Raw genomic sequence first — 72,089 nt, forward strand, 5'->3', positions numbered from 1 at the left:
ATATAGCTTTGTTATGATTAAGCTATGGTATTAAGAAGTCACACAAATTAACCACGCTTCCGCAAAGCCAGGGTGTGACAGCTTGGTATCAGAGCTCTGATCATAGCGAATTAGGATTCCTTCTCGAGTCTAGACTATGATCACTAGGGCTCTCACGAAAACATTTTCTGCATACCACTTAAGTCCAGATCCAAAACCTTTTTATAAACAAATGTTGAGCATATTTTATTTATTATTTTTTTAGGCTCAGTCTGGGAGGCTGAGGCTCGGTCTGGGAGACTGAGGCTCGGTCTGGGAGGCTGAGGCTCGATCTAATAGATCGAGGTAGTTGTCTAGTGGGACTAGGGAGTCAGTCTGCGAGGCTGGGAGAATTTGCTAGTGGGACTAGGGAGTCAGTCTGGGAGGCTGGGAAAGTTGGCTAGTGGGACTAGGAAGGACAGTCTGGGAGGCTGGGAGGCTAGTGGGACTAGGAGAATTATGTGATTATTATTTGGTAGCTTATGTGATTACCTGATTTACTGATTATTTGTGCATACTTGTGATTGTGTTACAGACACATGGATACATCAGATACCGGAGACTCGGATACTACTGGACCTCTACCCATGGTGTCGGATGACATTGTGTCATCGGAGCATGAGGTGCATACCTCAGATTATACGAGCACAGATGATGACGACTTCCAGCCGTTCGCTCTACCCGACGGCATTGATGAGCATACTGATGACTCCTTGCCCTTCGCTTTACCTGAGGGTGCCTATGAGCCTATTGATGGCGATCCTGCTGAGTATCTTCCCCTTGTTGTGATTCCAGCTCCGATTCCTCTTGCTTCTTACCCAGCACACGAGCTGTTACTAGACGCCGAGGCTGACGGCGACATTGATCTCTACGAGGACGAGCCTTTTGAGGACGAGGATCCTGATGCAGCCCCTTTACCCGCTGGCGGTCTCTTGATGATTGCTGATGCCCCAGCTGGAGACTCGCCCGTCCACTCACCAGTCCCAGACTCTTTTGAGTCTGTGGCTTCTGCTCCGTCTCACGAGGTGAGCATTCAGCACTTTGTTCATGACTCGGACCCTGACCAGGCATCTTCTGCCGCCCCTATTCCGAGTTTCGCTTTCGAGCACGATGATATTGAGGATTCGGATCCTGTTTTCCCTCCAGGATTTGATCCTGACCGTGATATTGAGTATGTTCATATGGACCAGCTTGTAGAGGACCCTGTTGATCCTGCTGACCCTATCGGTCCCATTGATCCAGACTTTGATTTTGATATGGCGTTTGACGACCCGGAGCCTGCCGTAGCCCCAGAGCAGGCAGCTGCTTTCGATCCTGTGCATGAGCATGACTTGGTGCATGATGATGTTCCTGTCGATCCTGTTTTGGCTGACCCGCCAGTTGGCGATCTTCCTGTTGATGACGTCCCTTTGTTAGCTAATGATCATGCTGTTGATCCTTTTGTTGACCCACCTTTGATTGCTGACGTCCCTGTAGACCACCATGTCGATCATGTTGATCCTGTCATTGCTCCTTTTGATCCTGTACCCATTGAGCCTGAGCACGCTCTATTTGCAGAGCATATGGATCCCCCTGACGAGGAGGCTCAGCACGGTTGGATACCGGCTGACGAGGATGTTCCACCGCTTCCACCACATCACACTGAGGCACATCATACTGATTTTTCGTTTCAGATCCCACCGTTTGTACCTCCAGCAGGGCCTGGAGAGGGCTCTTCAGCCCACCCCTTTGGGCACATCCCGATGCCTATGCCCTTCATGCCTCAGGTGACACCTGTTCCATCTTCTGTTCATGTAGCACCATTCGATCCCACCAGCACACCATTACTTTGGTCGACCCCATCTGCCATGCCACCTACAGATCCATACCACCCATTTCATTTGGGCCATACTATTGAGGATCTTTTGATGTCGTTTGTACACCAGCACGAGTCTCATACACAGCGACTCCAGGAGCTCGAGAGAGCTCAGCTATCTTTTGGTCCATATCTTGGTCAGACATCTTCATCTTTTCAGCCTTTTCGATCATTACCTCCTGACTTTGCTGCCCGACTTACGACTATGGAGCAGCAGATTGCATCTGTTATTCGCACTCAGCAGGCAATGGAGGAGGATTGGCTTCATCTTCGCCGCTTACTTTACACTCACTTTCCCCCTCCTCCACCCCCATCCGCATAGGGCTCATTGGTACCATAGTGGTAGGCGATGGTGAGACGACCGCGATTGTGACTGCACAGATTTTTGGAGACCAGCCGACGATACAGATTTTTGTTGTTATTTGTTGATGTACTGGTTGTATGTGACACTGATGTGATGCTGTTTTTGACAGGGGTGATGTAGCCCCTATTTGATTTGTGATTGTATGATACAGTGACGTGCTGACACACTTGCTACACTTTATGGTCTCGATATATAACAATCGCCGTATTCTCACCATATCTGATCCACTTGATTGCTTATTTATGTTTTGTGACATGGGATGTTGGGACATGGGATGTTGTATGATATTTGCAACATGGGATGTTGGGACATGGGATGTTGTATGATATTTGCAACATGGGATGTTGGGACATGGGATGTTGTATGTATATGATATTTGTAACATGGGATGTTGGGACATGGGATGTTGTGTGTGATATTGATAACATGAGATGTTCTATATTATTATTACTATATACGTATGTTTATTATGGCCTAATCAACGTACGCATCTTTAGAAGATGGCACCAAGACGACAATCGCAGCCGATGCCCACTACTCCTGAAGAACTACAGCAAGTTATTGCTGCCGCCATTGCTCAATATGCTGCCTCGCAAGGAGGACCAAGCGGAAGTAGCTCGAACATTAACGGCAACCAAAATCCTCCTCATGGGTGCACCTACAAGCAATTTTTGGACTGTAAGCCCACAAACTTCGATGGCACTGGAGGTGCTGTCTCTTTCGTTCGCTGGGCCGAGAAAACAGAGTCCGTACTTCGCATGAGCAAGTGCGCTGTGGATCAGCAAGTCACTTACATCTCAGGGCTATTTGTGGATGGAGCCCTATCCTGGTGGAATCTACAGGTCCAGACCCTTGGAGAAGTCGCAGCCTACGCACTAACCTGGACAGAGTTGAAAGAGCTTATGCGCAAGAAGTACTGTTCTCGTGCTGAAATTCAGAGGTTAGAGACCGAATTCTGGCACCTAAAGATGGAAGGTTCCAAGATAGCTGAGTATGTCCAGAGGTTCCACGATTTGTCGCACGTGGTACCCTACATGGTTACACCGGAGTTCAAGAGGATTGAACGCTTCATCTGGGGATTGGCTCCTCAGATAATCAGCATGGTGACTTCTTCCAAACCTGCAACCATCACAGAAGCCATTGATCTGAGTGTGGCTCTCACCGAAGAGGCGATTCGGTTGAACAAGTTCGATGAGATTGAACCCAAGAAAAAGGAGACTCATGTGGAGTCATCTGGTGGTAATAAGCGAAAATTTTCGAGTTTCAAGCAAAGCACCGGGGCGGTGGTCAAGAAGGGAGAATCGAATGCGCCAGCTCATGATTCAGCTGGTGGTAGAAAGAAAAGCAAGGGATACATGGGTGCGCAGCCCAAGTGCAATTTATGCCAACGACATCACTCTGGTCGTTGTGGGTTGAAAGTTTGTGAAGCATGTGGAAAGGTTGGCCACCTGAAGGAGACTTGTTGGACCACTGCTGGCCGGGGAGGTCAAGGAGGAAATGGGAATAACCGTGGGGGTAATGGGAACCGCCCACAAGGAAATCGGGGAGGTGATGGAAACCGTGTTAATCATGCTAACCAAGCAGGCACCATGAATCGGAACCAGGGAAACCACCAAGCCGGAAACAATGGTGGGAACGGGCAGAGGCCCGGATGTTTTAATTGTGGAGATCAAGGGCATTACAAGAGGAATTGCCCAGAGTTAAACCAGGCACGCGGAAGAGTGTTTAACATGGAAGCCAGGGAAGCGCGCCAGGATCCCAACGTTGTCACTGGTACGTTCCCTGTAAACCAACGCTATGCATCCGTTTTGTTTGATACTGGTGCCGATTATAGCTTCGTATCGCTAGAATTTAAGAACATGCTTGGTTTAGCCGCTAGTAAGTTAGATATTCCTTACTCAATCGAATTAGCGAATGGGAAGTTAGTAGAAGCTAACGAAGTGATTCGAGGTTGCGTAATCGAGCTGGGAGAGCGTGAGTTTGCTCTCGATCTACTACCAGTCCAGTTGGGAAGCTTCGACGTGGTAGTAGGGATGGATTGGTTATCGAGTAACAAGGCAGAGATAGTTTGTCACGAGAAGATTATTCGTATCCCGACCAATGATGGTGAGACCATTGTTGTTCATGGGGAGAAGCGTGAGACGCCGTTAAAGATGATTAGCTGCCTGAAAGCAAGGAAGTGTTTGAGGAAAGGATGTGTTGCTTTTCTAGCACACATTGTGGATAAGAAGGCTGCTGAGCCAAAGATCGAAGACATCCCTGTCGTGAGGGAATACCCAGAAGTCTTTCCAGAAGACTTGCCTGGCTTGCCACCTCAAAGGCAAGTGGAGTTTCGCATCGACTTAGTTCCAGGCGCTGCGCCTGTGGCTAAGGCACCTTACAGACTCGCTCCGTCTGAGATGCAAGAACTGTCGACACAACTTCAAGAGTTGTTAGATAAGGGTTTTATCCGACCAAGCTTCTCGCCTTGGGGAGCTCCAGTTTTGTTTGTGAAGAAGAAAGACGGCAGTTTTCGTATGTGCATTGACTACAGAGAGTTGAACAAGCTGACAATCAAGAATAGGTATCCCCTGCCAAGAATCGATGATCTGTTTGACCAGCTTCAAGGTTCAAGCTTCTATTCAAAGATCGATCTTCGATCTGGATACCATCAACTAAGGATACAGGAGGAAAGCATCCCAAAAATAGCTTTCAGAACTCGATATGGGCACTACGAGTTTCTCGTTATGCCGTTTGGTTTGACAAACGCACCTGCAGTGTTCATGGATTTGATGAACCGAGTTTGTAAGCCGTACCTGGAAAAGTTCGTGATTGTATTCATCGATGACATTTTGATTTACTCGAGGACAAACGCTGAGCACGAGCAGCATCTTAGAGCCATTCTAGAGTTGCTAAAGAAGGAACAATTGTACGCCAAGTTCTCTAAGTGTGAGTTTTGGCTACGTGAGGTGCAATTCCTTGGGCACGTGGTGAATGGAGATGGAATCCACGTGGATCCCACCAAGATCGAGGCGATCAAAGATTGGGAAACGCCAAAGACGCCAACTGAGATTCGGCAATTCTTGGGTTTGGCTGGCTATTATCGAAGGTTCATCGAGAACTTTTCAAAGATCGCTCAACCGTTGACACTCCTCACGCAGAAAGATAAGAAGTTTGATTGGGGAATCAAACAGGATGAAGCATTTCAAGTGTTGAAGGATAAGCTTTGCAACGCGCCAATCTTAGCTCTACCAGAAGGTACCGACGATTTTGTGGTATACTGCGACGCATCGCATCAAGGATTGGGTTGTGTGTTGATGCAACGTCAAAAGGTTATCGCCTACGCATCACGCCAACTGAAGGTGCATGAAAAGAACTATACCACGCATGATCTGGAGCTAGGCGCAGTGGTTTTTGCTTTAAAGATTTGGAGACACTACCTTTACAGTACAAAGTGTACGATCTTTACAGATCACAAGAGCCTCCAGCATATATTCAACCAGAAGGAGTTGAATATGAGGCAAAGAAGATGGGTCGAGTTGTTAAACGATTACGACTGCGAGATCAAGTATCATCCAGGGAAGGCGAATGTGGTCGCTGATGCCCTAAGTCGTAAGGAGAGAATCAAGCCCATAAGGGTTAGGGCTATGGAAATGATTATTCAAACCGATCTTTCCTCGCGCGTTCGTGCAGCACAGAAGGAAGCTCTCAAGGAGGGAAACCTTGAGGCAGAATATCTCCGTGGGATGGAGAAGATGTTGGTGCCAAACAGGGAAGGAACGTTGTGTTTTGGGAAAAGGATTTGGGTTCCTCTGTTTGGTGGTTTAAGAGAGGTTATCTTTGAAGAAGCTCACAAGTCACGGTACTCTATCCACCCTGGAGCGGATAAGATGTACCAGGATCTTAAGGATTATTACTGGTGGCCTAGGATGAAAGGCGATGTTGCTATCTACGTGAGCAAATGTTTAACTTGCGCCAAGGTTAAGGCGGAATACCAGAAGCCTTCAGGACTTCTGCAGCAACCAAAAATTCCCCAGTGGAAGTGGGAAGAAATCTCCATGGATTTTATTACGAAGTTGCCAAGGACGCCAAGAGGCCATGACACTATCTGGGTGATAGTGGATCGCTTAACGAAGTCAGCACACTTCTTACCTATCCGCAAGAAGGATCATACAAGCAAATTGGCTGAAATCTACATGAGAGAGATTGTTACACGCCATGGAGTACCTCTCTCGATTATTTTTGATAGAGATGGGAGGTTCGTATCGAGGATATGGCAATCCTTCCAGGAAGCTTTTGGCTCAAAGCTGAATATGAGCATAACTTTTCACCCGCAGACCGACGGCCAAAGTGAGCGGACGATTCAGACGTTGGAAGACATGCTAAGAGCATGTGTGATGGATTTAGGCGGTAGCTGGGATAAGCATTTACCCCTGGTTGAGTTTTCGTACAACAACAGCTACCACACCAGTATTGGTGCCGCGCCGTTCGAAGCTTTATATGAGCGCAAGTGCAGGTCGCCGCTCTGTTGGTCTGACGCAGGTGATAGACAACTGGTAGGTCCCGATGTAGTTCAGGAAACTACAGATAAGATCGCGCAAATCCGAGATCGCATTAGCGCGGCTCGTGACCGTCAGAAGACCTACGCAGATCTGAAAAGGAAACCTCAGGAGTTTGAGGTTGGGGATATGGTTTTGTTGAAGGTATCACCCTGGAAGGGTGTAGCACGATTTGGGAAACGTGGGAAGTTGAATCCACGCTACATTGGTCCTTTCAAAGTTTTGGAAAGAATTGGAACCGTAGCATACAAGTTGGAACTACCTGCCGAGCTGAATAACGTTCACGATACATTTCATGTATCCAATCTAAAGAGAAGTCCAACTCAAGTTAACGTTGCCATTCCTACCGACGAAATTCATATTGATGACACGCTCCACTTTGTTGAGGAACCTGTCGAGGTCACAGATTGGAAAATAAACAAGACCCGCCGGAGCAGTGTCAAGCTCGTCAAAGTTCGCTGGAATGCTAGACACGGTCCTGAATTCACCTGGGAGCGTGAGGACCGAATGAAGGAGAAATACCCTCACTTATTTCCTGAGAACTCTACTTCTACAAGCAGAATTTAAAATTTCGGGACGAAATTTATTTAACGGGGGGAGAATGTGACAACCCTCACAAAACCAGGTATCCGTACGACTTAATTAGCTATTAATTGTGGCCTAATTACTGTGCTTAACTGAGATTTATGATAAACTGCTACTTGATTTTTGATACTTGTATATATCTGCATCATACTTTGATTTTTCCGTCACTACATTATTTATTTACTGAACGTTAGTGACAAACATGATGCACAAAAGCACAGTAGCATTTGAACGGATAACCTATTGAACATGCTGATATAGCCAGCATCAGGCAAACACTGCCTCTAAAGGCCTGAATGAGCCAGAATTATTTTACTACACCCATAGTGTGTGTAGAGATACAAGGGTTGTATAATTGCGTCTCTAGGAATAAGATACAGAGATTGGATGTGCCTAAAACGTACTTTAAGCACGAAACACAGCACTTTTATCAACATACTAGCCTCTAGCTAATTAATAAAGTGCCAAAATACAAAGAATTATTCCCGACACTTTGCTGAATAAATTGTGTCGCTAAAAATATTACTTACGACGCTTAAAGGATATCTTAAGCACTTTAACGGATTCCTATCCGACCGAACAACCGGACAATACCCGGAACATAAAAATATTGCCAGGATTATTATTGGTATTTTTCTGAGCCAGTTAGGGTCCCTGATTACCCTAACACCCGCAATATAACACATTAAACAACTAACGGGGTTAGACCTTAAAGTAACCGACTTTAACCAAACTAAACTGTAACTGCACGATCGAGACCCAACCGGGCGACCCCACACCCCTTGGGCCGGTTCCATTGAGATGGAACTAGGTGGTACAACTTTTAGTATTTTATTAGAAATTGCGGATATCTAGAGAGCATGGAGAACCGGTGGACGATAACGAAACTTTTTCTATTTAAACACTCACTCTCTCACACACTAAACACACACACAAGATCACAACTCACTCCCTCTCTCCCTTGTGCTCTCCCTCTCGGCCGAACATCACCACACCCAACCACCCATCTTCGGTTTTCGTCTTGCAAGTTCCAAGTGCATACAAGTCTTGAGGATCACGTACAACGAAGCTTGGAACAAACGGAAGTTGAAGGACCTCGCCACGTTGCTTTTATCCACGCCGTTTTCGACTAGAATCTTCCCTAGCCCCGAGCTAGAGGTATATCACTTAAAACTCGTTTTTATTCGAATCAAAAGTGGTTAAAAGAATTTTTAACGGTTAAATATCGGTAACCCATCATTCGAATCTAAAAAGTCTACTAAAACATGAAAATCGTTGGATAAAAGGTCATGTCGCGTGTAAAAGTCGTAGTATTCAAGTATGTTGGTTAATATGGCCCGATCTATGATGTGGTGGCTCTTATCATCGTTTAACCCGACTTTGTTAAGATCCCGAATCTTGACATACACTTGTTTCTAACGGTACAAGGGTTAAAAGGTGAAACTCCACCACACGGGAAACATGAACTTGTGTAAAAGTCTTTTGTCATGCAAAATAGTATTTAAAACGAGCCGATCTACGTATGTACAAGTGGTATATTCGTAGGACCGGGTGTCGAGAAAATCATGTTTTACAAAAAGTGGATAACATGTTAATAAAAGATGATTTCTATAAACTACAAGTGTAGAAACACTTATAAAATGAAAGATCCGACAAAATAACAATTTTTACAAAAATTGTCGAGAAGTTGTAAAGAGTGATTTGTTCCAAAAACGGGGTTTTTGCAAGACTAAGTTATTTTATGAATAGATCCACTAAATATAAAGTGATCTACAAAACGACTTTCGGAGAAATTACAAGTTCATGTGTTAATGCAATTTTACATTTTAGTCTACAAGTTTGAAGTGTTGAAATTTGCTGATTGTGTCGGAAATTGATTTGGTTGATTTGAAGAATTGTTGAAATGATTTTGTAAAAGAAAATGATACGCTTGAAAGCGTGGCCACCTCCAGTTACAGGGGAAACTCTGGCGAAATTTTTCTAAAATCTAACACTTAGAGTTATTTACAAGTGTTAGAATTATTTTTGGAAATATTTACGAATATATATTTTCGCCATAACTTTATTTATTAAATAATCGGAGGTGGGATTTTCACAAAACTAAACGTGATAAATATATATTCGGTAAATATATTTTGTCACAACACTGTTTATGATTATTTTGTGAAAATGTATAAATATTATTTTTAGAGTAAAAATAATATTTACTAACTTGTCAAACCCAAAATAATACAAACGCTTATACGACAAGCATAAAAGTTACAACGGTAATTTCTATTACCACCTAATCATTAAAACGTAACTTACGCATTACGCGGAAATATTCACCAACACGTATGTTGTCAACGTATTATTTTGGAAAGTATTATGTAAAGAGAAAATATATTATTTTTGAGAAAAATAATTATATTTTGGAAAGAGAAATAAAAATATATTAAGTGGGACTTAATGAGATAGTATAAATACACATGTATTTAAATCCCCCATCCTTGGGAAGGAAAAGTAAAATACCAAGTATGTACACGAAACGGTTGTCTAACCGTCTCCTAAAAATGTAAGTTATAAAGCTAAGGCACGGCCATCCGTCTAATAGAATTAGCACCTGTAGGTCGTTGCACAGCTTCGGATATTCGGATTACTTGGTAGAGATACGCATTCACTGTGAGTTCATGTCCCCCTTTTCTCTAACTGTTTTCAGTTTACTTAACTGCGGGGGTGAAATACATGTTACTATGATTTACGAGTACTTTACAACGGTATGTTTAACGTAAGGAGGTGTTATACGATCATGTGAGTGGATAGGAACAACATGGGGCCATTAGTCCTCATGGAGGGACCGAGGGACAGGAGCGGTAGATCTATCTGGGTGTAGCGAGCCCAGCCCCCGGCCAAACTAGAAACGGACCGTGGGGTGACTTTGTCCACATACTTTGCCGTGGCGAAATCTGCTAGGTTTGAGTCTCCCTATTTGCACTTCACATATGTCAGTGGCCTTGCAAACCATTGATGATCACAAGTCCTCTTACACTGCTACATACCACAACTATTTTTATACTCACAAATGTTTTACATACTCACCTACACGTGAACTCGCTCAACATTATTGTTGATTTTTCAACTCACATGTATTTCAGGAAATTAAACGGATCTGGCACGGTATGGAACGTTTTCCGCTGCACTGGTCATGAAGTCATCAGGGTTTAGGGTTGTGTCTCTTACATGGACAAGACACAAACCCTAAATCACGTTTATGTTTAGTTATAAGTTGTAATGTTACTAAACAAGGTTATGGTTGCATGTTAAAAACACTGGTATTGTATGATGTTTTCAAAAACTTAATGGATGACTTGCATGGTTTTTAAATTCATATAGCTTTGTTATGATTAAGCTATGGTATTAAGAAGTCACACAAATTAACCACGCTTCCGCAAAGCCAGGGTGTGACAAAGATTTTGGTATCTAGCCATTGTTGTGACCCATGGAAAAGTCACCGCCTTTATTTCTCTTATTACCTTTATTGTGAGCCCCCTTTTCCTTTGAATATTGCTTCATTCCTGATCCTCCATATTTTCCAGCATGTGGCTGCGAGTGCTAGGTATACCACCTTTCTTGTTTGTTTCGATAAGTTGTAACTTTTGATATATTCTAGCAGTTCAAAGACGCACAGTGAATACCTTGGTAGAGGTTTCTTCAACCACTGAAATACCGCGGTCCAGATCCATTGAGTGCAAGGTATACCGCCTTTCTTGTTTGTTTCGATAAGTTGTATTTTTTTTACATATTCCTGCAGTTCAAAGACGCACAGTGAATACCTTGGTAGAGGTTTTTTCAACGAGTGAGATATCGCGGTCTAGATCCATTGGGCGAAGGTGCAAGAGATAAGTAGGTGATTTGCTATTTTCGGTGCTACATCGCAAAGTAGGGGTGTGCATGGGTCGGTTTTTTTGGTCATAACCATAACCATAACCGAGATGTCGGTTATTGAAAAGTCATAACCATAACCGCTCGGTTATGGCGGTTTCGGTTATGGCGGTTTTGATGGTTATGGTGGTCGGTTAACCATGAACTTGGGTCTAGCTAAATTTAGCTCAAAGAAATATTATCTATAAATATTAATACTTTTAATCACCGAATAAAACGATATATAATAAATTCAAACAAATGTTCAACCAAAATGATATCCATAAATTCAAACGAATGTTCAACCAAAATATAACTTTCTAGGACCCTAACGCGAGTATAACTTTCTAGATGGTAGAAGTTTAATCCCAATCTTCACCTCCAATGAAAGAGTCTTCAATTGTTCTCTTTTCCGGTGACAAATAAAAAAAACATATTTAATTATGCTTTAATATTAAGTAAAAATAAATAATAAAGTAAAAATAAGTTCATTATTACCTTGTTCTATTTTCTCTAAGCTGTCAACCAAGTCTTGCAATTGTACTCCATGAACTTGAGTATTTTGTAAATCCTTTGGTAAACGCCGTATCCAATCTTGTGAACAAATTAAAGACTCGGCGGTTTTTGGCGTAAGAGAGCTTCTATAAGTATCTATGACACGCCCACTGGTACTAAAAGCGGACTCAGATGCCACGGTTGAGATTGGCATCCCTAAAACATGTCTAGCAAGTTGAGAAAGAACAGGAAATTTCTTTGAATTTAACTTCCACCAACTTAACACATCAAACGTATCATCTCCTTTTACCATTTTCTGAGTTCCATCACGCAAATATATATCAAGTTCACTAGTATTAGCCCCTCTTCCACATTTTTTCTCCAAATATTTCAAATAACCCTCCTCTAAATCAACAACCTTTTCACCATCAACCGGGCTAGAAGATGAAAATGTATCTTTTTTCTCATTCGATTTATCCATTTTCATCTTATAAGCATTAAACAACTCTACTAATGCTTTTTCAACTTTATCCTCAATAAAGACATTTGGATTTACCTGAATCCTTATCTTCAACAAAATGGTTCCATACCCAAGATTTTTTAGCTCTACCATCTTTCTTTTGATCTACAGTTTCTTGACTTTCTTTAACATTAACAACCGGCGCGTTTGGGGATTCTTCATCAAGAGTAACAACTGGTGTTTCAATACCAGTTGTGTTGTTTCCATCTACATTTGACAAAAAAAGGTTAAATAATAAATGAAAAATAATATTATCAGTGACAAAAAAGGTCAAATAATGAATGGTAACAAACTTCTAAATTAACATAAAAACAATCAGTTTATAGAAACAATTAGTTTATTAGATTTCTGTAATAGATCTGTAATATTATGCAGCCGATACGACTGAAGACAATATGACTAAATTAACAGAAATAATCAGTTTACATTACAGAAACAATCAGATATTATGTGGCCGATAAACAAAGGATCAGATATTATGCAGCCGAAAAACAATCAGATATTATGCAGTTGCAGACTTGCAGCCGATAAATAAACAATATATATCACAAACAGCCGATAAATAAACAATCAGATATTATGCAGTTGATTATGTGAAGATGATTAAAGGCAAGAACATAAAACAGTCGATAAATAAATAGCCGATAAATAAACATAAACAATCAGATATTGCAGATATTACATAAACAATCAGATATAAAAGAAACAAAATATCGGCTGTTTATGTTTACAGTTTATCATTACGTATTGTTTCGGAAGTTAAACATAATCAGTTTATCAATACGTAATGATCAATCCGACTATTGTAAGAAACAAAACCTGGAAGCCTGGACGATGTTAGTTGAACTCTCGTTTGAAGGACGACTGAAGTTGAACTCTGTGGACGACTGGAAGGAAAACTGAAAAGACGATGTTAGAACTTTGAACCCTAATATTAATAAGTAACCGCCCCCTACGTTGGATTTTGGAATAAGGCTTTTATTTTATTGGGTTTTATTCAATGTGGTCTTTTAGTATTCCTCCAGGCTCCATAATATAACATTGGATCTGTTATGTATATGGTTTAGTTATATGGGTCGGTTAACCACTACTTTACTAAATAGCAGGTCGGTTCAGTTATAGCGGTTATCAAAAGGTACAAAACCATAACCGAACCATGGTTATCGCTTTGCAAAAAATTAAAAACCGACCCATCGGTTTTCCATTCGGTTCGGTTTTTTCGGTTATTTCGGTTATGGGTCGGTTAATTTTGTTTTTTGCACACCCCTATCGCAAAGTATGCAGGTACCTGAGGGGGTCGAAATCCTCTTAGTGATGAGTGTAATGCTTTGTATTTATGTACTTTCCATATTTAGAAAGTTATATTTGTATTTCTATTTTTGGAAACTTGTATTCGTATTTCATTTCCAATCTACGTAATCCTGAGACTTTGATCATAATGGAAACACATTTTTATTCAGACTTGTTTATGCATAAATACATAATACTTAATCAATCTTGAACACGTGCTTTATATACAAAACCAAATTATACTTGATGTGTAATTATATTTGGAATCATAATCATACACATTCATGTTATTCACACACTCATATATCCCTTGAATGCCCAAAAAAATAAAAAAAGGTTGATCCTTACGGACCTTAAGTTGTAGCTTACAGTCCGTAAGCCCTTGTGGCGGGCAAAATGTTTGAAAACTCACGTATTTCACCTGTTTTCCACCCCCAACCTTCACCAATCACCTCCTAACTTCATTTAAGACCAAACCCTAATCACCCATTTATAAATATATGTCTTCCACACCTGCCTAACACCTTTACACACTCCACAAATCACTCCAAACACTCCATGTGTTCAAAGTGAGTTTCAACTCACTTCTCCTACTTATTCTTCTTATTTTCTTGTATCAAACCACTTGGATAACCACTAGGATTATTACCAAAAGTTCACCATGGTGTAACAAGGTGGTACCACTTTAGAAATTGTGTCCAAAATAGTTAAAATTTTCTGTTTTAATAAGACTTTTCATACATGTTCATGTTCATCTTGTTCTTGTAAGAATCCTACACCCACCTTGCTTATAACCAAACCTATGGTTATGGGGCTGGAATAGGGTTGATTCCCATAAGTTTAGAGGTCCAAGAACCTCCAAAACTTTCTATTTTAACAAAGTTCCAAGCAACCTACAAGTGTTGAGACCATCCAAGCTCATCATCTTTAATATGGTGTGACTTGTGTTTTGGTGAATGTGTGAACCATAGAAGCTTTGGCTCTCCAACATTGTTCCACTACCTCACTTGCTTGATTTATTACTTACCTTCATACCACTAAATCTCAAAACAATTTCCAAACAAAGGGACAAGGCTACAACACGTCCCCAAACACTCTCCATGTTTGGGATGCACGCATCTAGCTAGCTCACTTGATCGTTTTTAGATCTAGTAGTTTTATGTTCTTATTTCACCTTCATGACCAACTGAAATCATCAAAAAAGTTGATAATTTTGTGCTTTGGTGAATCATATAATGAGGTTAAATGGATGTTCATCATCCTACCTCCTTCCATGACCATTCTTATGGCTCCTTAATGATACTAGACTAACTATAATACATGAACTATAAACCAAATCATCATTTTATCCTAACTCATGGTTAAAAGTGGTGTAGTATGGTATTATTATCTTTAGGTAAAGGTTCCTCATGCTTGGACTTCCAATGGGCGAGTAAGTGCCCATGAAACACACCAGGTTATGGTGTCCAAAATGGGTGCCTTAACAAAGATAACTTTTTGTGTAAATTCGTATTAATCATCACTCCACGTTTCATATATATAATCCTAAATCCATAATCCACCGAAACTCACACACCTCCGTTTCCTCTTGAAGGTTAACTTGGCGTTCCTAAACTCTCGAGACTCTCCGCTCACGTTGTTGGAAACTTTTGCAAACCGTGAGTATACATGACCCTTTTTCCGTTTTTGCACTTTTGGGTGCAATATATATTACCATTTTAAAACTCACACAAACACACATATGCAAATACGTTATTCATACAAACAAATCCAATATACATGCTTTATACGTTTATACTTTAGGAATATATGCATGCTAGAAGCCATCCTTGCACTATACATTGTCATTAACTTCGTACAAGCCTACCTTAACATGTATAGCGCTATAGGAGTAGCACACCGCCCGTTGATGGGCCTATGTTAAGTATTAAAATCATACAAACGGTCTTGTCGTTGCGACAACAAGATTATGCTAGTGGAATCTTTGGGTTGATACGTATGTGATGCATGCTAGTTCATGTTATGTTTATGCCTTAGTATACGTTTTTACCATATGGATCTCATTAAATTCTTTTTATACATATGCTAGTACACTTAACTTGTATGCTCACCAATGTATTTTTGTGTTGACATGTTACTTTAGCATATATATTGCAGGTTTGTGATGATGATGCGTTGAAAGAATCTAGTAGGATGGCTAGAAACACACCTAGTTTAATTCTGTGTTTTGTTGTTTTAGTTGTATGTTGTTATTTGCTTTCAACCAATGTATTTTTCCATTATCATGAAATGAAATTCGAATTATTCAAATATGTCACAAATAGCATGTTATGAAGTCTAAATCAATCTCGTTTTCGTCTTACTCTGATATTTCCACCATCGGTTAGCGTGTGACAGATTGATATAAGAGACACAGCTATAGGTAATTAGGAAAAAATAGCCATGCTTTTTGACCTAGTCTATAGTTTAGGAACCGTACTTGACCATTCTTGTTATCATTCTTAAAATACTTAAATTCTCCCTACTTTGCTTCTATCCTATCTTTTGTCTTAAATATACAAGTCTTTCCTAAGACTAACCATAATACACACACGCGGATACGAAGACACTTTTTATACCACAAACAAGACGATCTCACCTAAATAGGCGTGAAAACCATGACATTGGTGAACTCCCTCAATCAGTGTTATTGATTTCCACGAAATTGTACCATCAAGTTGGGAGTGATTTCCACACCTAGATGGAGAATTTCCCATTCCTATTCTAGTGGACCCTTACCAACGAGTTGTAATTTGTTCCCTATCTCGTTCGATAAGTACTAACCATACTTAGGGTATGTCACGGCCCCCGACCCGGTTTTATCCGTTTCAGGAGCCGCGGGACAGAAATCCTGCGGTATTTAAATTTTAGGCGACAGCGGAAGTCTTTTTTTAAAACAGGATCTTTCAATAATTTAAACTGCCCGTTTCATAATTTAGGGATAAATTCCCGTAATTTACAATAATGTGATTTCTCAGGGAAATCTTTATTTTTCAAAACATGCTTCTTTTATTTATTTACATTGAGCCACTTTTCTAAGCTGAGTGATCCGTGGCACTTTTCCTTGCTCACAACAGATTACCTGAAACATGTTTGAAAAAGGTTTTGTCAGCGGGGAAATACTGAGTGAATCATTCATTTTACTAAAACGACACATTAGTTATAATTCACAGTATTAAGAGCGATTACAATGTTTCTGCTTATCAAACCAACTACCCACGGTACTTTACCACTCGACCCACTGGCCCACCTGTCCAGTGGTGTCTGTGATTATGGTCATATCACCCATTGGCTGCCCCAATGTTGAAGATTATCAAGTAATGTATACAAAACCCCACATACCGGCTGTAACTTGGTGATTACAAAGACTTAATAATTATAACTTTGAAAATAATTTGGAGTTTTGTAAAACAGTTGATAAAAAGAGAATGACTCACTTTGCAGATTTTACGAGCAGAGTTTAAGCCTTACTGATTTGCCTGTGATTAACCTAATTTAAATAAAATGCACACACACAAACGGGTTAGTAACTAATTCAGCAGTTACGTCAATTCACAAGATCAAACCCTCACATCGATTAACAAGTGCAATACTTAATAATTCGATCGGATTCACAACGAATAACAGAGCATAGTCCGAATTCGAACAGCACTCAAATATTCAAGTCGAAATCACGACGAATAATCAAAGTACGAGCTCAATTTGAGCAGCACTCGGACAATCGTTGGATAGTTATAATCAATCGGACGTTGAATCGTAATAGCGATCGAGTTATTACCCTGATTGCGGCAGCACTTCGTGATCGTGTGTGTGTTTATTGTGATTATTCTGAGATATCTCGACGTACACAGAGAGTTTGTGCGTCGTTTTCAATCCTCTGTTCAAGTCCCAAGGTCGGCTATTTATACTAATTTTTGGGTCTTCCTTACGGACCGTATGCCTGATCCCTTACGGTCCGTAAGCTAAGCAGTCTAATTATAGGCTGCCTAGGCTCGGGACTAGGCTTGCTGAATCAACTAAATTAACAAATCAGATTATCCCAACGTTTTATTTAGATAAACGTCCAACTAGGGTTTGCCCCCCTCGAGTTTTAGGGGCCCTGATCCTGATTCCGATTGTTCTGAAAATTTTAGGGCTAATGCAGAATTACTTGGGTGTCTCAATTAAGGTTTTCTTATTGACTAGTTATTGTCCTAATTATTGATTTTAGTGACAGTTGTTACAGGGTAGGACGTTGTCAAGTCATTGGTGAAACCCGCATCTTGATAACTAGTCCCACTCTTCGATTTTCAATCCCGCCAAAGTCTCGAATTTCCAATTGACTAGGGACATGTAGTAACTGGAAGGGCGAATATCGTTAACCAAAATTTTGGCGAGAGTATTCTACCTATTAGGCTAAAGCATGTTTCCCTAACTCAAAAGGATTTTTGACCACTTTGGAATAGTTTTAGTTTCGTTCCGAGACACTCCAGATTTTACATTGAATCTATTTATGTCCTATCCATTTTAATGTGTTTTTTACACTTGATACCTTGTTCATTTCAAAGTCGAAGACCCGAATTGCACGTTGCTCGCAACCTAAAATGATAATAATATTCGAGAATAAACAAAATTTACAACTCTTTCATTGTTGTTTGATTATGCATATGATAATACGTGTTATGCTTATGTGAACCATGTGAATCTTACATGTTACATGATATTCTACCATGCTAATTCATGCAAGGAAAACTTTATTTTTCTAAACACTTTATGATCAAGTCTCATCCTCTATCCTTATTCGATCTTGTAGATGTCTTCAAGCCGTCATTCTCACTCTAGGAAGAGCTCCAAGCAAGGCTCAAACAAGAAAATGATGGCGTTTAAGGCCAGGAAAATGAACAAGGTCATCCCTAACATTGTGAATTAGATCCACGCCACCCCTAGCTCTAATACCTTGGTTGATTCCAAGGTTAACCCCCTAAGTCCACCTTCACTTTCAAACAGTTCAACTCTTGTAGTCCGGCACCCTACACGGGTAATGATGGGGCTACCAAGATACTTCAATGGTTTGACTCCATCGAGGTCACCTTCCGTCAGAGCGGGTGTCCTAAGCTTCTTCGAACCACCAACGCCACTGACATCTTTCAATCGAGGGCACTCGATTGGTGGACCACCGAGCATAACACTTATGGAGACAATGCCGCCTACAACCAACCTTGGGTCGAGTTGAAACAATTCATGATTGATGAGTTTTGCCCCCCAAACGAGCTTCAAAAACTCGAGGAAGAGTTTTGGAACCTTAAATAAATCAAGGGCGACAACGTAACCTACACCAATAGGTTCAAGCAACTTAGTGTGTTATGCCCTACCTAACTCCCCACCACCAAGAAGGCTATTGAGAAGTACATTCGTGGTCTCCCGCCAGCCGTCCGCGATTCCATGGGTGCCCCCGAGCTCGGGACTCTCGAGAAAACTTACCACCTAGCCGATAAGTTTAACAATGATCATGTGGAAGATGGATACTTCAAACCTAAAGGCTCCATTAAAGCCACCAACCAAGCCACCATCGAACCTGCCGAGCCCACTCCCCCTAAACCCAAAACAATCTCAAGCGGTAAGAAGCATAAGGCTTCAAACCGTAACTTCGCTGTGGTGACCCCACAAAACCCACCTCCTCAACAACAACAACTCACCATTACCCAAAATCCTAAACCGCAAGCGAGCCTACATCGAGACTTTTCCTAAGTATAACACTTGCACCTACCACCACCCAACCAACGTGCCATGTCCCCTTTGCACTATGTGCAATAGGTTTGGGCATTTCAATACCCAATGCCAATGTGGTTCAAAACCACAAACAACCAAGCCCAAAACCAAAACCAAAATCATAACCAACCACCGGCCAACAACGGATGTACGTGATTCAAATGCGGTGATCCAAAACATCTCAGCAACCAATGTCCGCAATGCAACAACCAAGCTCAAGCACAAGCTCCTCGCGGAGGTGCTTTTGTTATCACTGCCGCTCAAGCGCAAAACAACAACGATGTTATCAACAGTACGTTTCTCATAAACGATGCATATGCTCCTTCATGTGTATTCAAAATCTTGTAATTTTTTTTAGAAAACTATAGTAATAGGTTGTTCAAATTAAAGACAATGAAATGTTCATTAATACGATGTAATTTTAAAAAAAAATATTAACGTATGAAAAAGTTATAGCCGTTTGAAAATCAGCGGGGGGAGTTGTTTCAAGTGAGGAAAGACTAAATTACCCTTCAAGCTAATGCCACTTGTCCTCCTCCCCGTATGGCTTAGGCTTTGTACGAAAGATGTGTCTTGTATGGGATCCTTTTTGTACATATAAATGTAAGAAAGTCATTGACCATAAATAGATTCTTTATTTTTATCATTAAAGCAATTAAAAAGTCATCGACTATAAATAACATCTTTTTTTCACTAAAGCAATTAAGTATTATATTAAATATTTTCATACGTAAACCACCTTAAATAAACAAGTAAAAAGAATATAACACATGTATATTCTTTTTGAAAGGCAATATTTTATTAAAAAAAGTAAAGCACTCAAGCGTGATGTTCAAACCTTGTACAATACAAAAAGATTAAAAATACAAGGTACTCTTACATTAGAAAGCTAGTAAAATTGAAGGATTTCTATTTTCCCAGCTAAGATTTTGGTATCCAGCCCTTGTTGTGACCCGTGGAAAAGTCGCCGCTTTTATTTCTCCAATTACCTTTATTGTGAGCCACCCTTTTCCTTTGAATATTGCTTCGTTCCTGAGGTCTAGCATGTGGTTGCGAGTGCTAGGTATACCACATTTCTTGTTTGTTTCGATAAGTTGTAATTTTTGATATATTCCAGCAGTTCAAAGACGCACAATGAATACCTTGATAGAGGTTTTTTCAACCACTGAAATACTGCGGTCCAGATCCATTGAGTGCTAGGTATACCACCTTTCTTGTTTGATTCGATAAGTTATAATTTATGATATATTCCAACAGTTCAAAGACGCACAGTGAATACCTTGATAGAGGTTTTTTCAACCAATGAACTACCGCGGTCCGGATCTATTGAGCGAAGGTGCAAGAGATAAGTAGGTGATTTGCTCTTTCTCGGTGCTGCATCGCAAAGTACACAGGTACCTGAGGGGATCAAAATCCTCCTAGTGATGAGGGCGTCTCTCGTAGGTTTCTTTTTAAGAACGACCCACCAAAGAAAGCTACTAATTTACTTAGGGATCCAGTGCAGCAAAGGGAGGACAGAGGTTTCAAATCTCTTTTTAGTTTCAAATTTAAACCCTAGAAGTCATATTTACCTTACCTAGATTGAATGTTTAACCTTACTATTTTAATCTCATGAATAGTTGTATCACACCTCACTTAGATCCAAAATGGAAAAGAACTAACTTTCAACGCCAATGTCTTCTCTAGAAAGCATGCCATCTTACCGCTTGACACAATCGTAGTTTAACGTATCTCATGGCTCATGGAAAAACAAGTAAATTAAGCTCAAGCTAACTTGGTTCAGGCTAGTTGACTTGTACAACTTTTCGAGCCAATATGACCTAGCGTGTTCAATTCACTCACTCGAGCAAAAACCCAACTAATAAATCCCATTTAAGGAAGCCCAACCCATGCTAACTATAAGTTTTCTATGAATCTCTTGATCAGAGCCGTTCCCGAGAACTCTCAAAAAAACTTATGCCTCGGGCGACAAAAAAAATTTGTGCCAAAATTGTAGTTGGGGAAATGAATTTAAAAAAATGGAAACAAACACTTGGTGGTGGAGTCAAGAGTTGAACTTGAGACCTTCATATTATTTTGAGATAGTTTTTTCACTTCACCCCAACACTTTAATGTATAATGAGTAGATGTATATATTAAATATATAATTAAGTATATATATAGCAGCTAATAGAAACCTTTCAGTCCCTTTATAGATTTGGGTCTCGAGCAACGGCATGGGTTGGCCGGCCCAAGAGCCGGCCCTGCTCTTGATGAGTTTTGGCTAGAAGCCTTCCTGGTCACAAAACTCTTGCCGCCATGAAGAGTGGCCACTAACGAAACCTGTTTGGACTAGTTCCCAGATACAAATCTCTTAGGCTGAAGGGTGTGGAGGTCATGATTTGAACATGATTCGCCACATAGGAGCATGAGTGGAAGGCTACACCACTCCCTCAATGATTCATGGTGGTTAGCGTGGATTGAACCACGATTACCACGGGCCACCCTTTTCTATTTTCCTAGATTTTGACAATTTAAAAAATAAATTAAAATAATGATTACTTGTCCCAACTCTCTAAACTCTTGTGGTTTTGTATGGTGGATTAGAGGTGACTGGCATGACGCCTATATAGAGAGTCATGGTGGTCATGAGGGTGATGACCACTCTTTAGCCTTATAACATCATGTTTTAAAAAAACATAGTATTTTTTTTTCAAAGTGTGTTAAGAGTGTTAAGTTTGTTTTGTTTTCTTAGCTTTAATTCAAGCCCAAATTGAATAAAAATTAATCATAAAAATATTAAAAAAATATATCTGACACTATAATATTAGGTTTAAGAGTCGTAATTAACAAAACTATTTTTTTGTTCATATTATTATAAACTATATAAATTACTTATATATGTTTAAAACACCTTATTCGAAGGCGATGAAACTAATATTGGCACCAATGCGAGACATGCTTCATGTTTGTTGGGCTTAATTGGAAAAGTTGTGATACATAACATCCCCCGTCAAACCTTCTGATTGAATGGTCACAATCTTTCATCAATCCACTAATCATAATAAATACATATATCTATATATATCACGTTACATTTTTTTTGATAGGCTGGTATGGTCACGTGCCATCCATCAAACTGAGACTGGGAGTTATACCACCACATGTGCTACCCATCCACCAGTCTTAGGTTAGTACCACACCTTCATGTATTCTATATATTGCCAAAATGTAACCATCACTCGACACACAAATCCCAGTTTCAAGTGATTACTTTACATCAATCTACCGGAAAATGCTTAGCATCCAGGAGTTCCGAAAGGCGCAACGGGCCGAAGGTCCGGCTAATATTTTGGCCATCGGGACGGCCACACCGCCTAATTGTGTGCTCCAAACCACATATCCGGATTACTATTTTCGTATTACGAAAAGTGAGCACAAGAAAGACCTCAAAGAGAAATTCACACGAATGTGTAAGTTACATGCATATTTACATCGTATAATTAACAATTTTTATATAACTAAATTCGTCCTAAATATTTTTGTAATGTTTTCAGGTGAAAAATCCATGATTAAAAAACGATACATGTACTTGACCGAAGAGATTTTAAACGAAAAACCCAACATGTGTGCATACAATGCCCCGTCCTTAGACGATAGACAAGATATTGTGGTCGTGGAAGTACCGAAGCTCGGTAAAGAGGCTGCAACACGCGCCATCAAGGAATGGGGCCAACCGAAGTCGAAGATCACACACCTCGTGTTTTGCACGACAAGCGGTGTTGACATGCCCGGAGCCGATTATCAACTCACTAAGCTCCTAGGCCTTCGGTCTTCGGTCAAGCGGTTTATGATGTACCAACAAGGTTGTTTTGCGGGTGGCACGGTCCTTCGTATGGCCAAAGACTTGGCCGAGAACAACAAGGGGGCTCGGGTACTCGTTGTCTGCTCCGAGATCACTGCGGTAACGTTCCGTGGGCCCGATGACTCCCACCTTGATAGCCTAGTGGGCCAGGCTTTGTTTGGTGATGGTGCAGCCGCAATCATAGTTGGGTCTGACCCGTTACCTGATATCGAAAAGCCACTTTTCGAGATCATTTCTGCTGCTCAAACTATTCTCCCCGATAGCCGGGGCGCGATCGATGGACACCTTCGCGAGGTTGGGCTTACGTTTCATCTTCTTAAAGATGTACCGGGACTTATCTCGAAACATATCGAAGAAAGCTTAGTCGAGGCTTTCCAACCGTTGGGGATCGATGATTGGAACTCGCTATTTTGGATCGCGCACCCAGGTGGGCCTGCGATTTTGGACCAAGTCGAAGAAAAACTAGCCTTAACGCCTGATAAGTTACGGGCCACACGACATGTGCTCAGTGAATACGGTAACATGTCGAGTGCTTGTGTTCTTTTTATTCTAAATGAAATGCGACACGCTTCGGCTACAGACGGCTTCAGTACCACCGGAGAGGGCCTCGAGTGGGGCGTGTTGTTCGGCTTTGGACCGGGGCTTACTGTTGAAACCGTGGTCCTCCATAGTGTGCCCATCTAGTCGATGGATCGTGGTTTTATCAAGTAATGTGTGCTAAAAACATCCTGTTTTATATTCTTCCGGTTTGCATAATTATAGGCATCGTCTTTGTTATTATGCCAATAATAATAGGTAATTCATTGCTTAATATATTTGAATGAAAATTGTATTACTTTGTGATGTGATTGTAAACATAAAACTTTGGGACACTTGTTTGATATAATGTTTTTAAAACAAATAAACTTGTTGATTAACTGAAGCTAGTAGAATTCGTCCGCTTCTTGTATAAACAACGCTAACCGTAAGAATAGATCTGAACCATTGATAGTCTAAATTAAGGGTTTGGTGTTGATTACAAATAAAACCCTTATAATTAATAATTAGTATTAACAAGTTAGGGGTAATTTCATAAAATTGTTAATTTATATTAAATAATAAGATCTAGTATTTATGTGTTATGAATATATTTATTATTAATATGATTATCAATGTTAAACAAACAAGGTGGATCAAGCAAGCAAAACAAACGTGCAAAACTATTTGCGACACTTTTTATTAAAGAAGAAAACGAACGAATACAATAAATTGTAAACCTACTATGGGTTTATATAATACCCATTACTTACCCTTAAAGAACAAATATAAAACTAATACCTATCCTAATCTGATTCGTATACATATCCTTTACGAATTCAAACAAATCCTTAACTTAAATAACAAGTTAAAACATATTTACATATATACACCTTAACCTTTGATCTCCTCCGAACCACCCCTCCGAGATCGACCGAACCGCCCTTTGATGTTGTAAACTTTATCACTCCCTCTCAACATCAACATTCACGTTCATGCGACTGCAAAAACTTACTATCTTCGAATTTTGTAAACTTTTAGTAAACACGCCTGCAACTTGTTCCTGAGTGTTCACATATTCAAGCTTTACTTCATTCTCGAGTACCTTCTCCCTTACGAAGTGATAATGAACCTCAACGCGTTTGGTTCTAGCATGAAAAGTTGGATTTTTTGCGAGCTTAAGATGACATATTATCACAATATATTGTAACCTCTTCTTCTGCCAATTGTAGCTTCAAATCTTTCAGAATCAAGCGTAACTAAACAAGTTCTTGGGTCGTTTGAAGGACGACTGAAGTTGAACTCTGTGGACGACTGGAAGGAAAACTGAAAAGACGATGTTAGAACTTTGAACCCTAATATTAATAAGTAACCGCCCCCTACGTTGGATTTTGGAATAAGGCTTTTATTTTATTGGGTTTTATTCAATGTGGTCTTTTAGTATTCCTCCAGGCTCCATAATATAACATTGGATCTGTTATGTATATGGTTTAGTTATATGGGTCGGTTAACCACTACTTTACTAAATAGCAGGTCGGTTCAGTTATAGCGGTTATCAAAAGGTACAAAACCATAACCGAACCATGGTTATCGCTTTGCAAAAAATTAAAAACCGACCCATCGGTTTTCCATTCGGTTCGGTTTTTTCGGTTATTTCGGTTATGGGTCGGTTAATTTTGTTTTTTGCACACCCCTATCGCAAAGTATGCAGGTACCTGAGGGGGTCGAAATCCTCTTAGTGATGAGTGTAATGCTTTGTATTTATGTACTTTCCATATTTAGAAAGTTATATTTGTATTTCTATTTTTGGAAACTTGTATTCGTATTTCATTTCCAATCTACGTAATCCTGAGACTTTGATCATAATGGAAACACATTTTTATTCAGACTTGTTTATGCATAAATACATAATACTTAATCAATCTTGAACACGTGCTTTATATACAAAACCAAATTATACTTGATGTGTAATTATATTTGGAATCATAATCATACACATTCATGTTATTCACACACTCATATATCCCTTGAATGCCCAAAAAAATAAAAAAAGGTTGATCCTTACGGACCTTAAGTTGTAGCTTACAGTCCGTAAGCCCTTGTGGCGGGCAAAATGTTTGAAAACTCACGTATTTCACCTGTTTTCCACCCCCAACCTTCACCAATCACCTCCTAACTTCATTTAAGACCAAACCCTAATCACCCATTTATAAATATATGTCTTCCACACCTGCCTAACACCTTTACACACTCCACAAATCACTCCAAACACTCCATGTGTTCAAAGTGAGTTTCAACTCACTTCTCCTACTTATTCTTCTTATTTTCTTGTATCAAACCACTTGGATAACCACTAGGATTATTACCAAAAGTTCACCATGGTGTAACAAGGTGGTACCACTTTAGAAATTGTGTCCAAAATAGTTAAAATTTTCTGTTTTAATAAGACTTTTCATACATGTTCATGTTCATCTTGTTCTTGTAAGAATCCTACACCCACCTTGCTTATAACCAAACCTATGGTTATGGGGCTGGAATAGGGTTGATTCCCATAAGTTTAGAGGTCCAAGAACCTCCAAAACTTTCTATTTTAACAAAGTTCCAAGCAACCTACAAGTGTTGAGACCATCCAAGCTCATCATCTTTAATATGGTGTGACTTGTGTTTTGGTGAATGTGTGAACCATAGAAGCTTTGGCTCTCCAACATTGTTCCACTACCTCACTTGCTTGATTTATTACTTACCTTCATACCACTAAATCTCAAAACAATTTCCAAACAAAGGGACAAGGCTACAACACGTCCCCAAACACTCTCCATGTTTGGGATGCACGCATCTAGCTAGCTCACTTGATCGTTTTTAGATCTAGTAGTTTTATGTTCTTATTTCACCTTCATGACCAACTGAAATCATCAAAAAAGTTGATAATTTTGTGCTTTGGTGAATCATATAATGAGGTTAAATGGATGTTCATCATCCTACCTCCTTCCATGACCATTCTTATGGCTCCTTAATGATACTAGACTAACTATAATACATGAACTATAAACCAAATCATCATTTTATCCTAACTCATGGTTAAAAGTGGTGTAGTATGGTATTATTATCTTTAGGTAAAGGTTCCTCATGCTTGGACTTCCAATGGGCGAGTAAGTGCCCATGAAACACACCAGGTTATGGTGTCCAAAATGGGTGCCTTAACAAAGATAACTTTTTGTGTAAATTCGTATTAATCATCACTCCACGTTTCATATATATAATCCTAAATCCATAATCCACCGAAACTCACACACCTCCGTTTCCTCTTGAAGGTTAACTTGGCGTTCCTAAACTCTCGAGACTCTCCGCTCACGTTGTTGGAAACTTTTGCAAACCGTGAGTATACATGACCCTTTTTCCGTTTTTGCACTTTTGGGTGCAATATATATTACCATTTTAAAACTCACACAAACACACATATGCAAATACGTTATTCATACAAACAAATCCAATATACATGCTTTATACGTTTATACTTTAGGAATATATGCATGCTAGAAGCCATCCTTGCACTATACATTGTCATTAACTTCGTACAAGCCTACCTTAACATGTATAGCGCTATAGGAGTAGCACACCGCCCGTTGATGGGCCTATGTTAAGTATTAAAATCATACAAACGGTCTTGTCGTTGCGACAACAAGATTATGCTAGTGGAATCTTTGGGTTGATACGTATGTGATGCATGCTAGTTCATGTTATGTTTATGCCTTAGTATACGTTTTTACCATATGGATCTCATTAAATTCTTTTTATACATATGCTAGTACACTTAACTTGTATGCTCACCAATGTATTTTTGTGTTGACATGTTACTTTAGCATATATATTGCAGGTTTGTGATGATGATGCGTTGAAAGAATCTAGTAGGATGGCTAGAAACACACCTAGTTTAATTCTGTGTTTTGTTGTTTTAGTTGTATGTTGTTATTTGCTTTCAACCAATGTATTTTTCCATTATCATGAAATGAAATTCGAATTATTCAAATATGTCACAAATAGCATGTTATGAAGTCTAAATCAATCTCGTTTTCGTCTTACTCTGATATTTCCACCATCGGTTAGCGTGTGACAGATTGATATAAGAGACACAGCTATAGGTAATTAGGAAAAAATAGCCATGCTTTTTGACCTAGTCTATAGTTTAGGAACCGTACTTGACCATTCTTGTTATCATTCTTAAAATACTTAAATTCTCCCTACTTTGCTTCTATCCTATCTTTTGTCTTAAATATACAAGTCTTTCCTAAGACTAACCATAATACACACACGCGGATACGAAGACACTTTTTATACCACAAACAAGACGATCTCACCTAAATAGGCGTGAAAACCATGACATTGGTGAACTCCCTCAATCAGTGTTATTGATTTCCACGAAATTGTACCATCAAGTTGGGAGTGATTTCCACACCTAGATGGAGAATTTCCCATTCCTATTCTAGTGGACCCTTACCAACGAGTTGTAATTTGTTCCCTATCTCGTTCGATAAGTACTAACCATACTTAGGGTATGTCACGGCCCCCGACCCGGTTTTATCCGTTTCAGGAGCCGCGGGACAGAAATCCTGCGGTATTTAAATTTTAGGCGACAGCGGAAGTCTTTTTTTAAAACAGGATCTTTCAATAATTTAAACTGCCCGTTTCATAATTTAGGGATAAATTCCCGTAATTTACAATAATGTGATTTCTCAGGGAAATCTTTATTTTTCAAAACATGCTTCTTTTATTTATTTACATTGAGCCACTTTTCTAAGCTGAGTGATCCGTGGCACTTTTCCTTGCTCACAACAGATTACCTGAAACATGTTTGAAAAAGGTTTTGTCAGCGGGGAAATACTGAGTGAATCATTCATTTTACTAAAACGACACATTAGTTATAATTCACAGTATTAAGAGCGATTACAATGTTTCTGCTTATCAAAGCAACTACCCACGGTACTTTACCACTCGACCCACTGGCCCACCTGTCCAGTGGTGTCTGTGATTATGGTCATATCACCCATTGGCTGCCCCAATGTTGAAGATTATCAAGTAATGTATACAAAACCCCACATACCGGCTGTAACTTGGTGATTACAAAGACTTAATAATTATAACTTTGAAAATAATTTGGAGTTTTGTAAAACAGTTGATAAAAAGAGAATGACTCACTTTGCAGATTTTACGAGCAGAGTTTAAGCCTTACTGATTTGCCTGTGATTAACCTAATTTAAATAAAATGCACACACACAAACGGGTTAGTAACTAATTCAGCAGTTACGTCAATTCACAAGATCAAACCCTCACATCGATTAACAAGTGCAATACTTAATAATTCGATCGGATTCACAACGAATAACAGAGCATAGTCCGAATTCGAACAGCACTCAAATATTCAAGTCGAAATCACGACGAATAATCAAAGTACGAGCTCAATTTGAGCAGCACTCGGACAATCGTTGGATAGTTATAATCAATCGGACGTTGAATCGTAATAGCGATCGAGTTATTACCCTGATTGCGGCAGCACTTCGTGATCGTGTGTGTGTTTATTGTGATTATTCTGAGATATCTCGACGTACACAGAGAGTTTGTGCGTCGTTTTCAATCCTCTGTTCAAGTCCCAAGGTCGGCTATTTATACTAATTTTTGGGTCTTCCTTACGGACCGTATGCCTGATCCCTTACGGTCCGTAAGCTAAGCAGTCTAATTATAGGCTGCCTAGGCTCGGGACTAGGCTTGCTGAATCAACTAAATTAACAAATCAGATTATCCCAACGTTTTATTTAGATAAACGTCCAACTAGGGTTTGCCCCCCTCGAGTTTTAGGGGCCCTGATCCTGATTCCGATTGTTCTGAAAATTTTAGGGCTAATGCAGAATTACTTGGGTGTCTCAATTAAGGTTTTCTTATTGACTAGTTATTGTCCTAATTATTGATTTTAGTGACAGTTGTTACAGGGTAGGACGTTGTCAAGTCATTGGTGAAACCCGCATCTTGATAACTAGTCCCACTCTTCGATTTTCAATCCCGCCAAAGTCTCGAATTTCCAATTGACTAGGGACATGTAGTAACTGGAAGGGCGAATATCGTTAACCAAAATTTTGGCGAGAGTATTCTACCTATTAGGCTAAAGCATGTTTCCCTAACTCAAAAGGATTTTTGACCACTTTGGAATAGTTTTAGTTTCGTTCCGAGACACTCCAGATTTTACATTGAATCTATTTATGTCCTATCCATTTTAATGTGTTTTTTACACTTGATACCTTGTTCATTTCAAAGTCGAAGACCCGAATTGCACGTTGCTCGCAACCTAAAATGATAATAATATTCGAGAATAAACAAAATTTACAACTCTTTCATTGTTGTTTGATTATGCATATGATAATACGTGTTATGCTTATGTGAACCATGTGAATCTTACATGTTACATGATATTCTACCATGCTAATTCATGCAAGGAAAACTTTATTTTTCTAAACACTTTATGATCAAGTCTCATCCTCTATCCTTATTCGATCTTGTAGATGTCTTCAAGCCGTCATTCTCACTCTAGGAAGAGCTCCAAGCAAGGCTCAAACAAGAAAATGATGGCGTTTAAGGCCAGGAAAATGAACAAGGTCATCCCTAACATTGTGAATTAGATCCACGCCACCCCTAGCTCTAATACCTTGGTTGATTCCAAGGTTAACCCCCTAAGTCCACCTTCACTTTCAAACAGTTCAACTCTTGTAGTCCGGCACCCTACACGGGTAATGATGGGGCTACCAAGATACTTCAATGGTTTGACTCCATCGAGGTCACCTTCCGTCAGAGCGGGTGTCCTAAGCTTCTTCGAACCACCAACGCCACTGACATCTTTCAATCGAGGGCACTCGATTGGTGGACCACCGAGCATAACACTTATGGAGACAATGCCGCCTACAACCAACCTTGGGTCGAGTTGAAACAATTCATGATTGATGAGTTTTGCCCCCCAAACGAGCTTCAAAAACTCGAGGAAGAGTTTTGGAACCTTAAATAAATCAAGGGCGACAACGTAACCTACACCAATAGGTTCAAGCAACTTAGTGTGTTATGCCCTACCTAACTCCCCACCACCAAGAAGGCTATTGAGAAGTACATTCGTGGTCTCCCGCCAGCCGTCCGCGATTCCATGGGTGCCCCCGAGCTCGGGACTCTCGAGAAAACTTACCACCTAGCCGATAAGTTTAACAATGATCATGTGGAAGATGGATACTTCAAACCTAAAGGCTCCATTAAAGCCACCAACCAAGCCACCATCGAACCTGCCGAGCCCACTCCCCCTAAACCCAAAACAATCTCAAGCGGTAAGAAGCATAAGGCTTCAAACCGTAACTTCGCTGTGGTGACCCCACAAAACCCACCTCCTCAACAACAACAACTCACCATTACCCAAAATCCTAAACCGCAAGCGAGCCTACATCGAGACTTTTCCTAAGTATAACACTTGCACCTACCACCACCCAACCAACGTGCCATGTCCCCTTTGCACTATGTGCAATAGGTTTGGGCATTTCAATACCCAATGCCAATGTGGTTCAAAACCACAAACAACCAAGCCCAAAACCAAAACCAAAATCATAACCAACCACCGGCCAACAACGGATGTACGTGATTCAAATGCGGTGATCCAAAACATCTCAGCAACCAATGTCCGCAATGCAACAACCAAGCTCAAGCACAAGCTCCTCGCGGAGGTGCTTTTGTTATCACTGCCGCTCAAGCGCAAAACAACAACGATGTTATCAACAGTACGTTTCTCATAAACGATGCATATGCTCCTTCATGTGTATTCAAAATCTTGTAATTTTTTTTAGAAAACTATAGTAATAGGTTGTTCAAATTAAAGACAATGAAATGTTCATTAATACGATGTAATTTTAAAAAAAAATATTAACGTATGAAAAAGTTATAGCCGTTTGAAAATCAGCGGGGGGAGTTGTTTCAAGTGAGGAAAGACTAAATTACCCTTCAAGCTAATGCCACTTGTCCTCCTCCCCGTATGGCTTAGGCTTTGTACGAAAGATGTGTCTTGTATGGGATCCTTTTTGTACATATAAATGTAAGAAAGTCATTGACCATAAATAGATTCTTTATTTTTATCATTAAAGCAATTAAAAAGTCATCGACTATAAATAACATCTTTTTTTCACTAAAGCAATTAAGTATTATATTAAATATTTTCATACGTAAACCACCTTAAATAAACAAGTAAAAAGAATATAACACATGTATATTCTTTTTGAAAGGCAATATTTTATTAAAAAAAGTAAAGCACTCAAGCGTGATGTTCAAACCTTGTACAATACAAAAAGATTAAAAATACAAGGTACTCTTACATTAGAAAGCTAGTAAAATTGAAGGATTTCTATTTTCCCAGCTAAGATTTTGGTATCCAGCCCTTGTTGTGACCCGTGGAAAAGTCGCCGCTTTTATTTCTCCAATTACCTTTATTGTGAGCCACCCTTTTCCTTTGAATATTGCTTCGTTCCTGAGGTCTAGCATGTGGTTGCGAGTGCTAGGTATACCACATTTCTTGTTTGTTTCGATAAGTTGTAATTTTTGATATATTCCAGCAGTTCAAAGACGCACAATGAATACCTTGATAGAGGTTTTTTCAACCACTGAAATACTGCGGTCCAGATCCATTGAGTGCTAGGTATACCACCTTTCTTGTTTGATTCGATAAGTTATAATTTATGATATATTCCAACAGTTCAAAGACGCACAGTGAATACCTTGATAGAGGTTTTTTCAACCAATGAACTACCGCGGTCCGGATCTATTGAGCGAAGGTGCAAGAGATAAGTAGGTGATTTGCTCTTTCTCGGTGCTGCATCGCAAAGTACACAGGTACCTGAGGGGATCAAAATCCTCCTAGTGATGAGGGCGTCTCTCGTAGGTTTCTTTTTAAGAACGACCCACCAAAGAAAGCTACTAATTTACTTAGGGATCCAGTGCAGCAAAGGGAGGACAGAGGTTTCAAATCTCTTTTTAGTTTCAAATTTAAACCCTAGAAGTCATATTTACCTTACCTAGATTGAATGTTTAACCTTACTATTTTAATCTCATGAATAGTTGTATCACACCTCACTTAGATCCAAAATGGAAAAGAACTAACTTTCAACGCCAATGTCTTCTCTAGAAAGCATGCCATCTTACCGCTTGACACAATCGTAGTTTAACGTATCTCATGGCTCATGGAAAAACAAGTAAATTAAGCTCAAGCTAACTTGGTTCAGGCTAGTTGACTTGTACAACTTTTCGAGCCAATATGACCTAGCGTGTTCAATTCACTCACTCGAGCAAAAACCCAACTAATAAATCCCATTTAAGGAAGCCCAACCCATGCTAACTATAAGTTTTCTATGAATCTCTTGATCAGAGCCGTTCCCGAGAACTCTCAAAAAAACTTATGCCTCGGGCGACAAAAAAAATTTGTGCCAAAATTGTAGTTGGGGAAATGAATTTAAAAAAATGGAAACAAACACTTGGTGGTGGAGTCAAGAGTTGAACTTGAGACCTTCATATTATTTTGAGATAGTTTTTTCACTTCACCCCAACACTTTAATGTATAATGAGTAGATGTATATATTAAATATATAATTAAGTATATATATAGCAGCTAATAGAAACCTTTCAGTCCCTTTATAGATTTGGGTCTCGAGCAACGGCATGGGTTGGCCGGCCCAAGAGCCGGCCCTGCTCTTGATGAGTTTTGGCTAGAAGCCTTCCTGGTCACAAAACTCTTGCCGCCATGAAGAGTGGCCACTAACGAAACCTGTTTGGACTAGTTCCCAGATACAAATCTCTTAGGCTGAAGGGTGTGGAGGTCATGATTTGAACATGATTCGCCACATAGGAGCATGAGTGGAAGGCTACACCACTCCCTCAATGATTCATGGTGGTTAGCGTGGATTGAACCACGATTACCACGGGCCACCCTTTTCTATTTTCCTAGATTTTGACAATTTAAAAAATAAATTAAAATAATGATTACTTGTCCCAACTCTCTAAACTCTTGTGGTTTTGTATGGTGGATTAGAGGTGACTGGCATGACGCCTATATAGAGAGTCATGGTGGTCATGAGGGTGATGACCACTCTTTAGCCTTATAACATCATGTTTTAAAAAAACATAGTATTTTTTTTTCAAAGTGTGTTAAGAGTGTTAAGTTTGTTTTGTTTTCTTAGCTTTAATTCAAGCCCAAATTGAATAAAAATTAATCATAAAAATATTAAAAAATATATCTGACACTATAATATTAGGTTTAAGAGTCGTAATTAACAAAACTATTTTTTTGTTCATATTATTATAAACTATATAAATTACTTATATATGTTTAAAACACCTTATTCGAAGGCGATGAAACTAATATTGGCACCAATGCGAGACATGCTTCATGTTTGTTGGGCTTAATTGGAAAAGTTGTGATACATAACATCCCCCGTCAAACCTTCTGATTGAATGGTCACAATCTTTCATCAATCCACTAATCATAATAAATACATATATCTATATATATCACGTTACATTTTTTTTGATAGGCTGGTATGGTCACGTGCCATCCATCAAACTGAGACTGGGAGTTATACCACCACATGTGCTACCCATCCACCAGTCTTAGGTTAGTACCACACCTTCATGTATTCTATATATTGCCAAAATGTAACCATCACTCGACACACAAATCCCAGTTTCAAGTGATTACTTTACATCAATCTACCGGAAAATGCTTAGCATCCAGGAGTTCCGAAAGGCGCAACGGGCCGAAGGTCCGGCTAATATTTTGGCCATCGGGACGGCCACACCGCCTAATTGTGTGCTCCAAACCACATATCCGGATTACTATTTTCGTATTACGAAAAGTGAGCACAAGAAAGACCTCAAAGAGAAATTCACACGAATGTGTAAGTTACATGCATATTTACATCGTATAATTAACAATTTTTATATAACTAAATTCGTCCTAAATATTTTTGTAATGTTTTCAGGTGAAAAATCCATGATTAAAAAACGATACATGTACTTGACCGAAGAGATTTTAAACGAAAAACCCAACATGTGTGCATACAATGCCCCGTCCTTAGACGATAGACAAGATATTGTGGTCGTGGAAGTACCGAAGCTCGGTAAAGAGGCTGCAACACGCGCCATCAAGGAATGGGGCCAACCGAAGTCGAAGATCACACACCTCGTGTTTTGCACGACAAGCGGTGTTGACATGCCCGGAGCCGATTATCAACTCACTAAGCTCCTAGGCCTTCGGTCTTCGGTCAAGCGGTTTATGATGTACCAACAAGGTTGTTTTGCGGGTGGCACGGTCCTTCGTATGGCCAAAGACTTGGCCGAGAACAACAAGGGGGCTCGGGTACTCGTTGTCTGCTCCGAGATCACTGCGGTAACGTTCCGTGGGCCCGATGACTCCCACCTTGATAGCCTAGTGGGCCAGGCTTTGTTTGGTGATGGTGCAGCCGCAATCATAGTTGGGTCTGACCCGTTACCTGATATCGAAAAGCCACTTTTCGAGATCATTTCTGCTGCTCAAACTATTCTCCCCGATAGCCGGGGCGCGATCGATGGACACCTTCGCGAGGTTGGGCTTACGTTTCATCTTCTTAAAGATGTACCGGGACTTATCTCGAAACATATCGAAGAAAGCTTAGTCGAGGCTTTCCAACCGTTGGGGATCGATGATTGGAACTCGCTATTTTGGATCGCGCACCCAGGTGGGCCTGCGATTTTGGACCAAGTCGAAGAAAAACTAGCCTTAACGCCTGATAAGTTACGGGCCACACGACATGTGCTCAGTGAATACGGTAACATGTCGAGTGCTTGTGTTCTTTTTATTCTAAATGAAATGCGACACGCTTCGGCTACAGACGGCTTCAGTACCACCGGAGAGGGCCTCGAGTGGGGCGTGTTGTTCGGCTTTGGACCGGGGCTTACTGTTGAAACCGTGGTCCTCCATAGTGTGCCCATCTAGTCGATGGATCGTGGTTTTATCAAGTAATGTGTGCTAAAAACATCCTGTTTTATATTCTTCCGGTTTGCATAATTATAGGCATCGTCTTTGTTATTATGCCAATAATAATAGGTAATTCATTGCTTAATATATTTGAATGAAAATTGTATTACTTTGTGATGTGATTGTAAACATAAAACTTTGGGACACTTGTTTGATATAATGTTTTTTAAAACAAATAAACTTGTTGATTAACTGAAGCTAGTAGAATTCGTCCGCTTCTTGTATAAACAACGCTAACCGTAAGAATAGATCTGAACCATTGATAGTCTAAATTAAGGGTTTGGTGTTGATTACAAATAAAACCCTTATAATTAATAATTAGTATTAACAAGTTAGGGGTAATTTCATAAAATTGTTAATTTATATTAAATAATAAGATCTAGTATTTATGTGTTATGAATATATTTATTATTAATATGATTATCAATGTTAAACAAACAAGGTGGATCAAGCAAGCAAAACAAACGTGCAAAACTATTTGCGACACTTTTTATTAAAGAAGAAAACGAACGAATACAATAAATTGTAAACCTACTATGGGTTTATATAATACCCATTACTTACCCTTAAAGAACAAATATAAAACTAATACCTATCCTAATCTGATTCGTATACATATCCTTTACGAATTCAAACAAATCCTTAACTTAAATAACAAGTTAAAACATATTTACATATATACACCTTAACCTTTGATCTCCTCCGAACCACCCCTCCGAGATCGACCGAACCGCCCTTTGATGTTGTAAACTTTATCACTCCCTCTCAACATCAACATTCACGTTCATGCGACTGCAAAAACTTACTATCTTCGAATTTTGTAAACTTTTAGTAAACACGCCTGCAACTTGTTCCTGAGTGTTCACATATTCAAGCTTTACTTCATTCTCGAGTACCTTCTCCCTTACGAAGTGATAATGAACCTCAACGCGTTTGGTTCTTGTAATATACGAACACTCAGAAACCCTAAAGTAATAAATATCAAATTAATGTGTTGCATACTAAAGACAAATTTAAGACATTCTGTAATCGGCTAATTGATTAGCGACAAATAACTGAACGTTTTGTTAATAAAAGTTATTTGGCAATATTTTAAATTTTGTTTAAAATTAATAATTGCAATAGTAAAATATTGGAATCAGTTATACAAACTGATTAAATGGTTGAGGTGTTAACATAATTAGTATATACAATTTTCACAAATATAGTTTCTACTATAGTGGCCACTTTGAATCATTCATTTATGCATTAATTAGATAATTTATGTAAATTCACAAATGTAAAGCTAGTTATACGGTTTATGTTTAGAAGTTAATCTTGTACATATTCACAAGCATAATGCCCTTGTAAATTATAATTGTTTAGAAATAAGAGTTAACCTAATTCATGTAGATATATTTGTGAATTACGGTACATATATATAAAAATTGAGTGTTTCTTTTTTTTTTTTTTATGAATAGATGCCTACTGTAGTGCTACTATTATCCACATTATTTTAAGGATATGAATTGATATAAACATTGGATTGAATCCAATAAATTCCCAAAGGTACACCAAATCATCCATAAATATATCTTAAAGCTAAAGGGTGTATTTTAAAAATGTCTAATTATATCGTATATTGTATTGGCGTGAATGCTTCTCTTCCATTTCTTATTCTTGGCAACGTTTCCAATCCGAAAACAATTGCCACTCTTAATAGTTGTAAATGTTTGGGTTTAAATCAATTGATCCTATTCATTCGTAATCATATGAGAAATTCCAAAATTTATCGAATCCTTCTCATCCAGCTCTGCCCACCGGTCACGAGTCCGACCACCGCCGCCTCCGCAATACATCGCAGCCGTCATCAATCCGAACTAGCTAGTTACCGTTACCACCACTTGAGTTCAGCATCCGGCCACCGGAATAGCGACCCGGTACCACTCGTTGCGGCACCACCATTCACCGCCGTTGTTATGTTTTTTTTTACCACTGTGATGCCCTCGCCGTGACAACCGTCGTGTAGTTGTTCATGCTTCACAAGCACCACACCCCGCCGCACGTGGCCGAACCTCTGTCTGCCGCCATCGTTTCAGTCACTAGAGATCTCCGATCCACGAACAGGTACCGCGATACCCAATCTTTATCTCTTTCAAATCCAACCTCATATTTAGTTAACCAGTTAGTTCCGGTGACATTCACAGCCGCCACGACACCCTCTGGTTCAAACAACCGCCACCCTGCTACGAGAATTTCGGAGTGACAACGGGATGATTTATATCTATTTTTGTTCAACTCTGATCCAGCGATGAAGGTTCGCTCACGTATTAAGGACTGTTTGGTTACTGATTTTCCTGGCTTACTCTTTGCTTCTTGGCTAAGGTACGGATTCTGTTTTATTTTCATCGTAGTATACTTTTATCTTTCGTTACTCGTTGGTACAGATTCTTTGGTCTTCTCGTCATAGTATTCATCTTTATCGTATCTGTTACTTTGTAGTATGGATCTTTGTCTCTGTCTCAAGTTTGGTTTTCATGATTGATATTAGTACTCGTTTGATATGTGATACATTATATGAGTCAGTTCGTATATGTTTGTTTACTAGTGAGTTGTAGCATGCCATACCTCAGACTTGTACTCATGGTCGCATGTTCCTGTCATTATTATCTTCAGTTGCTTGTAAATTATTTACAAGACCTTAGTATATGTATTCTGTCACCCAAGCATGTCTGGCTTGCCGTTTGGGCGTCAACGGCATGGCACTTATCGTGACAGTGCGTAATCAAAGTTCACGGCGTCTCTAGCTTGTGCTTGTGTAGCATCTTGGCCACTAGAGGCGTATAGATCGATCTTAGCTCTGAGTTTGAGTTTGTTTGTCTGGAGATGGAATAAGGGGTGAACGCCACACTCACCATCTCATAGGTGCATGGACTAGCTAGCTGTGTACCAGTCTGTTTCTGTTTTTGGCTTTGGGTGCTTCTATGTTACACGATTTATTTTGTTGATATATAGTTGTCGTGTAAGTCAGTATATGGTTCTGTATGTGAATATGTTAAGTATCTGTTCTGATATGTTTGATATGTTTGTACGCATCAGGTTTTGTTTCCGATCGTGTATTGGGTTAATTATGCCTCTGATTATGTTCAGTATCCGATTCTGTTATGTATTAGCTATGTCTGTTTTGACTTAGTATCTGTACCGGTTTGTATCCGATTTGTATCGATCAGTATCAGTCTTAGTTTGGATTTAGATTTCGTGTTATATGTTTAGTTTGTGTCCGACAATATCTGTATTCGGTGCCTGTCGATATTTGTCGTTAAATCTATCTTTGTTCCGTGTCCATTTTTTGCTTACCGGTTTAAGAAATTTCGCAAGGATTAAATCATTCTACTTTTAAACTCAAGTTATCTAGATTATTTTGGTTATTAAATATAAATCTACAAAGCTATACAAATAGTTATTTTAATTAAATAAAAACTTATGAAATTTGATTAATTAATAAAGATAGATTTGAATCTAAACATTTATTTAAAGATAATAGTCCGACAATTCCTTTCTTTTAAAGATTATAAAATTTTAGTGGTATTTAAAATGTTCAGGCTTACGTATTTGGTTTTGATTCTGTATCGTCTTTCCATGTCAATTTTCGAAACTTTTATAAGTATTTCATTTGAAATCCAGTTTATGACATTTATGATATTTCTAAGTTATAACTTTTTCAAAGTTAGGAAATTAGTTCTTTTTGTCTAATGTTGATTTGCTATGAGATGTGATAAACTATTTTATTTTGATAACATTCAAACGCTCAATAAAAGAAAATACTTTTGCCAACTATATTGTTTTAAAAATAATAGCATTATTAAACGTTGTTTAAAATGTTTGATAGTTATTATTTCTTGGATTTGATTAAACGTTCCATTTAAAAATTACGAATAATAGGTTAGAAACATTTTCTGGTTATACAGATACTAGATTATTTAAACAAGGTTTTCAATAAGTTCGCTTATACAAGATAAAAGATTTTAGTCATCGTGGTCAGCTACGTACCAGTCTCTACAATGGCTTTGTGTTGGGTTCGATATCAGTTATGTGTTTGGCTGACTTTTGTTCCGTATCAGTTTTCGTTAAAGTCTATATCGGTTAGTGTACCAAGCCTTCGTCTGCATCTGTTTTCTGTACTCGTGTCAGTAATCGTTTCAGTTCAGTCTTAGTTCTATTATGTTTTTCTTTCCGTTGCAATGACTTTACTTATACTGTTGATTTCTCCGTTACTGAGCAATTTTTGGCTCAGCCGTGTTTTCTTTTTGTGTTTTTCCTATTTGTTTTACAGGTAATATGGGATGATCTGGGATTTCAGTGAAGAGCGAAGAGCGTTAGGAAGTTGTTAGTCAAGATTTTTCATTTCAGTAATGTAATAAATGTAATTAGGATCTTTTATTTAATGCTATGGATTGGTTTTTGGTTTTGATATCTGTAAGAGTGACACGCTAGCCCTAGCGGGTTTGGGGTGTTACAATTATGGTATCAGAGCAAAGGCTCTTTCCTGTAGAAAACTTTAACCTTAAAATAAAACAAGTGAGGTAATGGGTAGACGTTGGGTTAGGATTAACTTCCGATAAATGTTGGTAATCATCAGTTTATGATCTTTGATATCCGTTAGTGGCTTTTGTCATTGATTAGCTCTTCTATATACTGCATCACAACTATATCAGATAAATTATTCTATTATCATTGTGGAGTTCATGAATGACTAGAAACTTGATGAATCACACAATCAGTATGGCTGTTAGAGTGGCTGTCGTCGAATGAATTCGAGTACATGCCACGTGGGCGTTGCAACCCTACGTGCATCAAGAGGCGTTTTGCATCAGTGGTATCTTATCTTAGCGGAATTGGCACATTTACTTTAGCTATGATCTCGCTATTTCTTAGAGTTATTAAAAGTTGACTTTGATTCCTTTATCGTCATTCCGTCTGCCTTACAATTTGGATAAGTCATCGAGATGCATAAAGAGAGGACCATTAGGGCATGGATGTAAGGTGATTGACAATTACGGTCATGAACGTAATTGTGAATTACAGGTACATACGTGCGCTTTTGGGTGCTTATTATGTGGATTGTTGCACATCCAAATCTGTTTATTTTCTGGTACTTCGAACTCCGAGATCTTTGATTTGGTTTTGATCATATGATTTAGTCTCCGTTTACCTCGTCGTGTCGGTAACTTTGTATTATTTAATTAGTGTAGGATCCACGTTTATGAAATTTGAAGTCAGATCCATATGTGTTAGATGTTTAAACTTCATAGACAAAAGACACTTACTCATTTTCGAGTAATTATAGCACATATATATAAGTTGGTATTCGTGTCATCCTTGTTATTATAGTATATAAAAAAAACTAGCTTTCGATGCACCCCACTAAGATATGAACTTTTATTAGCGACATTTGAATTTGAATGAATTAGAACTTAAGATGAAAAATGTTAAATAATGCGACTTTTTGAATAATCTAAATTTTATTTCGATTGATGAATATTGAATTAATAATATGTTTTACCGTAACATGTAGTTTTGATATAACATTAATTTCGAGTACTAAATTTTTGAGGTATAGTATTGTAATATCTTGGAAATTTTAAACTTGAGTAGTAAAAATAACAATAGATATCAATACTATATGAATCGAATGTAAACGGTTAATTGTAAATAAGCTTTTCTACTTAGGCTAAAGGGTGTGGGGGCATGAGTTTGATCATCAATGCCACATAGGACCATTAATAAATTGATACACTATCCCCCTGCCTCATCCACCATGGTTGGCATGGATTAAACAATGGCAGCCATGAGCCTACTTTCCTTTTTAAATATTTCTTTTTCCTTTTTCACAAAAATAAATTAAAATAAGAAAATAATTGTTTGGATCATGACCACACCCTTAGGGAAGTGGTTTTGGATGGTGGATTTAGAAGTGGGTGACATGGCGCGGATGTGGAGGGTCATGATGACGATAAGGGTCATGACCACACCGTATAGCCTTAGCAATTTCGAGGACGAAATTTTTTTTAGAGGAGTAAAATTGTAATATACGAACACTCAGAAACCCTAAAGTAATAAATATCAAATTAATGTGTTGCATACTAAAGACAAATTTAAGACATTCTGTAATCGGCTAATTGATTAGCGACAAATAACTGAACGTTTTGTTAATAAAAGTTATTTGGCAATATTTTAAATTTTGTTTAAAATTAATAATTGCAATAGTAAAATATTGGAATCAGTTATACAAACTGATTAAATGGTTGAGGTGTTAACATAATTAGTATATACAATTTTCACAAATATAGTTTCTACTATAGTGGCCACTTTGAATCATTCATTTATGCATTAATTAGATAATCTATGTAAATTCACAAATGAAAAGCTAGTTATACGGTTTATGTTTAGAAGTTAATCTTGTACATATTCACAAGCATAATGCCCTTGTAAATTATAATTGTTTAGAAATAAGAGTTAACCTAATTCATGTAGATATATTTGTGAATTACGGTACATATATATAAAAATTGAGTGTTTCTTTTTTTTTTTTTATGAATAGATGCCTACTGTAGTGCTACTATTATCCACATTATTTTAAGGATATGAATTGATATAAACATTGGATTGAATCCAATAAATTCCCAAAGGTACACCAAATCATCCATAAATATATCTTAAAGCTAAAGGGTGTATTTTAAAAATGTCTAATTATATCGTATATTGTATTGGCGTGAATGCTTCTCTTCCATTTCTTATTCTTGGCAACGTTTCCAATCCGAAAACAATTGCCACTCTTAATAGTTGTAAATGTTTGGGTTTAAATCAATTGATCCTATTCATTCGTAATCATATGAGAAATTCCAAAATTTATCGAATCCTTCTCATCCAGCTCTGCCCACCGGTCACGAGTCCGACCACCGCCGCCTCCGCAATACATCGCAGCCGTCATCAATCCGAACTAGCTAGTTACCGTTACCACCACTTGAGTTCAGCATCCGGCCACCGGAATAGCGACCCGGTACCACTCGTTGCGGCACCACCATTCACCGCCGTTGTTATGTTTTTTTTTACCACTGTGATGCCCTCGCCGTGACAACCGTCGTGTAGTTGTTCATGCTTCACAAGCACCACACCCCGCCGCACGTGGCCGAACCTCTGTCTGCCGCCATCGTTTCAGTCACTAGAGATCTCCGATCCACGAACAGGTACCGCGATACCCAATCTTTATCTCTTTCAAATCCAACCTCATATTTAGTTAACCAGTTAGTTCCGGTGACATTCACAGCCGCCACGACACCCTCTGGTTCAAACAACCGCCACCCTGCTACGAGAATTTCGGAGTGACAACGGGATGATTTATATCTATTTTTGTTCAACTCTGATCCAGCGATGAAGGTTCGCTCACGTATTAAGGACTGTTTGGTTACTGATTTTCCTGGCTTACTCTTTGCTTCTTGGCTAAGGTACGGATTCTGTTTTATTTTCATCGTAGTATACTTTTATCTTTCGTTACTCGTTGGTACAGATTCTTTGGTCTTCTCGTCATAGTATTCATCTTTATCGTATCTGTTACTTTGTAGTATGGATCTTTGTCTCTGTCTCAAGTTTGGTTTTCATGATTGATATTAGTACTCGTTTGATATGTGATACATTATATGAGTCAGTTCGTATATGTTTGTTTACTAGTGAGTTGTAGCATGCCATACCTCAGACTTGTACTCATGGTCGCATGTTCCTGTCATTATTATCTTCAGTTGCTTGTAAATTATTTACAAGACCTTAGTATATGTATTCTGTCACCCAAGCATGTCTGGCTTGCCGTTTGGGCGTCAACGGCATGGCACTTATCGTGACAGTGCGTAATCAAAGTTCACGGCGTCTCTAGCTTGTGCTTGTGTAGCATCTTGGCCACTAGAGGCGTATAGATCGATCTTAGCTCTGAGTTTGAGTTTGTTTGTCTGGAGATGGAATAAGGGGTGAACGCCACACTCACCATCTCATAGGTGCATGGACTAGCTAGCTGTGTACCAGTCTGTTTCTGTTTTTGGCTTTGGGTGCTTCTATGTTACACGATTTATTTTGTTGATATATAGTTGTCGTGTAAGTCAGTATATGGTTCTGTATGTGAATATGTTAAGTATCTGTTCTGATATGTTTGATATGTTTGTACGCATCAGGTTTTGTTTCCGATCGTGTATTGGGTTAATTATGCCTCTGATTATGTTCAGTATCCGATTCTGTTATGTATTAGCTATGTCTGTTTTGACTTAGTATCTGTACCGGTTTGTATCCGATTTGTATCGATCAGTATCAGTCTTAGTTTGGATTTAGATTTCGTGTTATATGTTTAGTTTGTGTCCGACAATATCTGTATTCGGTGCCTGTCGATATTTGTCGTTAAATCTATCTTTGTTCCGTGTCCATTTTTTGCTTACCGGTTTAAGAAATTTCGCAAGGATTAAATCATTCTACTTTTAAACTCAAGTTATCTAGATTATTTTGGTTATTAAATATAAATCTACAAAGCTATACAAATAGTTATTTTAATTAAATAAAAACTTATGAAATTTGATTAATTAATAAAGATAGATTTGAATCTAAACATTTATTTAAAGATAATAGTCCGACAATTCCTTTCTTTTAAAGATTATAAAATTTTAGTGGTATTTAAAATGTTCAGGCTTACGTATTTGGTTTTGATTCTGTATCGTCTTTCCATGTCAATTTTCGAAACTTTTATAAGTATTTCATTTGAAATCCAGTTTATGACATTTATGATATTTCTAAGTTATAACTTTTTCAAAGTTAGGAAATTAGTTCTTTTTGTCTAATGTTGATTTGCTATGAGATGTGATAAACTATTTTATTTTGATAACATTCAAACGCTCAATAAAAGAAAATACTTTTGCCAACTATATTGTTTTAAAAATAATAGCATTATTAAACGTTGTTTAAAATGTTTGATAGTTATTATTTCTTGGATTTGATTAAACGTTCCATTTAAAAATTACGAATAATAGGTTAGAAACATTTTCTGGTTATACAGATACTAGATTATTTAAACAAGGTTTTCAATAAGTTCGCTTATACAAGATAAAAGATTTTAGTCATCGTGGTCAGCTACGTACCAGTCTCTACAATGGCTTTGTGTTGGGTTCGATATCAGTTATGTGTTTGGCTGACTTTTGTTCCGTATCAGTTTTCGTTAAAGTCTATATCGGTTAGTGTACCAAGCCTTCGTCTGCATCTGTTTTCTGTACTCGTGTCAGTAATCGTTTCAGTTCAGTCTTAGTTCTATTATGTTTTTCTTTCCGTTGCAATGACTTTACTTATACTGTTGATTTCTCCGTTACTGAGCAATTTTTGGCTCAGCCGTGTTTTCTTTTTGTGTTTTTCCTATTTGTTTTACAGGTAATATGGGATGATCTGGGATTTCAGTGAAGAGCGAAGAGCGTTAGGAAGTTGTTAGTCAAGATTTTTCATTTCAGTAATGTAATAAATGTAATTAGGATCTTTTATTTAATGCTATGGATTGGTTTTTGGTTTTGATATCTGTAAGAGTGACACGCTAGCCCTAGCGGGTTTGGGGTGTTACAGTTCTAGCATGAAAAGTTGGATTTTTTGCGAGCTTAAGATGACATATTATCACAATATATTGTAACCTCTTCTTCTGCCAATTGTAGCTTCAAATCTTTCAGAATCAAGCGTAACTAAACAAGTTCTTGGGTCGCCATTGCAGCAGCCCTATACTCGGCTTCTGTAGTGGATAACGAAATAGTGGACTACCGTTTACTACACCACACAACTGCACTACCACCTAGCATGAAAACATAACTTGTTGTTGAACGTCTTGTATCTAGGTCACCCGCATAATCCGTGTCACAGTACCCAACCAAATTTAACTTGGAACCTTTCTTGAACTTGATCCCATAACTCATGGTTGTTTTCACATACCTTAATACCCTTCGTACGACTTCTAGATGCGGCTTCCTTGGTGTTTGCATATATCGAATAAGTACACCTACCGCAAACGCTAAATCTGGTCTAGTAAGTGTTAGATAAATTAAGCTACCAACTATTTTCCGATACATAGTTGGGTCAGCAAGTTTTGTGCCTTTATCTACACTTAACTTTACTGTTGTATCTATGGGTGTACTCATTGGCTTGCAATCTAACATTCTAAGTTTATCTAGTAATTCATAACACTATCTCTTTTGACTTAAAACAATTTCTTCAGCTTTATACTCAATCTCCAGCCCTAAAAAATACTTAGTTTACCAAGATCTTTCATACTAAATCGAATGCTCATATTTTCTTTTAATTGCTGGATCGCCACCTCATCATCTCTGGTGATAATTAAATCATCTACATAGACTAAGACAACTACTAACTTACCTCGGACGTTCTTAACAAATAAACTAGCATCAACAGATGCCATTTTAAAACCGTTATGCTGGAGGAATTCACTGATTTTCCCGAACCAAGCTCTCAGGGATTGTTTTAGGCCGTATAACGCTTTCTTCAATTTACACAGGTACTCTGGATGCTTTTTGTCTTCAAAACCTCTTGGTTGATCCATATGAATTACATGATCTAAATCACCATAAAGAAACGTGTTGTTTACATCCATTTGCCATAGGTTCCATTCATAACTCACAGCTATGGCTAAGATTACACGAACCGTATTCAACTTAGCCACCAGGCTAAATGTGTCGTCATAATCTATTCCGACTTGTTGGGAAAAAAACACGAGCCACTGTTGGACCGTGTTCCGACCCTGAATAGTCAGTAGAGAACGTTCATCTTCACGTACGAAGGCGGAATCAATGTAAATGAAGTTACAACAGCTTTCCTATTCAATTCCTTTCTTTTTATTGCATTCTGATTACAAATTGACAGAGTTTCAGTACCAAATGCTCTCAACAGTTTCGCTTCAATGTACATGCATGAATCACAATGTTTCGCTTATGGCTGCTATTTATAGTCCATATGGTTCCGCTTATACGACATGTCCGTATAAGCGAACCTATTACCTAAACCACATAAGCGAAACTAATGACTGACACAAAAGCGGAACCTTTTGTACATACAAGCGAAACCTTAACACAAAACCTAATTTTGACTTTCTAGATCCTATGTTGACCTATCTTGACCTAAGACGTAATGCAGACGTAGTCAACAGACATTTCCATGCATCAACAGACTCCCCCTTGGATGTTGACGTAGTCTTCAGCTCCTGAGTCTTCAGTCTTGGTCTTTTCTCCAATTCTCTGTCTTCATATCATAAGCATTCTTCACAGGTTTAGAATCATAACCTGACTCCATCTTCCATCTTCCATTTGACTGTTGATCCAGACTCCCCCTTTCACAGACTCCCCCTCTCTGTATGCTAGAATCTGAGAAATCTGGTTCATGTTTTGACAATTTGATTCCGTTGGGAATAATGAAGTCCAAACCTGTTACTCAACCAATAACATTACAAACTATCTTTTCAACAATAAATCACTAACACAAATTCAATCAGCTTATAGAAATCCACTCAAGAATTCAGGTCCAAGTTAATGACCCTGATTACTCAATTAATCTACCAAGTTCAATTTAATGACCTTGGTTGATCATTTGACGAATTAAACTGAATTTATTTTCACATTTTCTAAAAACAATGTAACAAGCATCAACTTAATGAACTTGTGTTAACTTTGAAACCATTTCAATCTCTGACAAAGTAAGCTCTCCTCATCCTTCAGCTCAGAACTATCCTGCATCTGCTTCAATCTCAGAGAATCCAACAATCAACTCTCTACTTTGGTTTGTCAAAAATAAAGTAGAAATAAATCTTTTTGGATTTTTAAAGTGATCTAAACTAAGAAATGTTATGACAGAAAACTTAAATTGCAGAAAATAAAGAAATTGAACTATATACAAACTTATTTTTGGCGAGCGTGTCAGGGAATCATATCAGCTTTTCAGACAAATTACAAGTACCGTTAAGCTTAATTACATGCTCAGACTTAAACAGTTCACCTCGATTGTCGATATACTGATCCATCTTAAATTCTCACACAGATTTCAATCTATTCAGGATACGAATTAGATGTTTTATGAACTTAGCTCAATTCATGTGTCTCACCTCTTGAATATACTCCCGTATCCAGAATCCCAATATTCAGTCTTACAGGTGAGTATGCCACAATGATATCTGTTCATAAATTAGGTATGCGAGGGCCGAGGGATCTCAGGTCGATACTTCCGTATACGCAGAGAGATATCAGCTTCGACTTTTCAGTATGTCCCCTTTAGAGGATCTTTTAGCTACAACAGCAGCGACTATCAATTTTATTGTTTCATCTGCATGCTGAGGGTTTATGCTATGTTTCAAGCATTTTGGTGAAAGTATTATCCAAGGACGAGGTCAGAACTTCCGTTCAGCAGAAGTCCTGGAATAATACCCCAGACATCATTGAGTATAAAAACCTAGCATATCAGAATACAAGACCTTTCAAACGAGATTTCAGGGGTTACCTATATATCCAAGTAGTGTTCCCACGAATTTCACAAGTTTGAAATTTTAGGTTTATATCCCGAATAAATCTACTAAATGTGCGAAAACCTATCGACACATCATTAGTGAGACTGTTTAACTCATTTAGTCTTTACAATTCTTTAGCATACTGTAATTGTCTAGCCGATGTACTATCATTTTCCCTATATACACAAGCTCTTTTTCAATTTTATCATGTTTTTGAATTTTTGCATTTTTTACTGTTTTTGTATTTTCTGAAAATAAACTATATACAACTATCTACTCCCCCTAAATACCAAAACAAGTAAAAAATGACAAACTATTGCAGATTGTTTCTCGTCTTCATCTGCAACAGTACTCTCATCAACGCTCACAATTCCATCCGACACCGAAAGCAATTTCATACCATTAAGTTTTAACAAATATTGAAACCGATTTTTATCAAAAGCTTTGGTATGCAAATCAACTTTTTGTTCGTCAGTGTGAATTTTCTCAATTCGTATCAACTTTTTCTCGAAGCAATCGCGAATAAAGTGATGACGAATTTCTATATGTTTAGTTTTAGCGTGATGTACTGGATTCTTTGTTATATTTATTGCGGCCTCATTATCAACAAACAGAGGTGTGTTAAGAAACTGCAAACCGTAGTTGATGTGTGTAAAATGCAACATATAAATCACTTCAATTAAGGCATAAAACTAACCCTTTTTAAGTACTAATGTTGGAAAAAGAGTGTTTTTGTCTTCCTTTTGTATTTTCAGGATGAAATGAGCTCAAAATCACAAAAGAAGCAAAAAGACAACTAATTCTACCATAAATACAAGAAAAGGAACAAAAGTAGACTGCCCGGACCCTCAACGGCACCTCCCAAAGCAAAGGAGAAGAAACAGAGTCTGAACACGCCCCGTGTCCAGCGAACACGGGGGCGTGCCCAGGAAGCAGCAGAAAAGACAAACCAGTAGAAGCTTCCATTGCCCACCACGGGGCCGTGTCCAGCGGGCACGGGGGCGTGGTGAAAGTACAGCAGGCGCATTAATTGTAATTCGCAATTACAATTAATGAAGAGAGAGAATGTCAGACGGGCACGGGGCCGTGTCCAGCGGACACGGGGCCGTGTCCAGCCTTCTGTTCAGCCTATAAATAGAGGAGCTTGGCTTCATTTTCTCTCATCCCTTGGCACACCACCTCTCTCACACTTCATCCACCACCCACCACCACCATAACACCATCATCCACCACCATCATCCATTGTCCATCGTAGAGTGTGTGAGTCGTCTCGGGATCCAAGATTGATCATAAGAGTTCTTGACAATCAAGGCCATGTTTGCCTAAGTCTCTTACATCACTTGGTGAAGACAAGTGTTTAGTATAATACTTTTTATTTTTAATCTTTTGCACTTTTTATTTGGTTTTGTATTAATGACTTTAATAACTAGTTACTTATGTTGAAGGTGATCTTTCCTTATCGTTTGTCCGTGGTGTCTTGGCATTATTTTACTGTCTATATAAAATAAAAGATTTTCACCATTCATATCTCCACGGTCTATATGGAGGTATGTTGGCTACCTGGTCGGGGGTTAAGGGAACGGTTTGGTAAGGGTCCTGCCCTTGTTCAGCGTTTAGAGGTCCTGCTTGGGACCTGGGTCAAATTTAGTAGGATCTCCTTCAATGCCCATAGGTATTGGATGGCGGGGATCCAAACTCTTTGACCCCCTCATAAGTTAACTACTATTAATACTATAACCCGGCTATTTAGGACTGTATCCCTGCTGACTCAGACTACTTAGCCGAGGGTAACGTCACCGCCAAAAGCGGGGCCTACCACAATTTGCATTAATAACTTAATTAATTATCTTTCAATAATCCGACCCTTTAGGATTGTATCCTTGCTGACTCAAACTACTGGGTTGAGGGTAACGTCGCCTTCAAAAGAGGGGCCTACTACAATAACTAAGATAATCTCTTAAACAAGTGCAAAAGTGCAAAAATAATCAAAGGTTATACTAATACACATGTCGGATCCAAGTGATTCATCTTGTCTATCTGTTTTTATTTTATTTTTATTTTTCAGCATTTAGTTAGTTTTTATTTTCTTAGTTTAAAAACATTTTTCTAACCTTTTTGATTTGATTAGACGTTGAGGATAAACCGGTACTAAAAGCTCTTGTGTCCTTGGACGACCTCGGTATCTTACCAACACTATACTACGTCCACGATGGGTGCACTTGCCCATATGTGTGTTTAGTGTTAGTAAATATCGTGTTTTATAAATTTAAAACTTGGTTAAAAGTGTAAAAAGGGGCTTAAATATATATCAAAAATATATACACACCGACACGCATCAAGTTTTTGGCGCCGCTGCCGGGGACACAAGGATTTTAAGAAAGTTAGGAATCAACGGCCTAATCATATTTTTATTTTTCTTTATTTTTTTAGGATTTTTTCTTAGATTTTTAGCTTCTGCAGAGCTCAACACGGGGCCGTGCCCGCTGAACACGCCCCGTGCTCAATCATTGGAACTGGCAATCCTGTTTTAAGTCAGACAGTAGGCTGAACACGGGGCCGTGTCCACTCAACACGCCCCCGTGCCCAAGATTCAGTTGCTAAAAACAGAACCGTTAGATCCCGGCGGTTGGTAATTTCTGACACAAACATGAGTGATAGTAATTCTTTTTACTTTTGGCACTCTTATGGTTTGTGGTGTCGAATATGTGGAGGCGAACATGAGGAATTAAAATGTTTTTTTCTCACTTATAGGCCCCACTATATAGACCCACCGATTCCTTGTAACCTTAAGATGGGCGAAAGTAAAAATAAGCACTATTTCTCCCTCGAATGCGCCCAGCCAGATATTCTAGGAGAAATGCTCCTTGACGAGTTATTTCAACTAGAAGAACTACTTCTCAATTGGTCAAAAGAACTTAGGAAGGATTTTTTAGATCCATCCCAAGATGATGACCATGAGGAAATGTTGGAACCGCATTCCGACAACCTCGTTGCTCCCGAAAATACCTTGTTACCTAGAAAAGACGTGGACGATAGTCGTCCCTGTGCCGGTTGTGCCGTGAAGGACTCCCCATCGACTTCGTTCGGTGCATACATAGACCTGAGCGATTCGGCATACACCTTCTTTAACGAGAGCCCGGGAAAGGGTTGGACTTGTCCACCTAGAATGAAAATAGGAATTACCCTCACCGACAACCTCTTGCGTTCTCGCCTTAGTATAGGACAATTAAGGTATATTAGGCACTTTGGGGTTGTTCCAACAAGTCAAGAGCCACCCGATATAAATTAACTCCTTAGTAGAGACAAAACTTCATAAAACAGCTTTCCGACACGGGGCCGTGTCCGGCCAACACGCCCCCGTGTCCACCAAAAGATTCCCTTCTGATCAGAACGTCGGAATACGGACAAACTGTGTCAGAATTTCATCTGCACACGGGGCCGTGTCCAGAAGGCTGTCGTTTTCTATAAATGCAGTCAAAATTCCTGTACATTTGGACCAACTTGGGACAGAGATTTGAAGGAATCTTCTCTCAAACAATCCTAGGTAAGTCTAAAAGAAGTTTCCAACAACCCATCTTGTCCTTTCCTCTTCTAGACATTTCCTTCTTCTTCATCTTTCTTCAAGAACTACCATAAAAAGTTTGAATTTTCAATCTTTGTGGTAGGGAACAATGAGTTTTGATCATGGAATCTTGGTAAAAACATGTTATGTAACATTGTTTAGAGTTATTTACTGTCAAAAAGCTTGCATAAACTCAGGAAATAACTTAAAAACCCAAGATTCCTTGCTCCAAAATTCTGCAGAAAGATGAACACGGGGCCGTGCTCAATGAGCACGGGGCCGTGTCCAGAAACTGTTTCGTCATATAAACTGCTTTTGGTTTATTTTTCGTAGAATGGCGAGTGAAAACAGCGAAACATCATCCGTTCATTCCTCAAACAGCCGAAGGGGAAGGAGGCTCTCCGTTGAAGCTACACTTGTGCACTACGTGATAGCACTGAGGGAAGCTCTCGACGAAATGACGTCAGTAGAGGAGGTCCTCATTGACCGTATTAACGATCTTACAATGGGACTTGAAAGCAGCTTCCAAGAGATTAACCTTTTGCACCAAAGGTTAAACATTTTGGTAGCACCTCCTATGGAACCAGTCCTTCCACAACAAGACTGGAACTTGGCACTCGGTGTTAACAACCCTACCGGGTGGGGAGACTTTCCCGCAGAACCTCCCATGGAAAACCCACAAGAAGTTCCAGCGGAAGTTGAAACTCCTCAAACTAATGCGAATGAGCCCTCTTTTCTCCTTCCAAGGGAGGTAGAGGAGTGGCTTGCCGACATATGAGGAGAACCACACCCGGAAGTAGGAGTTCTACAAAGCCTTATCTAACCAAGATTAGTAGCTTCTTGGAAATTTTGCTAAATTAAAATAAAACATAGGGCTAGAACTCCATAAGTTTAATATTTATGTAATTTTTATCTTTATCTTTATGTAATGTCTCTCTATGATTAGTAATGTTATGATGGTTTTTATGATTGATGGTTGTCGTGAGTATAAAAACACACTCATGGTGGTAATGAATGAAAAAGGGAACGAGAAAAATGGAACCATGCAAGAAGAACAGAGCAACCCGACAAAAATCTCCATCACAGAAGGCTCAACACGGGCCGTGCCCAACCAACACGGCCCCGTGCTGAGCCCCCTGCAGAAAATCACCCAGTTCAGGTAACTGGACACGGGCCGTGTTTAGCGGACACGCCCCCGTGTCCAGGCTTCTGTTTCAATTCTCTAATTTTTGTTACTGGCACTTGACCACGGGGCCGTGCCCGGTCAACACGGGGCCGTGTCCAGGATGCCAGTAACATAAAACTTTGCTTTTAAACCCACTTTTACACATTCTAATCAACCAAAAACTTTATTTTTGGACACATTGAGGACAATGTGTAATTTAAGTGTGGGGGGGATGCTAAAACCTTGAAATTTTGCAAAATCCTAAACACAAGCCTTACACAAAACTCTATTGGAACCGCTAAACACCCCAAATTTTTTCAAAAACTTTTTCATTTTTTTATTTACTTGTCTTAGTTTAAGTTGGGAATAACAAGTTCTAAAAAGGTTATATTTTTACAAGTTTACAACCGATAGCGTCGTGATAAAAAAAAGAACCAAAATAAGAAAATTATGAAAGGGCATAACAAGTCTAGTTAAAAATTCGATTATATATAATTGATCACATTAAAAACCCATTCCCACAAAAGTGAGTTTTGAGCCTTTATTGAGCACAAAAATATACATATTTAGATTAAATGCTCATTTTTCGTTTCTTGTGTGAATAGCCGCTCGGTTCTTACAAATCTAGAACTTGCCACGACGATACATTCCCGGTCCTTACCAACTTAAACCCAAGTAAGTAAATGATGGAGGCATTAGGACTAACCATTTTTCTTTCAAAACCATTATTTTTCAATTTTTTTTATCACCTACCCAAAATCCCCCTAGATAGCCCCTTTGAGCCTAAACCTTTCATTTCATTACCCCAAAACCCTTTTTACCCACCAAAAAACCTTTTTATTTTTTTCACCCTTTATTTTAGTAACAAGCTCGCTTTTTTGTAAACTCACCTTTTTATGTGACGATCAAAAAAAAAATGATGATGAAGTCAAAAACAAACAAAAGCTATAAAAAAGCTTGTTTGGAGAAATACTTCAAAATAAAAAGTCACTAAAAACAAGGTATTTTACGAAAACCGACGCTTTTTACGATTTTCGCCCTTTTTACTAACCACTAACCCAACCACCCACCTTTAACCCAAGCCTAATCCTTCACCCCAAAAGTCCTCTTGATATTTACAAAGGTAAAAAGTTAAAAAGGGGAGGATTGATTGCTTGGCAAGCCTATGGAAGGCATAAGTTCCATGCCGCTCTCGAGTGATTCACCAAAAATATACACCTTCGGCCGAGTGTTGAGTGATCTCCCGTGAGGTATGTGAACTTGTATATAAATGAAATTTTAATAAGGCATGCTATGCCCAAATAAGTAATTTATCTTATGAAAAGTTCAAAATAAATCATAACGAATAGGATTGTAAATAAATAAAAATAAAACCTATAAAAACCTTGGATTCCCGACACTCTAGGACAAGCTAAAAAAACTTCTCTTCTACCTATTCCATTTGGGAGTGTAAGCCACATTTAAAGAGTTTTGCTTGAGGACAAGCAAAAGTTCAAGTGTGGGGGTATTTGATGTGTGTAAAATGCAACATATAAATCACATCAATTAAGGCATAAAACTAACCCTTTTTAAGTACTAATGTTGGAAAAAGAGTGTTTTTGTCTTCCTTTTGTATTTTCAGGATGAAATGAGCTCAAAATCACAAAAGAAGCAAAAAGACAACTAATTCTACCATAAATACAAGAAAAGGAACAAAAGTAGACTGCCCGGACCCTCAACGGCACCTCCCAAACCAAAGGAGAAGAAACAGAGTCTGAACACGCCCCGTGTCCAGCGAACACGGGGGCGTGCCCAGGAAGCAGCAGAAAAGACAAACCAGTAGAAGCTTCCATTGCCCACCACGGGGCCGTGTCCAGCGGGCACGGGGGCGTGGTGAAAGTACAGCAGGCGCATTAATTGTAATTCGCAATTACAATTAATGAAGAGAGAGAATGTCAGACGGGTACGGGGCCGTGTCCAGCGGACACGGGGCCGTGTCCAGCCTTCTGTTCAGCCTATAAATAGAGGAGCTTGGCTTCATTTTCTCTCATCCCTTGGCACACCACCTCTCTCACACTTCATCCACCACCCACCACCACCATAACACCATCATCCACCACCATCATCCATTGTCCATCGTAGAGTGTGTGAGTCGTCTCGGGATCCAAGATTGATCGTAAGAGTTCTTGACAATCAAGGCCATGTTTGCCTAAGTCTCTTACATCACTGGGTGAAGACAAGTGTTTAGTATAATACTTTTTATTTTTAATCTTTTGCACTTTTTATTTGGTTTTGTATTAATGACTTTAATAACTAGTTACTTATGTTGAAGGTGATCTTTCCTTATCGTTTGTCCGTGGTGTCTTGGCATTATTTTACTGTCTATATAAAATAAAAGATTTTCACCATTCATATCTCCACGGTCTATATGGAGGTATGTTGGCTACCTGGTCGGGGGTTAAGGGAACGGTTTGGTAAGGGTCTTGCCCTTGTTCAGCGTTTAGAGGTCCTGCTTGGGACCTGGGTCACATTTAGTAGGATCTCCTTCAATGCCCATAGGTATTGGATGGCGGGGATCCAAACTCTTTGACCCCCTCACAAGTTAACTACTATTAATACTATAACCCGGCTATTTAGGACTGTATCCCTGCTGACTCAGACTACTTAGCCGAGGGTAACGTCACCGCCAAAAGCGGGGCCTACCACAATTTGCATTAATAACTTAATTAATTATCTTTCAATAATCCGGCCCTTTAGGATTGTATCCTTGCTGACTCAAACTACTGGGTTGAGGGTAACGTCGCCTTCAAAAGAGGGGCCTACTACAATAACTAAGATAATCTCTTAAACAAGTGCAAAAGTGCAAAAATAATCAAAGGTTATACTAATACACATGTCGGATCCAAGTGATTCATCTTGTCTATCTATTTTTATTTTATTTTTATTTTTCAGCATTTAGTTAGTTTTTATTTTCTTAGTTTAAAAACATTTTTCTAACCTTTTTTATTTGATTAGACGTTGAGGATAAACCGGTACTAAAAGCTCTTGTGTCCTTGGACGACCTCGGTATCTTACCAACACTATACTACGTCCACGATGGGTGCACTTGCCCATATGTGTGTTTAGTGTTAGTAAATATCGTGTTTTATAAATTTTAAACTTGGTTAAAAGTGTAAAAAGGGGCTTAAATATATATCAAAAATATATACACACCGACACGCATCAGTAGTCGCGCATCTGTTGCTGTATCCACAGGATCTGAGAGCAGCAACTGCTAGCAGAAACGTACTCCGCTTCACATGTAGATAACGCCACAGACGTTTGTTTCTTACACTGCCAGGTAACCAATCTAGGTCCAAAGAACTGGCATCCTGCAGTTGTTGATTTGGTATTGACTTTGCAGCATCCGAAATCTGAATCGGAATACCCATCGAGCGTAAAATCGTCTTTTCTAGGATACCACAACCCCAATGTGGGTGTTCCTTTCAAGTAACGTAATATCCTCTTGACAATGATCATGTGCGAAGCTCTCGGGTTAGATTGATATCTTGCTGCGAGACACGTTGGATACATGATATCAGGACGTGAAGCAGTTAGATACATCAAAGAACCTATCATGGAACGGTAGAACGTTTCATCAGCCCTATCTCCGGTGAGATCTGGGTGAATCCCATGATTTGTTGCAAGTGGGGTAACAGCAGGAGTAGAACTTGACATTCCAAATTTCTCTAGAATATCATGCAAGTACTTCGTCTGGTGAATGAAAATTCCCTCAGGAAGTTGTTCAACTTGTAAACCCAGAAAGAATTTCATCTCCCCCATTGATGACATTTCGAATTTTTGCTTCATCACCTGTTCGAAATCTTTGCACAATTTCTCATTTGTTGACCCAAAAATTATATCGTCTACATAAATCTGAATGATCAGAAGATGTCCGTCGACCTCTTTAGTGAAGAGAGTGGCATCCACTTTTCCACGTATGAACTTGTTAGCGAGTAGGTGTTGAGACAAAGTCTCGTACCAGGCTCTCGGTGCCTGATGTAGACCATACAACGCTTTGTCCAGCAGATAAACTTTGTTCTTGTGGATTGGGTCAGAAAAGCCCGGCGGCTAACCAACATAAACCTCCTCTTTGACCTTCCCATAAAGAAACGCCGATTTTACATCCAACTAATAAACTTTGAAGTTCTTCCAAGACACAAATGCTAGGAAAATTCTGATAGCCTCTAGTCGTGCTACAGGAGCATAGACTTCTGTAAAATCAATCCCCTCCTGTTGACTAAAGCCCTGAACAACGAGTCGAGCTTTGTTCCTTACAACCACTCCTCTGTCGTCTCTCTTACACTTGAATACCCATTTCGTGTTGATTTTCCTTTGACCATCCGGTAGATCTACTAACTTCCACACTCCTAACTTTTCAAACTGACTTAACTCTTCTTGCATTGCTATGACCCAAGAGTCTTCTGTCACACCCTGGCTTTGCGGAAGCGTGGTTAATTTGGTGTGACTTCTTAATACCATAGCTTAACCATAACAAAGCTATATGAATAAAAACCATGCAAGATCATCCATTCAATTAAGTTTAAAAACCAAGTACAACAACATTGTTTAACAAACACAAACATCAACATAACACAAACACGGTTTAAGGACTGTGACTTGTCCAGGAAAGAGTCACATTCCCTAAACCCGGATGACCTCGTACTAGTGCAGCGGGAAAACGTGCCATACCGTGCCAGATCCTTTAATTCCCTGAAATACATGTAAGTTGAAAAATCAACAATAATGTTGAGCGAGTTCATGTGTAAGTGAGCAAATAAACCTTTGTTTGAATAAAAATCCTGGTATGTAGCAAATAAGGAAAAAGAGATCACCAATGGTTTGCAAGGCCATTGATATGTGTGAAATGCAAGTAGGAAGGCTCAAACCTAGCAGACTTATGCGTTGGGTACAAAGTCACCCCAAGGTCCGTTATGCTGGGCCTGGGGTTGGGCTCGCTACACCCAAGTAGATCTACCGCTCCTGCCCCTCGGTCCTATCTTGAGGATTAATGAACTCAAGTTTCCGCCTACTCATTCACATGATCTAAGTAACAACCCTCCTTACGCTAACCATACCATGTAAGAAATATTCGTAATCATAGTAACATGTATTTCACCCCCGCAGTTTAGAAAACTGAAAACAGTTAAGAGAAAAGGGGGACATGAACTCACAGTGGTGCGTCTCTACCAAGTAATACTCCAAGTCAAGCAGCTGTGCAACGACCTACATGTGCTAACTCTATTAGACGGACGGCCGTGACTTAACTTTATGGTTTAAGTTTTTGGGAAATAGTTAGACAACTATTTCGTGTTTACATTTGGCGCATACTTGGTAATTATTCTCCTTCCCAAGGATGGGGGATTTAATACATGTGCGTTCGTAATATATTATTAAGTCTCACTTAATATATATTTATTTCTAACTCCAAAATATAAATATTTTTCTCAAAAATATTATATTTTTACTTCACAAAATTCTCCCAAAATAATACTTTGTCAAATATTCGCGTTCATAATTATTTCCGTAAAGTGCGTAAGTTACGTTTTAACGATCGAGTAGTAATAATAATTACCGGTGTAACTTATTGTTTATCGTGAAAGCGTTCTTATTATTTTGGATTCGTTAACGTTCGATAATATTATTTTTACCTTAAAAATAATATTTATACACTTCACAAAATAGTTGACAAGTGACGTTGTGAAAAATATATTTACCAAATATATATATCACGTTTTATTTTGTGAAATCCCACCTCCGATATTTTGTAAATAAAGTCGTGGCGAAACTTATATATTTTGAAAACGTGTCGAAAAGTATTTCTAACACTTATAGTGAAAATAATTCTAAGTGTTAGGTTTTTGGAAAAATTTCACCAGAGTTTCCTCTATAACTGGAGGTGGCCACGCTTTTAAGCGTATCATTTTCTTTTACAAATCAATTCAACAATTTTCTTTTTCAATCAAAATAATGTCCAACACATCAAACTAGTTAATAAATATGTAAATCGCATAAATCACATGAACTTGTAGTTCTCTAAAATTATGATGTAAATCCCATTATTTTTAGCGGATCTTTATATAAATTAGTCCGGTTACGTATAAACCTTGCTTTTAAAGAAATCCCGTCTTTACATCTTCTTGTAAATTTTACAAAAATTGTTATTTTGTCAAAACTTTGTGCTACACAAGTGTTTACACACTTGTGGTTTCTAAAAATCATACTTGTTAGTGTAAGATCCGTTTTTAGAAAACATGATCTCCTTGACACTCGGTCCTTTGAAAATACCACTTGTAGATGCGTAGATCTGCTAGTTTTAAACACTATTTCACAAGTAAAAACGCTTTTACACAAGTTCATGATTCGTGTGTGGTAGAGTTTCACCCTTTAACCCTTGTTTCCTTCAAAACAACCTTATGTTATGATCTATGATCATGACCAAACCGGGTTAAATGATGATCCGAGCTTCCACAACATAGATCGGGTCCAAATAACCACACAAAACAAATACTACAACATTTACACATCATATGAGCTTTTAACCATCATTTTAAGTGTTTTTACTAGACTTTAATGCATCAACTTGTAAGATTTCGAGTTTTAACCGTTACACATCATATTAACCACTGCAAAATAGTTCGAGTAGGTGATTTAACCAACATACCACTAGCTCGAGGCTAGGGAAGAATCTAAGCGCAAAATGAGAGGATAAAAGCAAGAGAATGAGGTCCTCCGAGCTCCGAGTGCACCAAGACTCCTTATGCGTGATCCTTGACACTAGAATGATCTTGGAATGTGATGATGGAAGCCGAAAATATGATGGATGTACAAGGGGGTGTTCGGCCGAAGCCTTTAGAGAGAGAGAGAGAGAGGGTGCTCTTGTGTGGTAAAATGGAATGTAAGTGTTCATGATGCAAAGAATGATACTTATAGACAAATGTTTAGCTATAACCCAATGGATCTTGTGCCTCTTAGATACTAAACATTTGCAATAAAATATTGTTTTGTAGGACAAGGTGTGTCGCCCTTGTTGGGGACGGTTAGTGGGGGGGGGGGTAGTTTGGTTGGATTGTAACTATTAGTTGGTTATTAGTTAGGTTAAGTAAGTTAGTTAAGTGCTTAACCCGGTTAGTTGTGTGTTGTGTTTTATAGCGAGTGTTAGGGTATTCAGGGATCCTAACTGGCTCAGAAAAAGACAAATAATGTTAATGGCAATATTTTCATGTTCCGGGTAAAGTCCGGTTGTTCGGTTGGATAGTAATCCGTTAAAGTGCTTAACAAAGCTTTTAAGTGTCGTTAATACCCTTTTTAGTGACACAACTTATTCCTGACACTTTGGAAAGTGTCTAGTAATATTTTTCTCATGTATTAGCACTTTATTAGTTAGCTAAAAGCTGAATTGTTGGTTAAAGTGCTGAGTTTTGTGCTTAGTGTATGTCCTAGGCACATCCTGTCATCGTATCTTATTCCTAGAGACGCAGTTCTACAACCCTTGTGTCCCTACACTCACTATGGGTGTAGTGAAATATTTCTGGCTCATACAGGCCTTAGAGGCAGTGTCTGCCTGATGCTGGCTTTATCAGCATGTTCAATAGGTTATCCGTTTATAGTGCTACTGTGCTTTTGTGCATCATGTTTGTCACTAAGGTTCAGCATGTAAATAATGTAGTGACGGTATGTAAAGTATGATGCAGGAATATGCATGTATCAGAAATCAAGTAGCAGTTCATCAGTAATTTCAAGTAAGCACAGTAATTAAGCAGTAATTAGTCATTAATTAAGTCGTACGGATACCTGGTTTAGTGAGGGTTGTCACATTCTCCCCCCATTAGAAAAATTTCGTCCCGAAATTTTAAGTTCGGCTTCTAGTCGCAGGGTTCTTGGGAAATAAGTGGGGGTATTTCTCTTTCATCCGGTCCTCATGTTCCCAGGTGTATTCAGGACCATGTCTGGCATTCCAACGAACCTTGACGAGCTTGACACTGCTCCGGCGGGTCTTGTTCACTTTCCAATCCGTAACCTCAACAGGTTCTTCAACGAAGTGGAGCGTGTCGTCAACATGAATTTCGTCGGTAGGAATGACAACGGTATCTTGCGTTAGACTCTTCCTCAAATTTGATACGTGGAACGTATCGTGAACACCATTCAGTTCGGCAGGTAGATCCAACTTGTATGCTACGGACCCAATTCTTTCCAGAATTTTGAACGGGCCAATATACCGCGGATTCAACTTCCCACGCTTCCCGAAGCGTGCCACACCCTTCCAGGGTGATACCTTCAACAAAACAATATCTCCTACCTCAAACTCCAGAGGTTTCCTTTTTCGATCCGCGTAGGCTTTCTGCCGGTCACGAGCCGCACTGATGCGATCTCGGATCTGTGCAATCTTATCAGTGGTTTCCTGGACCACATCAGGACCAACCAATTGTCTATCACCTGCGTCAGACCAACAGAGCGGTGATCTGCACTTGCGGCCATATAGAGCTTCGAATGGTGCAGCACCAATACTGGCGTGATAGCTGTTGTTGTATGAAAATTCAAGCAAAGGCAAATGCTTATCCCAGCTACCGCACAAATCCATCACACATGCTCTCAGCATGTCTTCCAAAGTCTGTATCGTCCGTTCGCTTTGCCCGTCGGTCTGCGGGTGAAACGCGGTGCTCATATTCAATTGCAAGCCACAAGCTTCTTGGAAGGATTGCCAAATCCTTGGGACGAACCTTCCGTCTCTATCAGAGATGATTGAGAGAGGTACTCCATGGCGTGTAACAATCTCTTTCATGTAAATTTCGGCCAACTTGCTCGTATTATCCTTCTCTCTGATAGGTAAAAAGTGTGCTGACTTCGTCAATCGATCCACTAATACCCAAATAGTGTCATGGCCTTTTGGCGTTCTTGGCAACTTCGTAATAAAATCCATGGAGATTTGTTCCCACTTCCACTTGGGAATTTCCGGTTGTTGCAGAAGTCCCGAGGGCTTCTGGTATTCCGCTTTAACCTTAGCGCATGTTAAACACTTTCTCACATAAACAGCAACATCGCATTTCATCCTAGGCCACCAATAATAATTCTTAAGATCTTGGTACATCTTATCCGCTCATGGGTGGATAGAGTACCGCGATTTGTGAGCTTTATCGAAAATAACCTTCCTTAAACCTCCAAACAAAGGAACCCAAATCCTTTTCTCAAAACATAACGTTCCTTCCTCGTTTGGTATCAATAGCTTCTCCATCCCACGGAGATACTCTTCTTCAAGGTTCCCTTCATTGAGAGCTTCTTTCTGCGCGGCACGAATGCGCAAGGGAAGATCGGTCTGAATAATCATTTCTAAAGCCCTAACCCTTATGGGCTTGATTCTCTCTTTTCGACTTAAGGCATCGGCGACCACATTCGCCTTCCCTGGGTGATACTTTATCTCGCAGTCGTAGTCATTCAACAACTCTACCCATCGTCTTTGTCTCATATTCAACTCCTTCTGGTTGAATATGTGCTGTAGGCTCTTGTGATCTGTGAAGATTATGCACTTTGTACCATAAAGGTAGTGTCTCCAGATCTTTAATGCAAAAATTACTGCGCCAAGTTCCAGGTCATGTGTGGTATAGTTCTTTCCATGTACCTTCAGCTGGCGTGACGCGTAAGCAATAACCTTTTGGCGTTGCATCAACACACAACCCAATCCTTGACGCGAAGCGTCGTAGTATACCACAAAATCATCTGTACCTTCCGGTAACGCTAAGATTGGCGTGTTGCATAGCTTACCCTTCAATATCTGGAATGCTTCTTCCTGTTTGATTCCCCAATCAAACTTCTTATCTTTCTGCGTGAGGAGTGTCAATGGTTGAGCGATCTTTGAAAAATTCTCAATGAACCTTCGATAATAGCCAGCCAAACCCAAGAATTGTCGAATCTCGGTTGGCGTCTTTGGCGTTTCCCAATTCTGGATCGCCTCGATCTTGGTTGGATCCACGTGGATTCCATCTCCATTTACCACGTGCCCAAGGAATTGCACTTCACATAGCCAAAACTCGCACTTCGAGAATTTGGCATGCAACTGTTCTTTCTTCAGCAGCTCCAAAATGGCTCTTAAATGCTGTTCGTGTTCAGCCTTCGTCTTTGAATAAATCAAGATATCATCGATGAACACTATCACGAACTTATCCAAATACGGCTTGCAAACTCTATTCATCAAATCTATGAACACTGCAGGTGCGTTTGTCAACCCAAACGGCATAACTAGGAACTCGTAGTGTCCATAACGAGTTCTGAGGGCTGTCTTTGGGATACTCTCCTCTTGTATCCTTAACTGATGGTATCCAGATCGAAGGTCGATCTTAGAATAAAAGCTTGAACCTTGCAGTTGGTCGAATAGATCATTGATCCTTGGCAGAGGGTATCTATTCCTGATCGTCAGCTTGTTCAACTCCCGGTAGTCAATGCACATTCAAAGACTACCGTCCTTCTTCTTGACAAACAAAACTGGAGCTCCCCAAGGCGAGAAGCTTGGTCGGATAAATCCCTTGTCTAACAACTCTTGAAGTTGTGTCGACAGTTCTTGCATCTCAGACGGCGCAAGTCTATAAGGTGCCTTAGCCACAGGCGCAACGCCTGGAACTAAATCGATGCGAAACTCCACTTGCCCCTGGGGTGGCAATCCAGGCAAGTCCTCTGGGAAGACTTCTGGATATTCCCTCACGACAGGGATGTCTTCGATCTTAGGTTCTTCAGCTTTCTTATCTACAATGTGTGCCAGAAAGGCAGCACATCCCTTCTGTAAACATCTTCGCGCTTTCAAGCAACTGATAATTCTTAACGACGTATCACGCTTCTCTCCGTGAACCACAATGGTCTCACCATCATCAGTTGGGATACGAACTACCTTTTCGTGACAAACTATCTCAGCCTTGTTGCCTGATAACCAATCCATTCCTACCACCACGTCGAAGCTTCCCAACTGGACTGGTAGTAGATCCAGAGCAAACTCACGCTCTCCCAATTCGATCACACAGCCTCTGATAACTTCATTGGCTTTTACCAACCTTCCATTAGCCAATTCGATTGAGTACGAAATATCTAACTTACTAGCGGCTAACCCAAGCATATTCTTAAACTCTAATGATACGAAGCTATAACCGGCACCATTATCAAATAAAACGGATGCATAGCGTTGGTTTACAGGGAACGTACCAGTAACGACATTGGGGTCCTGGCGTGCTTCCCTTGCTTCAATATCGAACACTCTTCCCCGGGTTTGGTCCAACTCTGGGCAGTTCCTCTTGTAGTGCCCATCATTACCACAGTTAAAGCATCCAGGTCTTTGCCTGTTTCCACCACCATTTCCAGCTTGATTATTCCTCTGGTTACGATTTACAGTGCCCGCTTGATTTGCATTGTTGCCTCGATTCCCATTTCCTCCAATGTTTCCTTGTGGGCGATTTCCATTACCACCCCGGTTATTGTTTCTGTTTCCAAATCCTCCTTGGCCTCCCTGGCCAACAGTGGCCCAACAAAAATCCATCAAGTGGTCAGGTTTTCCACACGCTTCACACACTCTCAAACTACACCGGCCAGAATGGTGACGCTGGCAGGTGTTGCACTTGGGCTGAGTGCCCATATATCCCTTTCCTTTCTTTCTACTACCAGCTGTAACCTGAGCTGGCGTGCTTGACTCACCTTTCTTAACAACCCCACTAGTACCTTGCTTGAAGTTCGAGAACTTCCGTTTGTTACCTCCGGATGACTCGACGTGAGTCTCCTTGCCAGGGTTTGCAAGTTTTTCTAGTCTAATGACTTCCGTAACGAGTGCCAAGCCCATCTTACTTGCAGCCATAGATGTTGGTGGCGTAGATGCTGTCATTAAGCTCAGGACTTGAGGTGCCAGTTCCCAAATGAAATGTCCTAATTTCCTCAATTCTGGTTCTACCAAGTACGGAACGACTCGTGCCAAATCATGAAGTCTTTGCATGAATTCCAACATTTTTGGACCTTCCATTATCAGGCTCTGGAATTCACCTCCCAACCTCTGTGTTTCTGTTTGGGTGCAATACTTCTTATGCATTATTCCTTTCAACTCATCCCAAGTTAACGCGTATGCTGTAGTTAGGCCCATTATTCGAACCTGAAGATTCCACCATAATCGAGCTCCATCTTGAAACAACTCAGTAACGTATGGGACTTGTTGTTCTGGCATACAACCACTCATTCGAAAGATGGATTCCATACTTTCAATCCATTTCACAAAAGCTATGGCACCCCCAGTGCCGTCGAACTTCAGAGGCTTGTAATTGAGGAAGTGCCAGAAGGAACAACCGTTATTTTCTGAGGTGTCTCTGCTAGGTTCGGAGCGTAGGGCCTCGTGCTGTGCTATAGCTGCAGCAATTATCTTTTGAAGTTCCGCCTCTGAGGTGGGTATGTGCATTTCGCGTCTTGGTGGCATCTTCTAAAAGATGTTTCACGTAGGTTAGGTCATAGCAGGTGAAACGTACGTATGTATTCAACAATATCAGCACATAACATCTCATGTTATAAAACATAAACAATAGATCACTGTGATTGCATTGCTACCAATCGAGACCAAAATGTAAGGTTTACAGGTACCCAACTGTATCATACAACATCAATGACTTAGTAGGGGACGACCCTAGGTAAGTCGTGCGATTGCTGGACATGTTCAGGAATCTCTGGTTCGTCCATTTTCAAATTCCAGGACTCCATCTCAAGCTTCTGTTATTCCAGTCTTAGAACCACATTTCTCCTCAATCATTTCCTTGAGCTCGTCCCAGCTCAGTGCATAAGCAGCATCTGTACCAAGGGTCTGAATCCGAAGATCCTATCATGAGAGTGTGCCATCTAGAAATGACCCCGAGGTAAAGGTAACACTCTGTTGGGGCGAACAGTTAGTCATTCTTAGAATGGAGTCAATCTTTTCGGACCAACGAACAAATGCAATGGCGCTTCCTGTTTCGTCGAAGTTCAAAGGCTTGCAGTTCAGGAACTGCTTATAGGTGCGGTCAGTTGGGGGGGGGGGGTTATTTCCAGTAGTGCCATCGTTGTGCTTAGAGCGGAGTGCTTCATGTCATGCATTTGCCTGTGAGATGCGTTTTCGCAGCTCGGCTTCTATCCTTGGCAACGTACTGGTGTTTGTGTCACGCCTGGGTGGCGTTCTCTTCTGCCGAAATGGCATGAAGCGGGTTAGACAACATTCCAATTGTCTAAGAGATACATAGCACCATAAGCCATCATATAATCACCCAATTTTTCACGTAAATATACTCAATGTATGGGTGGGGAAATAAATTTCTGAGCCTTCACATAGGCTTGCCAATTTGGCTTGATGCTTGTAATAGAATGAACTCGAGGCTACATCGCCTTGGTCATTAGTTATTTCCTGCTACATTGGTTTTCATTAGCTTGACCCGCAGAGTCCACCAGGATTTCGGTGCACTACAAGTCGTTATTACGTGGGCCCCCGTAATAATAAATTATCTTGCACAATTACCCCAAATTTTCTCTCGTCCAAGCAGATGATCAACCAAGGAGCAACAGCAGGTGCATCGGCATGAGCAGGGTCATGCTCCAATGTGGGGTCAAGAGCAACGCCTGGCTCAGGGCCACGGCTGGTTCCGGATCAACAAACTCCATCTCAAAATCAGCTGGATCAACCATCACAGGGGGTTACAGGATCCTCCAAGGGCTGGTCTAAGTGTATGAACTCAAGGTCATGGTCTGGATCAAAACCAGGTGGAAGAACAGGATCACCCTCAATACTGTGATCAAACTCAAAGCTGTGTGCGGGAACCGGTGCAGCTGATGATGCCGTATCAGGGTCGGCGTCGTGTGAATGGTGTTGCACTCTCTGCATATGCGAAAATGCGGAGGTCAGAAACTCAAATGAGTTTGGGACAGGGGAATGGGCATGAGTTTCCCCCGCAGGAGCGTCCGCAAGTAGTAGGCTAATACCAGCAGCAATAGGGCCTCGCCCTCGAATGGGTCCTTCTCTAGTAGATCGTTATCGTCGTCAGAGGCCACGTCGGGGGGGGGGGCATATCAACAACAGGATAAGTGGCAAGGGGCACAGGAGCAGGGATCACCGCGAGTGGCAAATTCCCAGCAAGATGGCCATCAGTAGGCTCTGCTACGACTTCAGGCAGCGCAAAAGGGCTGAAAGTCGTCATTGTCTGTGCCGGTAGTATCGGAAATGTACACCTCGTGCTCCGATGAAACCATGTCATCTGATACTATGGCCATGGGATTCGTAGTGTCCATCTTTCTAGTACATGATGAAAGCATGACGTTTGTAACACAAACATGTATACGTATAATAATCAATCATATAATCATATAAACATGTTAGTCAATAAGCAATCAAATAATTCTCCCAGTCCCACTAGCCTTCCAGTCTCCTAGACTGATACTCCTAGTCCCACTAGCCAAATTCTTCCCAGTCTCTAAGACTGCTCTATCATCTACCTCGACCTCTTAGATCGAGCCTCGGCCTCCAAGACCGAGCCTCAGCCTCCAAGACTGAGCCTACTCCTCCTAGTCTTGCTAGCCATCTACCTCGATCTCTTAGATCGAGCCTCGGTCTCCAAGACTGAGCCTCAGCCTCCAAGACTGAGCCTACTCTCCCTAGTCTCACTAGCCATCTACCTCGATCTCCTAGATCGAGCCTCGGCCTCCAAGACCGAGCCTCAGCCTCCAAGACTGAGCCTAAAAATAAATAAATAAAATGTGCTCAACATTTGTTTGTAAAAACGTTTTGGATCTGGAGTTAAGTGGTATGCAGTAAAAATGTTTTTGTGAGAGCCCTAGTGATCATAGTCTAGACTCGAGAAGGAATCCTAGTTCGCTATGATCAGAGCTCTGATACCAAGCTGTCACACCCTGGCTTTGCGGAAGCGTGGTTAATTTGGTGTGACTTCTTAATACCATAGCTTAACCATAACAAAGCTATATGAATAAAAACCATGCAAGATCATCCATTCAATTAAGTTTAAAAACCAAGTACAACAACATTGTTTAACAAACACAAACATCAACATAACACAAACACAGTTTAAGGACTGTGACTTGTCCAGGAAAGAGTCACATTCCCTAAACCCGGATGACCTCATACTAGTGCAGCGGGAAAACGTGCCATACCGTGCCAAATCCTTTAATTCCCTGAAATACATGTAAGTTGAAAAATAACAATAATGTTGAGCGAGTTCATGTGTAAGTGAGCAAATAAACCTTTGTTTGAATAAAAATCCTGGTATTATTTTGGATTCGTTAACGTTCGATAATATTATTTTTACTTTAAAAATAATATTTATACACTTCACAAAATAGTTGACAAGTGACGTTGTGAAAAATATATTTACCAAATATATATATATCACGTTTTATTTTGTGAAATCCCACCTCCGATATTTTGTAAATAAAGTCGTGGCGAAACTTATATATTTTGAAAACGTGTCGAAAAGTATTTCTAACACTTATAGTGAAAATAATTCTAAGTGTTAGGTTTCTGGAAAAATTTCGCCAGAGTTTCCTCTGTAACTGGAGGTGGCCACGCTTTCAAGCGTATCATTTTCTTTTACAAATCAATCCAACAATTTTCTTTTTCAATCAAAATAATGTCCAACACATCAAACTAGTTAATAAATATGTAAATCGCATAAATCACATGAACTTGTAGTTCTCTAAAATTATGATGTAAATCCCATTATTTTTAGCGGATCTTTATATATTATCTATACTAACCTTGAAAAGGGCTAATGGTTTGGTATTTACAAGTGCACATATCTTTCACTTCCAGGTGTTTACACACAAATCTATACACTTTAAAGAATCAAAGCTTTAGGGGCGACACTAAATCAGAAAATTGCCCCTAGTAGTTTTAGAGGGACATCATATCGCCCCTAAAGCTATTATTTCTTGTATTGATAAAAAAAATCGGTGGTAGTTGGTAATTTGTTAAATAATCTGGTTATAAAGTCTATAAATTTATGTTACATGTCAAAATTGCAAAATGTTAGTGTGTGTCAATATCTTGGTCGATTTTGACATTGATTTTGAGCAATACTTTTGTGGATAGGTTCAGACGTTTGAGGAACATAAGCCGATTCATATATCGAGGATCATACAGTTGTTCTTGTTCAAATTTAATTTCGATCATATTTTTTAATTTCTTTTCTTCGATTTTTATTCTATTATACTCTCGTTTTTTCATTGACTATTCTCGCTAGGACTTTATTTAGATTTCATTTTCCGATTAGTTATGTAGAAAAGGTATGTGAGATAATTTGTGGAGATGCGAATGATTTTACCCTTCACTCAAATTTATCTCTTACTTGGCTATATATAGTGACACGACTTTCTTGAACATAAAAGGAAAGAAAATGGTAAAAGTTTTCTATTTATTCGGAAAAAATGACCAAGTGAGATGAGGATTTATAGAAACATTTTCCTACTTTTTCTCTCACTCGCACAAAATGTCTCATGCCTTCTTCTCTGTCTTTCCACACAAACTCTTCCCATTTAGATCATCATTTTCCGATTACACTTCCAGAAACTCTTCTGGTCCGGTTCCACTTAATATAATTTCGAGTACAATAGATCAAAAGAATGTCTTCACAAGGACCTCTAATCTATAGTTTTGTCGCTAGAGAGACAGTGATCCTAGCTGAGTACACCGAGTTCACCGGGAATTTTCAAAGCATTGCTGCCCAATGTCTTCAGAAACTCCCCACCACCAACAACCGGTTCACGTATAACTGCGATGATCACACGTTCAACTACCTCGTTGAGCAAGGATTCAGTGAGTTCAATGTTGTTTGTGGAATAATTTCTTATCTGTGTTTGTCGTATATCGTTGTTTGGATCTGTCATACGACTGATGATAGACGTACGCCTTATGGTGGTCAGTGTTTACAATCAATATCATAACATTAACATGTTTGTTTGAAAATAATCATCACTTGTATATCATTTTGTTGTTTAGATTTTGAAGAAATGTTTGCATTATAATTTGACATTACAACATGTTAACGTGTGAACAATCTTGATGCTTTATTAAGATGATAACCATTTTATGAATAAGATTGTTTGATCAATGGTTGCACACATTTGATTATGAAATTTATGATCCAAAAAAAAAACTGTAAAAACCATGCCACACATTAATTCATTTAGTGTTCAATTATATATTGGAGATTACTTTTAATCGTGATAAGTTCTAATGACTTCATTTGGCTTATGCAGCATACTGTGTTGTCGCGGTCGAGTCTGCAGGAAGGGAGCTTCCCATTGGCTTCCTGGAGCGTATTAAGGATGATTTTTATAATAAATATGGGGCAGGCAAAGGCCAAACTGCTGGTGCAAAGGGTCTGAACAAAGAGTTTGGGTAAATATGTATACACAGATCTTATATAGAACTTTTTAAGAAATGGGTTATTTTTAAAACCATTGATGATAAATGGGTACGTTTTTTACTTGATTTCGGGGTTATCAGTATTCAAGATATCGACAAACCTAGAAGTTAAATTTAAAAGAAAAAGACCCATTTATCTTTATATAACCGGGTTTATATGTTCTTTTCGTGAATGTTTTTGCGATTTCAGATCGAAACTGAAAGAGCATATGCGCTACTGTGTCTCTCATCCGGAAGAAATTAGCAAGATTGCTAAGGTCAAGGCTCAAGTTACTGAAGTCAAGGGAGTGATGATGGAGAACATCGAGAAGGTACCTCTCGCGGTTTTTAGCATAATACTTGGTTTAAGGTTCCTTTCTGAACTAAACGGAATTCGTCGTTTTTGTAATCAATAGTCTACATGATGTTTGATTCAAATTTTGTTGCGTTCAGGTACTTGATCGCGGAGAGAAGATTGAACTACTTGTTGATAAGAGCGACAACCTTCGCAATCAGGTTATTTAGTTTAATGTTTCAACCTCCTTATAAAGGTACAAAACATGTTTTCTCTAATTTGATAATACTAACTTGATTGGTTGACTTATATCATGTTTAGGCACAAGATTTCAAGAAACAAGGAACCAAGATGAAGAGGAAAATGTGGATTCACAATATGAAGGTGAAACTCGTAATATTTGGTATCCTTATCGCGTTGTTGCTGATCATTATTCTCTCAGTCTGCCCTGAATTCAAATGCAATTAAAATCTTCCCTTTCTACAAGGCGCGATTACAGTTTTCTTCTGGTTTGGATATCCACTTCCCTACCTGCTAAGCTTTAGGTCCATGGGTGCATAGGGTTTGTTATTTACGGTAAAGAAAATTTTGGCACCCTTAGAAGCTTATTTAGCAAAGCTTTGATAAATCAGTGCATTTTGTCATTGTCACTGATCGGATTTATTCTGCATTTTCTTAATGGCCACGATTATAATAAGATCATGTTCCTTAAGAAAGAATACATAACTGATATGGTTAGATCTACTTCAAGTTTTCGTAACACATGATGCTAGATTTTGATATGTGTTCATAATCAAATAATGATGTAAATGATATAAGTGATCACTATGATGGTACATAAGGTTTCTAAATAGTATCTTGTATGACATAGTTGGATGTAATGGCTTGTCCTAGATCGGTCACATGTCGATGTTATAAAGACATATAAGAAATCATATTTATAAATATTAAGAGATTCATATCTAAAGCATGCAATGTAATTTCAAAAGAGTTAATCGATTGTACATTACATACAATAATTAAATGGTTCTTTAATTATTTCTCTAGATCTCCTCTCACTCTTTGCTCTAATAACCCATAAAACTTGTAGTGGATGATGGAAATAGCAATAAGGGTAACAATTTCTCCAATATAATACAAAAACAACACTCTCAAGTGCGTCCGAGGAGACATTGTGGTAGGATCACACTGCCACGCGTGTGTTGCTGCACATGTGATTGTAGGAACAATATAACAAAAGGGGTGATGCATTTTATGATTTTATCCTTTCATTTTCTGAACCGTAAGAATATGAATATGAATACGATCTTTTCATATGAATATGA

At 39.3% G+C, this 72,089-nt stretch overlaps 3 protein-coding genes across 3 annotated transcripts; all 3 read left to right on the top strand.

The window, feature by feature from the left end:
- The first annotated feature begins 22,428 nt into the window (after window positions 1–22,428).
- On the top strand, window positions 22,429–24,031 carry LOC110937085 (chalcone synthase 2). Its single transcript, XM_022179492.2, has 2 exons — window positions 22,429–22,804; window positions 22,889–24,031. Exons 1-2 carry the CDS (start codon window positions 22,627–22,629, stop codon window positions 23,878–23,880), a joined length of 1,170 nt encoding a protein of 389 aa, XP_022035184.1. The 5' UTR covers window positions 22,429–22,626; the 3' UTR covers window positions 23,881–24,031.
- Window positions 24,032–34,291: 10,260 nt separating this feature from the next.
- On the top strand, window positions 34,292–35,894 carry LOC110937084 (chalcone synthase 2). The gene is made up of 2 exons (XM_022179491.2): window positions 34,292–34,667; window positions 34,752–35,894. Exons 1-2 carry the CDS (start codon window positions 34,490–34,492, stop codon window positions 35,741–35,743), a joined length of 1,170 nt encoding a protein of 389 aa, XP_022035183.1. The 5' UTR covers window positions 34,292–34,489; the 3' UTR covers window positions 35,744–35,894.
- Window positions 35,895–69,685: 33,791 nt separating this feature from the next.
- LOC110934974 (putative vesicle-associated membrane protein 726) lies at window positions 69,686–71,232 on the top strand. Its single transcript, XM_022177638.2, has 5 exons — window positions 69,686–69,878; window positions 70,322–70,463; window positions 70,681–70,801; window positions 70,923–70,985; window positions 71,086–71,232. The coding sequence occupies exons 1-5, from the start codon at window positions 69,686–69,688 to the stop codon at window positions 71,230–71,232; spliced, it is 666 nt and encodes a 221-aa protein (XP_022033330.1).
- The last annotated feature ends 857 nt before the right edge of the window (window positions 71,233–72,089 follow it).

This window comes from Helianthus annuus, chromosome 15 (assembly GCF_002127325.2).
Source record: "Helianthus annuus cultivar XRQ/B chromosome 15, HanXRQr2.0-SUNRISE, whole genome shotgun sequence".
Lineage (NCBI taxonomy): Eukaryota > Viridiplantae > Streptophyta > Magnoliopsida > Asterales > Asteraceae > Helianthus > Helianthus annuus.

Coding starts and splice junctions, on each gene's coding strand:
- LOC110937085 (XM_022179492.2), top strand. CDS start 22,627: ATGCTTAGCATCCAGGAGTTCCGAAAGGCGCAACGGGCCGAAGGTCCG. Junction 22,805..22,888: donor AGAGAAATTCACACGAATGT/GTAAGTTACATG, acceptor TAATGTTTTCAG/GTGAAAAATCCATGATTAAA.
- LOC110937084 (XM_022179491.2), top strand. CDS start 34,490: ATGCTTAGCATCCAGGAGTTCCGAAAGGCGCAACGGGCCGAAGGTCCG. Junction 34,668..34,751: donor AGAGAAATTCACACGAATGT/GTAAGTTACATG, acceptor TAATGTTTTCAG/GTGAAAAATCCATGATTAAA.
- LOC110934974 (XM_022177638.2), top strand. CDS start 69,686: ATGTCTTCACAAGGACCTCTAATCTATAGTTTTGTCGCTAGAGAGACA. Junction 70,464..70,680: donor GGTCTGAACAAAGAGTTTGG/GTAAATATGTAT, acceptor TTGCGATTTCAG/ATCGAAACTGAAAGAGCATA. Junction 70,802..70,922: donor TGATGGAGAACATCGAGAAG/GTACCTCTCGCG, acceptor TGTTGCGTTCAG/GTACTTGATCGCGGAGAGAA.